Source organism: Lolium perenne, chromosome 3 (genome assembly GCF_019359855.2).
Source record: "Lolium perenne isolate Kyuss_39 chromosome 3, Kyuss_2.0, whole genome shotgun sequence".
Lineage (NCBI taxonomy): Eukaryota > Viridiplantae > Streptophyta > Magnoliopsida > Poales > Poaceae > Lolium > Lolium perenne.
Genome location: NC_067246.2, coordinates 19,128,686 through 19,200,774, shown reverse-complemented (window position 1 = coordinate 19,200,774; position 72,089 = coordinate 19,128,686). Strand labels below are relative to the sequence as shown.

The 72,089-nt window shown below is 46.6% G+C and overlaps 2 protein-coding genes across 2 annotated transcripts; both read right to left on the bottom strand.

Annotated features, from left to right (window-relative positions):
• Positions 1-34,126: 34,126 nt before the first annotated feature.
• Positions 34,127-35,039, bottom strand: LOC139838376 (uncharacterized). Its single transcript, XM_071827790.1, has 2 exons — positions 34,749-35,039; positions 34,127-34,657 (listed from the first exon to the last, which is right to left on the bottom strand). Exons 1-2 carry the CDS (start codon positions 34,948-34,950, stop codon positions 34,524-34,526), a joined length of 336 nt encoding a protein of 111 aa, XP_071683891.1. The 5' UTR covers positions 34,951-35,039; the 3' UTR covers positions 34,127-34,523.
• A 1,231-nt stretch (positions 35,040-36,270) lies between these two features.
• On the bottom strand, positions 36,271-62,886 carry LOC139837809 (uncharacterized). The gene is made up of 9 exons (XM_071827096.1): positions 62,713-62,886; positions 38,442-38,871; positions 38,245-38,315; positions 37,947-38,091; positions 37,760-37,856; positions 37,512-37,550; positions 37,308-37,381; positions 36,721-36,919; positions 36,271-36,569 (listed from the first exon to the last, which is right to left on the bottom strand). The coding sequence occupies exons 1-6, from the start codon at positions 62,884-62,886 to the stop codon at positions 37,514-37,516; spliced, it is 954 nt and encodes a 317-aa protein (XP_071683197.1). The 3' UTR covers positions 36,271-36,569; positions 36,721-36,919; positions 37,308-37,381; positions 37,512-37,513.
• Between the last annotated feature and the right edge of the window lie 9,203 nt (positions 62,887-72,089).

Sequence of the window (72,089 nt, the reverse complement as noted above, 5' to 3'; positions counted from 1 at the left end):
ATAGAGCTTTCTCTCGGAGCTACGACCCATCTAGTACTCTTCTACTAGGGAAACAAAGTCCTCTAAATGTCCGCCAACACCTATGCGCTCCCTACGGCTACCCTCACCTCAGTCAAGCTCAATGGCATCCATGTGGCCTGGATTCGCCGTCGACTGTGTACCTGTGTCCCTCTAGAGTACTCACCATCCATGACAAACATGTGATATTTGGATGCGAATGGGTGTAGAAGATGGATCCATGGAGGCCATATGAGGGATGGGTGGAGTCGCCCAACTCCACTGTTGTATGGCCAGATGGGTGATACCAAGGAAAACCTTCCGGTGGTGGCCGCGGTGTGCGTCAATCATGTTACTCCCTCCGTCCCACAAAACATGTCAAGATTTGACTAAATTTGGATGCATCTAGACACTAAATAGTAGCTAGATATATCCAAATTTTGATAAATCCCAGACGCGTGTTGGATGGGACAGAGGGACTAGAAGAATTAGGAACTAAAAAGAAGTCTAAATAGCTACGTGTACTCATGTCACTACCAGAAACCGGTCTTTTCCCCACGGCCATGAACCTACAGAAAATTAGCATAAACCGTCAGGGTAATAATTCCTGTCGGCTGACCGACAGGATAATTCCGCAGGGATTATTTCGACGGGGAAATTAAAAATGCCTTACGTTTGGCTGACAGGAATTATTTCCCTGGCGGGTGTTCCTGACGGTGGCCCACAGGAAATTGTTAGTCCGTCAGGTTTACTAATTTTATTCTGTGTCAATTGACCCACAGGGAAAAGCCTCCAGGAAAACAAAATCATATGAAAACAAGCCCACAGGATAAATGCTTGTACAGCAAGGGATAAATGCTCGCGGATGGAGGGGGAGGGTGGGAGAGGCGGAGCTGCAGGTCGGAGATGGGAGCTATCCGTGCAGGGATATGGTGGCAATCGGCGGTGGAGGGCACTGGAGGCCGGCGGCCGGCAATGGAGAGGAGCTAGGCTAACGGCGGCGGCGGTGAGTGCGAGTACGTGGAGAAGACAAAGAAATGGGGAATTTTTCTAGGGCTTGCCTTATCTAGTGTTTTTTCTCCCGTGAAGCCATGGCGCGAATACTCTAGAGTTGGCGCGGAGATGGAAATATTTGCCCGCGAACTCGCCTTTCGCGCGGGCTAACTGTAAAATAATTCCTGTGGGCTGAGCTACACACAGGAAAATGTGTTATCCTGGCGGGCAGGCGAGTCCACGACAAAATGCAGTATATTCCTGGCGTCCATGGAAAATCCGTCAGGATTATATTTATTCCTGGGAACTAATCCGGGCCTCAGAGGAAAATAGCCAGCCTAGAGGAAAAGCTCGGTTTCTGGTAGTGTGTTTACTAACTAAATGAGCTTACATATTTAATGTTATTTCTTAATCTTGATAATCATGCTGAACTTGCAGATATTATTTAAGGTTTTCTAAAATAATTGAACTAATTTTATCGATATATAGTTAGTTTACATTGCTTTGATCTCACGGGAGGAAAGAAATACCTGACACGTGCAAACACCAGTATAGATATGAGTTCATGTATGTATTCACGTGTAGTTCAAATAGCAGATAGTAGTCACACACCGGTGCGGCAGTACATACGTACACATGGAATATTAACTCCATCGGTACTAGATACGGTAGCTAACAATTCGTTGGGATTTACTACTAGTAATCCATTTCGGTCAATGTAGATCAAAACTAGTCACGCTCTCTTTATATGCATCAGTTGTAGATGTTTTTTAGCATGCACCCACTAGTATGGCAGGATAGGGTAGGCAGGAAAATACTTGGTTGATCCGGGCGGCATTTGCTCGCCGCGCAAATCGGCTTTTCATTGGTACAAGTAGAATGTACGTAGGTCCAGGAAAGACGCTCACCGGTCTGAGTCGTCACGCGGCCAGCCATATGCGTCCGATGTCGTCAGCGACCCCGGCCTGCACATTGAGCCACCGTTGAAAAATTAACTGGTGGTGTCATTTTTGTGGCTCGTCGAAGTTTTCATTGTCCCTAATGTCAACATTTGGATAGAGGGCTTTGTCGTCGACGCGGACGTGGAGAGGGTCACATCAATGATGCCGGAGCGCCGGGGTGGCTACCTCAACCTTTGAGGAGAAGTACCTAGGACTCCCAACGCCGGATGGTAGAATGAAGAATGATTGCCTCCAGCCAATTATGAAACGGTTCAACAAAAGATTGACGAACTGGTCTGAAAGATTCATGTCTCATGGTGCAAAGGACACTCTCATCAAGTCTGTGGCGCAGGCGCTGCCAGGATTTGTTATGGGTGTTTTCAAGCTTTCCTTGGGCTTTTGTGAGCAATATGAAAAGCTCATTAGAGATTTCTGGTGGGGCGACGATCAAAATCACAGGAAAGTCCATTGGACTGCCTGGGACAACTTAACAAAGCCAAAAGGAAAGGGAGGCCTGGGATTCCGAGACATGCACCTCTTCAATCAAGCACTCCTTGCGAGACAGGCATGGCGTCTAATCCAGAAACCCGACAGCCTGTGTGCCAAGGTCCTCAAGGCTAGGTATTATCCTCACGGGAATATACTAGACACGGTCTTCTACGCTGATCCATCCCCTGTTTGGAAAGGTGTGGAGTTTGGTCTCGAACTGCTCAAGGTAGGAATCATTAACCGTATTGGTGATGGAAGGAAGACGCAGATTATGCGTGACCAATGGCTGCCAAGGGACAGTGGACTGAAAATCACGGCACTAAAAAAGAACTCCAGGAAAAGGTGGGTTAACCAACTGATTAATACTGAAGACAGAAGCTGGAACACCACACTGCTACATGAGCTTTTCCATGAGCACGACACTCAGGCCATTCTTCGTATACAGCTCCCGCAGCAGGAACAAGCTGACCGTGTTGCTTGGCACTACGAGACGAACGGGTTGTTCTCTGTCAAGAGTGCTTACCGTCTCGCCTATAGTCTCAAACATCAGCTACGAGATTTTACTAGCAGCAGCACCAACACGGATGGCGATCGATCTTTATGGAACTGTGTGTGGAAGGCCGAGGTGCCGCCTAAGGTGCGTGTTTTTGGGTGGAGACTAGCCACCGACACCCTTGCCACTAAGAACAACAAATTCAAAAGGAACCTGGAGGTCTGCAGCCGCTGCTCCATCTGTGGCGTGGCTGAAGAGGATGCCTACCACGCCGCTGTCAAATGTACAAAAGCCGTTGGCCTGCGCCATGCCATGCGTGCGCACTGGAAGCTTCCGAAAGAACATCACTTCAAGAAATCGGGGAAGGATTGGCTGTTGTTACTGTTGAACCAGGTCGACGCTATCACAAAAGCCAGAATTCTACTGCTGTTCTGGAGATCTTGGCATCTGCGAAATGACATTGTTCATGAGCAGGGGAAGGAATCGATCGCCACGTCCGTGTCCTTCCTGCTCTCCTACAACCAGCCTCACGACCCATGTGAGGGAAATGGTAAGACACTACATTTCGACTGCCCCCAGGCCAACTCTCAGTCTTCGCAAACTCGCAAGACTGCAGCTTGGTCGGCCCCTCCTGTAGACTGGCTGAAACTAAATACGGATGCCTCTTTCATCGGAATTGGCCAACCCAGTGGCGCTGGGGCTGTTGTGAGAGACCACCGGGGCGTTGTCCTGTTTGCTGCTTGCTCCCCTATGGTCAGTTGTGACGACGCGGAAGAGGCTGAAGCCAAAGCTGCTCTGCGTGGGATCAAATTGTTGAAGGACATGGGCTACACCAGGATCATACTGGAGCTGGACTGTGCAAGGGCGGTTACGGCACTTCGAGCCAGCCACATCGACAGATCGAAGAACTGGGCAACATATGATGAAGCCAAATCATTACTGAAGGATCTGGATGATCACCAAATCTTGCACACGAGAAGAGAGAACAACAGGGTGGCTGATGCCCTGGCTAGAACGGCTAGTTCGGCTGGCAGCTGCATCTGGAGAGACAACCTTCCTGATGTGATTCAGGACTTTGTAACACAGGACATGACTCGTATGTTACATCGTTAATATAAGACTCTCTTACCCTCAAAAAAAAAAAAAAATGATGCCGGAGCGCAGGCTTGGCGCGGAGGCTCGGGCTACGACCTCGAGGAGATGGATGTCCTGCGCTTTCGGTAGGGCGCCATCACCGAGGAGTGGCGCCGGATAAAGTTGCAGTTGGGATGGGACTTGCCGTCAATCCCGCCTCCCGTCCCGACAGAAAAATCCGCTAAACCCATATGTGCCATCCCTATTTACTTTATTGTTGTAAAAATGTATTTATTTGGGTGACTTAAGTACGTCGTTTTGTTTTCTTGGCGTTCGTGGTTTATTGTTATTGTACTTGTGTGCAAAGGAGACAGATCGGCCGATATCACTGCTTTAGTTTAGGGATGGCACGAGTCTTGACCCACATCAAATTAATTTTGGTGCTCCAACCGAATCATGCATGGTCACGTGTACTTGTTTTACACTCCAACGCCCACTGCTGGCCACTCGACTGAACGCGCCTTTTCCGACGACGTATGTGCTCCTTTTATATAACTAGTAAATATGCCCGTGCATTGCTACGGGAGAGGGACAATCTAAGTCGTGGACACAACTTTAGCGTGACACGGTGTGCACCGCAAGCGTGCCACCACGGTCTCCTCTTCACGTCACTTCTCCTCAAATAGTGTTAGGCACCGGTATCACCATCTCATCCTATCGATTATCCACTCCAACACCATGAACCTAAGATCTTTGTCTGTGCATTGCCGCAGAGGCCCTCAATTTGTTTTGCCACCACATCACATGTGTAAACATAATAACTACATTACCAACTACACTATTACAGAAATAATGTCAAATCCATTTATGTTGTGACAAATGAAATACAAATGATGTATTATTACATTTATGTCAGCAAACATAAATAAATATGGTAAGGGCTTCCTTAATTAGTGTTCATTTCTTATAAGTTCATAGTTGGGTCCTACCGCATCAACTCTTGGTATATATGTTCATTCATATAAACGTCTTCTTGGGGGAATTAGTTCGAGAAATATATGACTACCATTCATGAATTAACCAGTAATGTACACAGACTACTCCAAATTAACAAGAAAAATGCAAGGGCAATGTTGTATATTGTAGAGCAAAAAAGTATTTGAAAGAGGCAAACAACAGGTTCATTCACATTTACAGGTTTTTTTTCAAAGTATAACCTGGTTACTTTTACAAACTTAACTTCTTGCTCACAAACCACTTAATGACAGTGCAATATAGTGGCTGTAAAGGTGGGGAAAAGCCAATACATGGTGGCCAGATGTAATGACATGAACTTAAATCCCGTTTGCACGTTATGGATCTCAGGTTGAGGGATGGGGATTCGTCTTGGTTTGAGGGAGGGAATTCGTCATTCCATAACGAAAGATACCTGCGGTATTATGAATTCGTTGTTATTGTACATGTTCATCTTCAAGAGCAGGTAACATCACAAACAAATGCACCATTGTTAGGCAATCATCCAGGTCTCTAAGGGCAACAATAAAAGATGGATCATGTTATGTAGAGATAACACAATTTGGATAACCCCACAAAGAATAATCTTAAACTCACTCGGTACCTTTTAAGGATAAGCCCACCGAGATTGTTCTTTGGAGGTCAATTCAACAGTCTGTCTACAAAATCCTTCTTTTTCGTCGAAAAAACTTTCTTAACATTCTTTGTATGAACCTTGATTTCCATTAAATCAACCATGAAGGAAAAACTCTCCAATAAGCACTTACTCATAATATCATAAAACAATAACCTGTGAATGCATGGCGTGGCCTGGTATCCTGATATTGTATTTACTTCATGTGATAATACATAGCACCCTCTGGTGCCATAAGTTAGCATTGGAAGTGATACAAAGAAATGATCAATTCCACCAAGCATGACCAGTGATCAAGCAACTACAAACTGCAAAATCAATTCCACCAAGCATGCAGGATAAGTAACAAACTAAAACCAAATCATATTAGCAGAATTCAAGTGTCTACACTTCTAGTTCTAGTAATCAATATAATAAAATAGTGCAAAAATACAAGAAAACTATCGGACATACCAAACGGTTGTACTTTTCATCCTTCGAATCGGAGTTCCGGCCTTATTCCTCGTTCATGGTGGCCATCACCTATGTCGTCAGTAGGATCATCCATATCATAGTATAGAAACAGAAATATACACTTCCAGTTTATGGACCAGGGACGGTTGCTATATATCTGGGTACAATCTAGGAAGCGCAAAGCAACAAATTATTTTGAAAGCACCCCTGATCCGAGACAATGGCCAAGTAAATGATGCATCTATACTATAGCAGAAACTACGATTTAAGATGAATTGTTATGTACGGTTAGAGAAAATAACATCTGCTTTCAATCTTCAAATAACTCAATTTGGTTTTCTATGTAAACAAAACATGCACTCCATTTACCCAAATATTAGAGAAAATTTCAAGCTACATAGAAAAATGTATAGATTTCCATGACCAATGATCAAGCAACTACAGTCTGCAAGTAAGTATTACATTATGATAATATCTTTCATCTTTGGCAAAAGCACAACATGGAAAGGGTGCAAATGGAATAGCAGATGGCTCTATGATTACATACACTAAGTTGGTTCTTATATTAATTTATTTTTCCAAAGGCACCTAGGCCTCTATTGAAATACAGCTTTCCACGTAGGACCAACAACTTGTTTAGAAATCATATGCTCTGAGAAAGTAATTTATTTAGAACATGGAATGCAACCATATCCAGATTCCCCTTCCAGTCTTCCAGAAGCACCAATATGATTCAGATCAAGTGTTATTGTGACCATGGAACGGTGGAATCAGCAAACACATGATACATGGAATATATTTAAAACTGAACTTACAATAACAACTAAAATGCTGACACACTAAATTATTCATGCTACAGAGCATTGTACAGTTAAATAGATAAAAAAAATGTACCAGATAAGGCAATCATCTACATGATCTCCAAACTCTTGCAAGAACAAGAAATCTCGACAGTATTAGTAAATAGCAGAGTATGGAGAGAAAAGGAAATAATTTCTTGGAGATGAATACTACCTCCATCCCAAGGCTTAAGGCCTATTTTTTTTCTTCAGAAAGTCAAACTGTGTTAAGTTTGACTAAGTTTTTATCAAAAATCATTATTAACATGAAAAGTACAAAATCAATATCATTAGATAGATAATGAAATATATTTTCATATGGTACCTACAAAATATCATATTTATTCATAAATTCTTCTAAAAATTTGGTCAAACTTTACTTCGTTTAACTTTCTGAAAAAAATATAGGCCTTAGGATGGAGGTAGTAGGAGCTACGAAATTCACAAGATGTGAGCGGAAAGAAACCTTGCACTACATGAGGCATCTGTGTAACAAACTTCACATGATCGAATTCCTATATTTTCGAGAGATGAAACAAGAATTTCTGAAATAAGATACTGCTACATGGATCAAACCTTACAACAAATAACCAATCTATTCCCTTAGATTGCAGATGGCTTTGACCCATAAATTCTAGGTAGCAATGCGTACCTGCATTTGGGGGCTAATCAAGTGGCAAAACTACCATAAAATTTATGAGGCTGACGTCAACTATATTTGGGGGCTACCAGTGAAGTCAGCTACAAACAAAACTCGAACATGAGAAAGCATGATTCAGTTATAGATACTGTAGTAAACTTCACATCAATAACCAAGAAATTGCTATGTTTAACACACAAAATACTGGACGATGAGCAAACTGCTTCATAAAGACCAAAAAACATCTCATAGAACAGTAAGTCAGTAACTATGTTGAATCCTTTTGAGCCTTTGCCAGCGGAGTAATAAAACCATAGCAGAGTCCACACGATGTCTGGATGGAGTGAAACCCGAAAGAGTGAATCAGTACCTTAAATTTTTCCGTGTTACAAAAGGTACATATATACCAATAATAAATGTGAAAGGGCAATAGTGCAAAAATCAAGAAAATACAAGAGGCAGATTAACTCTGATAAGATTATGATAGTGTAAAATGATATCTTAAATGCTTTCTCTTGGGTATTTGTTCTACAAGCATGCAATATGAGTCAGTAAACATCATTGTCAGTCTTCCTAAGTTCCTAGAAAATAAATTTGTCTGTAGTGGTATAGAGGAAATTTGTTTAAGAGGGAGTTCCAAATTCCAACAGTACCAAATGATTGGGAATGGGGTTATAACCACACAGCCTCAGCGAGAGATTTTGATGTCAACTGCATCAAAAAGATTGGCAGTGAAATTCTAACCATGCATTATAAACCACTCCATCTGCATGGAGATCAGCTGCATCATGTGGACTTGCCTCGAATAACACAATGTACTTGACTTCCCCTCCTCCACCGGATTCTTGAGCTCGCCAATCTACAATAGTTTCAGCACATGAATCGCAGTGAGCAACCATACCAATCAAACACAGGATATCTAATGTATATGAAATTAACATGATGAAATAATTCAAAAAAGTAAGGGGTACCGGCGAGAAGAGACTATGTCCTTGAAGGAGATCGTAGTGTCTATGTGATGCTGATAGTAGAGGTCGAGGTGGTCACTGCCAAGGCAGCACATCCATCCTTGAATGCACTTGGACCAGCCGGACATAGTACCCATGCAGTGGGCGTCCCACTGGATCCCGAACCTGGTGCCGCGGTTTCAAGTATAGCTGCAGTCAGCCTACGACTTAATGAATGGTGATCATACCATAGGTACCAATAACCCCAAATGGATAATTTTACTTCACCAATAAATTCAGAATGGATAATTTTATTTCACTCAAGATACTAATTATTGTAAATCTAGAAAGATAAATGTACATTTGCTATGAGTACTACGAGATTGTATGTTCAACCGGAAATAAGCGTAGCTTTCCAAATAGAATTGTTTTTTCTAGCGAATTACACTTGTAGCAACTAAATAAGCAACAACTTCTAGGTTGCAGCATCGGTAACTCATGCATGACAAATTGTAGCATTAACAGGTTAATTAGCAGTAACATGAAAGAAGCACCCAAAACTATGGAACGAAAGTAACAACTGCCGACAATGGTACCAAAATCAACATCGTAATCCTAGATACCTACATTACGGGATTTTTTTTTTGGAAGCGATCGGCCAAACTTGATGTTGCACAAGGAAAAAGAAAAGAACCAGACCAAACAGATCGGACCTAATTTGCATAACATGTTCCGCTAATTGACAGCTCGAACCAGAAACTTACAGGCGTCCTGGTGAGGATCCCCGCCTCGACATCACCGCTGATCGCGTTACCTAGGACGCTGCTGCCGTGCAGGCGGACACCGTGATGGGGAACCGGTGGTAGTCGTCGAGGACGCAGAAGGGCGGCCACCCCGGCTTGATCGGGACGTGCCGATGAACCAACTACACGATCTGCTACGCTGACTGCAGCCAGCCATCTCCCAACACATGGGATCCCGCGGGAGGACCGTGGCACCACCGAATCGGGCGGTCACCCGTCGCGTGGACGGAAACCAATATATGGATCGGATCTCCGGAGATTGCACCCAACATGGCCTCCAGCGCTAGGGTTCCGGCTAGGTCGGCGGCGAGGTGAGGTATTATAGAGTAGAAAGGCTCCCGTCGGGCATGTGGGGAGGCGGCGTCACAAGAGTGGCGGCCGGGGGCGCTGGTAGGCTAGCAAGACGATTGGGAGAGAAGAGATACAGGATAGGGTTTGGGTTGGCCGGTTGGACCACGGGGATGGCTATTTGTGACTGATGGGGTGAAATAAAGACCCACCGACGGATGATGGACGAACCGGTATCATGGTATATGTGTGTAGTATGTGATTTGGTGGGAGGGTAAATTGGTCAGATGAAAATATGCTTGACGAAACCTTCTGTCGGAGGAAACAGAACACGTTCGTCCTTTTTAGATAGTAGAGATTACCCATGACGCTATTTTATCTCACCTTTTTCCTCCCGTTGCCACCCTGGATTCGTGCTGCTACTTCCGGACTGCTACTTCAGGGTAGATGTATTTTCTTTTTCTTTCGCGATGTATGGATTTTCATTCGTGAAACCTGATTGATTTCCTTCGCTCGCCATCACCAGCTCAACGGTCAGCTCACCAACAAATTCCTCGTTTCTTCACCATGGATAAAAGCCAGGTTTCCTCATGCTAGCTTAGCTAGGTAGCTAGCTAATTCCTCATAATAAGTTTCTTCTTCCCTCCGATGGATTAGCGCGCGCAGGGCCACATACGCTTGGGCCAATTATTTGGATGATTAAGGAGGAGATGGTTTGGGTTCGAAACAAAAGTCACGTGACTAGCTAGAACCAGCTGTGGTTAATTAATCAGCGCACAAGACGGCGTCCATTCACGCCGAGCCGGAGCTGAAGGCGTCCGCCGGAACCAGCCCAATCGCCGGCGCTCTGCTGCAGAAGAAAACGGAGACGGCGGAGGAGCTGCAACCAGGGGACGCTGTGGAGCCCGTCGGAGCGCCGGCCTCCTTCGCCGGAGCGTCGCCGATTCACGGCCACGGCGGACGTACGGCGCCAGCCACGCGAGGATCCTCACGTCGCCTAATCACGCAACGGCGGCGACCGGAGATTCGACTTCCACGGACAGCACGCCGGTGCGCAGCAGCACAGCCGCCTGCCTCCGTCTTCCCTTTTTTTCCCTTTCTTTTTTGGTGCGTGGCGACCCGTCTGTGAGGGCCGCGATACGGGCTGTGTGTGTGTGTGTGAGAGTGTCCCTGTGGTACGGGCTGGCGGCGCTTCGGTATCCGCCTTGCTGTCCGGCCGCGTTGGGGATGTGGATGCTTGATTGATCTGGGCGATTGGAGGCTTCGACTTCCACGCCGAAACACGAGGAACTTTCCGCCAATCAGAACCGATCTACTCGGGTCCGATGATAGAAACATCGATAACGACAACTATGATATAAACATCGCTTGCCTGTTCCGCCAACAAGGAGCGCTCGGATCCGATGATACAGAGCAACGTCGGCTCTGCCGCAAGCTTAGAAGATCTCGCTAATCTACCCGACGACGTCTCTTTCGGCTCCTGCAGGCTGCAACAGTGCATATTTGGGTCGAACCCCGAGGACCACATGCTCGAAGGACATCATCGACAATGGGCGCGATGATGGCGACAATGCGTACTCCAGAAACATGAAGGTTAACTCATACTCCAATTTTTGTACTAACCAGTTCTACTCAGCATGTCCTCATGTGTGTATGGTTAACATAACTCAAGTCGAAGGAGAAGTCGAAGATGCATGTGATGATGATGAGTACGGGAATTCAAGATTAGATCCCACTCGCATCGACAGTGATGTAGCGTACTCGTCGGTACCTAAGTAGAATCGAAAATCTCCAGAAAAAATCCAGCAACTTTTTTGGTGTCGGCGAACTTGCGGGCCTGTTTTGGAGGCCGAAAAGGCCTCTTTTGTGCCCGGAGATTTTCTCGATGGATCCCGTGGTCTGACTTCTCTACAGTGCAAATAGAATCCCTTGAAGTGTTAAATCGCGGGGTTCCAGAAAAGCGCAAATCCGGTGGCCGGGGAGAAAGTCCAACTTCTCGAGATGGTTCTGACACCTGGTCACACGCCCGATTCGGAGCTCGTATGAGATGGATACGGCCTCACCAAATTACCGGCACATGAAATCATGGGACATCAAATTTCTGGGGAAGACGCAACGAGTATGTAGGCGCTGAAATTTGGGCGGGAAAACCTGACGCTGCGCTAAACTGGGCGGGAAAAGCTGTCGGTACGAAAATTTGGGCGGAACCGACCGGCAACGTCGTGGCCTCCCACATACGGAGCACGAGAGAGCGTTGTTAATCTCCGGACAGCTCGAAATCCGAGGCGGCCGTACACCCGCCGAGCCAGAGTCGAGCCATGCATATCCACAACCCACAACAATGCCACGCTCGGTTGCGACCACCTACTCGATGGTAGGCTAGAACGGCCGTACATCGGTAGTGGCGCGGTAGCCAAATTAAGCATGTGGCCCCGCCGCGGGACGATGTTGAGTTGGAGAGCTACCAGACTTCAACCTTAACTAGCAGAATTGCCCGTGCGTTGCATCGGGGTGAACAAATACTCTAACGCTCCATCAAACCATCCGTACGTGTTGATATTTCTTCTTTGTCTCCGTGTGAGTGTTGTCGGTGCCGTCGTCGCCAGCGAAAGGTGCGTTTCAGGCTATATGGGGGTTGGGCTGGCTATGCCACCATGGGGTAGCATTGGCCAACATTTGTTCATGCCAGCGGCCGCCACGTCGCAATTGCGATTCCTGGCGCCTTCCACTTGCTCATGCGAGCCGCGCCGCTGTGCTCTCTATAGCGCGCTCTTCTGTGAAGCTCCTTGCCCGTCCTTTCGTCATCAGATTCGTGTTTAGTTAGCTCACTCTTTGCCCATCCTTCCGCCGTTAGACTCATGTTTATGACCGAGGCTGCTTTCAACAATGCTACTTGTTATCCCGACACTGCTTGCTGATTCCAGGAGCCTTCCAAACGTATATGAACTGGTGCGATTTACTCTAAAGAAGCGATGTGGGACTTTATGCAGTTTATGAGATAATGTCCGATTCCCAACAGGCCAATAGCAGCACTGCGTTTCTAGCTAGCACGTAAAACCCAATCGTGCGGCCCAGCGGCCCACTCGATTTTGTCCCACATCGCGAGCGTGAACGTGTGAATCTGTAGCTTAATCAACTGGCCCCATTTACCTAATCTTTTACCACCTGAAGGCATAGTTGCAGTCTAAGTAGAAACATAATGCTTTGTACGACACAAAGCTTGTTAAGTCAAATGTAGGATATGGTGCATATCCATCAAAAGATTACCTGCTATAGTCTACTGCTAAACAAAAATTGTGTCAACCATGGGCCATCGCTCGATGCATCAATGGGACTACAGAAGACTTGTTCCCAAGCTGGTCTCATGGTTGGCACAATGATATCAAGTCGGTGCAGCTTCAAAAACAATAGCACAGGCATTTCAGCTGTGATCGTTGGCCAATTACAATTCTTTCAGAATGGCTTCAGCTTCAAAAGCGCTACTGTCGTACTGAATTACACTACGATTGCAGTATTACAACATTAACCATTTTGCAATCACAGAGCAGAGAGCACTACTACCTCCTTTTCAAGAACACGATAAAAACAGATCAAATTGAAGGTGCTTAATGCTCTGTCAGTAGAGAATCCCCAAGGTAGGCAAGCATTTGCAGCCGAAGGAGCAAAAGACTCCCCATTGCAAGCCAGACGTAGCAGTTTTCTTAGAGCCATTTCATCAAACACTTGACACGTATAAGTTAATGGAGTTAATCCCCTTCCTCCCAAATCCCAACAAAATTCAGCGAGGCCTCAGATCTCCTAGAAAGCAAAATTAGTTGAACACACCGACAATCGCTTGTTGGAAATTGGGAAGTACACAGGAATCATATTAACATGACGCTGTTGATGAGAACTCAGTGGCCTGGCCGCTCCAAAGCTTCCTGTGCATCGAAAGAGGATTCGAGGAGGCGCTTCCAGACCCGTACGTCTCCTCTCCTTCACCGACGAGGGTGGCCCGAAATACTCCCCATTAACACCGACGATGCGTAGCACCATCCTCAATGCACCGGCGGCTCTGCTCCTCTCTATCTCATCTACTCGGCTTGCTCGCGGACGTTGCCGCTCACATTTTTCCGCCTTGCCTGTAACCTCCGCGATGTGGCGACGAGGGCAGCGTTTCGGTGGTAGAGTGCAGGAGGAAGGTGGGCGACACGGTGGAGGAGGCGGGCTAGCGGCTGTGCGGGCCGCGGCGGAGAGCTTGGGGCGTGTGGGCAGACGGCGGCGTCCAAGGAAGCGACAGCAGGACCAAGACCATCCCCAATCAAATTACCTCGGGAGAAATCCCCGCCGGAGAAAGCCGCCGCTCGGCTCTACCTCGCCGCCACCGAAGGCCGCTATCCCATCACCCCTGCTCTACTGGAACATCTACGCACGGGGGAGGCCGCGGCCCCTTGCAGACCGTCGATTCTCGACGACGACCCTGCAGATGACGACCCTGCACATGCTCGACGACGTCGCCCGCGCCGGGATTTGGCCGCCGCGCCCTGCAGATGTTACGGCGCCGGGACGCCGGGATGTGGCGCGGCCGCCCGCGCCGCGCCTGCAGACGCTCGACGACGTCGCCGCCCTGCAGAAGCTCGACGACGTCGCCGCGCGCCGGATTTGGCCGCGCGGGATTTGGTCGCGCGACGGGATGTGGCGCGGCGCCCGCTCTCGGCGAAGTTCCGTGCACGCGGCGCCCGCCCTCGGCGAGTTCCGTGCACCCTTCGCCTTCCGCGCCCCCTGCAGACGCTCGAGACGCACGCTCGACGCTCGGCGACGTCCGCCTGGTGACGGACGCGTCGAGATGAAACGGACGCGGTGGAGTGGTCGTGGAGAACGATGGAGGTGGAGAAGAAAAGAAGCAAACGAAACGGTACCACGGTGGCAATCTGCAGTATTATGCGGTTTGGTGGGAGGGTAAAACGGTCCAAAAAAAGCGTTGACGAAATTTTTGGCAGAAACCTTAGCTCCTTTATTATTAGGTATAGACTTCTCCAACGACTCCAAGTTGAACTAGGTGTTTGCACCTGACGCGGGTAGGGCAGAGCTAAATGGTAAGCCTAAATAATTTTTACTAGTAGCTAAGTAGTAGTAGTTTGTAGCGAACTATAGCTAGTAGCACGTGACGTGAACCAAGACGAATCCATCGCGCGCGCATGGAAGAGAAGTGTTGAGGGCGTACGTGATTTGCATCGATTAATTAATGAAGACTGTGCGCGATCGCCTGGGCCGATCTGTTTTTCATGTTTCGGTTATGTGGCCGTGCTGGCCGTGCGGCCGCGCGCAAGGACACCCAAAGCCAGCAGCGGTCGAGCGAGCCCTCTGCTCCCGGCCTCCAGCCAATGCGGCTGCGTGAACTCATGGTCAGGACAGTTCCCGCGCCGGCGACCCACACCTGTCATGGATCCCCCTGGCCGGCCTCTCCACCGGCAATCCACCGTAGATCCAGTGTAGATCGACCACCGCGAGCTCCGTCCGGCGAAGATGGTGGCGGGTAAGGGCCGAAGCGGGCGCGAGGGCGGCCAGATTGGCCGCGGCGGGAGCTCCGCCGGCGAGAGGGAGAAGACTCCATGGTAGCTACCGCTACCGGAACTACGGCCTCGTGGCGCCGCCTGCCTTCGCCAAGCGCAAGTCGGAGCGGTACCGCCGCGGACGCGCGTCCTCCCCTTCCGTGGCCTCGTCGTCCTCAGGGTCGAGCTCCCCCCAGCACCCGCCGACGGCGTTGGTGGTGAAGATGGAGGTCGACACCGAGCCAGAGCTGGAGCCGCCGCGCCTCCTTTACTTCACCGCGGGCGACTACCTCGACGACGAGCAGTTCAAGCTCGTCCTCCCGCAGCTCGGCGTTAACGCGGGCCTCGCGCCGGACGACTTCATCGCGGAGCGCGAGCTCAACACCGTCGTCGGCCTCGTCGCGCACTCCAGCCAGCAGGATGCGGACAAGGCCGCCGAATGGAGGTGCATCGCCGTCGAGCATGAGCGTGTCTTTGTCGACCTCGTCAGCGACGAGGAGTGAGGAGCCGACGCGTCACCGCCATGGCACAGGGCTCCGGTGAGTATCACGGAGCCGATTTTGCTGCAATGTAGTGTCGTGGCGGCGGGATTTGTAGTTGCTTTTGATGTAAGTAGTTGAATTTAGGATCAATGCAAGCATGAACTCTCCGATCAAACTATTCTTCCGTCGTGCGCGTGTTTATTTTTAATTTGCGTGCGTTTTTTTCAAACCCTAAATCCACGTTAGGGTGCCACAGATACGTGGATTTCGGGTTTAGGGTTTGCCGTATCTGTAGAGATGCTCTAAGTTGGGCGAGCCCGGAATAAACCCCCTATGTGGTGCGGTGCGGGTTGAACATCTCACCTAGACCAGATGTCCGAGCCAACCAGCAACATAAGTACTAGTTGAGAAGAACGTGCGAGCTCGACTGACAGAATCATGACAAGACATGCTCCTTCTTTCCCGCCGTCACATACATGTCAAACTCTAAATAGTTTTACCAGCGGGCTGCATTGTAACATCTAACACTTGTTTACCTGGCCGGCCGCACAGAGACAACAAGGCCTACATAAGGCCCAGACAACGCGCATGTGGCGATGGCCTTTGTTTTACCCAACATAAAATTGCACAGCCGTCCCGTAAACGAGGCAAGAGGAGGGATTTTAGTCCCACATCGGCTAGAGGTGAAAGTTGAGAGCACCTTATAAGACCAGCTTTTGTAGACATGTAAAATGCTACAAACACACATAGGGCTGCGGTATACATAGTGCATGCGCTCGCGTGAATATTCGCGACTTAAGACTTTGGACGCTTGGCGCGCGGATAGCGGACTACCAAATATTATCTATCCTTTTTTTATTTTGATAGAAAAATTGTTTTCTTAAGATAGTTGTTACTCTAGAGGCAAAATCTGAGAGCACATGTCATTATCTATCCTGTCACGTCTCTACCGCCGATCTAGGGGCGAAGGCATCGATGTATCGCCGTCAATCCTACCTACCCGATGGTGACAAAAGATGACATGTCACGTACTTTTCGTCTAAACTAACCAATTATATTTTTTTTACATTATCTTCCATCGTCAATATATGTCGCGAGGGTACAAGTGTACGTATGTGCTGTTCATCCTGGTTTTCTTTCCGACATCATTGCACGAGCGTGGAGGTGCCAGATCTGGAGTTCGATAGCGTCTCCGGGTGCTATCCCGGCATGATTCTTTCAACAGCAATGACTTTGCCTTTTTTTAGATAAAAGGCATGGACTGCCCGACTTTAAATTAATAAAGCCCTCGGGTTCAATATAGACATAGATTAACCATTACATGTCATGCATACAGCTTCGCCAAACAAACGAACGAACTAGGAAGAGTAGGGAACAACATCAGGGAGCGCCGATGCAACTCAGGAGGCTTGGTCATTCCTTCTTGGGGCCGCTGCGTCGTGAAGAAGATTAAGCTCGGCGATCGGGTGTTCTATCCACGGCCGATCCAGAGGCTTTGCCAGGGGCTTCCACAGCTGAAGAAAAAGCATCATTTTAAAGATAATATTAGCGGGATGTTTCATAAACTTCGACTCAATGGTCATCTTGTTTCTAAAGAGCCACAATGCCCAAGATTGAGCAATAAAAAGAAGCCAAACGCATCTTCAAAATCTACCCGAGAGACTAGAGATGATAGCGAACAGTTGCGCAAAGTTAGCGGGGCACCAGCTACACCCCAGCATGGATTTCTGGCAAATTCAACACACGGTGATGTGCACGCGTCTGTGTCTGTCTGCCAATGCATGGATTTCTGGCATAAAACCGATGATCGTCCATTATTTGATGTTTAACGGATCATATAGGTAGGTAGGTAGGGTTTAGAGCATCTTCACTCGCGTCCCTCAAAGCGTCCCCCAAAGCAATTTAGGCGTGCCGGATCAAAAAACGGTTCAAGCCGCGTCCCCCAAATCCCTTTTTTGTCCGGTGCGCCCCGATACGATGTCCGGCACCCCGAGTCCGTCTCCGCCCCACATGGGACGGACCGGGGACGCCGGACACAACGAAAAGCGGGGCGGGGAGTGGCGGGGCCGACCCGTCAGCGGCACAATAAATTTTAACCTAACCGTCGCCTACCTCGCGATGGAAGTTATTGGCGCGCAGCGAAGGTGCAGTTTCCGCAGCGACGGTGCAGTTCCCGCATAGGAGCAGCGACGTGTCTCGTCACGCCTAGCTCTGCGTGCCGGCGTTAATGAGCGCCACCGCTCCCCCGCCTCCCTCCGGCCTATGAAAAGGGCCGCCTCTCGCCGTTCCTCTCACACACAAACCCTAGCGCCTCTCTCCCCAACCCTAGCCGCCACCATCTCAACAAGTGACGACACCATGTCTGGTAGAGGCGGAGGCCGAGCTCGCGGCCGTGGTCGTGGCCGCGGCAGAGCGTCACGCTCGCCGTCGCCTGCCACGCTGTCGTCTTCACCGTCGGAGATGGACGTGGAGCCGGGCGTGCTGTTCGAGTTCGTCCTCGTCCTCAAGGGTGACCCATGCGGCATCCAGAGGCTGCCGGACTCCTTCGCCGAGTACGTCGCCGGCAACGACCGCCCGCACACGATGCATCTGCGGGAGGCTGCGTGCGACTACTACCTGTGGATCATCGACGTGATCTACGACGCACGCGGCAAGATGTATCTCAACATCGGTTGGGAGAAGTTCGCGCGCCACCACAGCCTCGAAGCCGGCTTCATCCTCCTGTTCTCCTACTTCGGTGACAGGGACATGAGCGTCAAGGTCTTCGACGAGACGCGCTGCCGCCGGGACTACCACGGCGACAACACCGACAAGGAGGACGGCTGATGATGAAGAGTGTTGTTTCTTTGCAACGAATACGTGCACAGAAGTTTCTGGATGTTCGCCTCATCGGTAGAACCAACAAGGGCGCCATCCTCCCGCTGGATTTTCCAGTTCAGGTGACTGGGTGTGCCCTCGAGTGTTCTTTCTTAGCAACGAACACAGGAAACCTTCGATGCACGGTCTAGTTAGGTTTAGTTTTTTTGCAAAATTTTATATTTGTGTCCACCATGGTCAAACTATGTATTAGTTTGTGGAAAATCATGTTCCAAACTGTGTCTTCCTGTAAACCACGTTCCCAATTATGTATTAGTTTGTGTAAATTAAAATAAAAATGCCAAAAAGAAGTATTTTTAATGTTTGGGGGCGGCGTTTGGGGGACGCGGCTGGGGAGCGACGTCCCCCAAACGCGGCACGAACAAAACACGTCCCCAAACGCTCAATTTGACGCGGTTTGGAGTACAATTTGGGGGACACGGCTGGAGATGCTCTTAGTACCAGCTGAATGAAGTGGAGCTCACACTAGTAGAAAAAGGGGCTTTAGTCCCGGTTCGCAAGGGCCATTAATCCCGGTTGCGCAACCGGGACTAATTATGCGCGACTAAAGGTCCCCCCTTTAGTCCCAGTTTCTTACGAACCGGGACTAAAGGCCCCGCCACGTGGGCGGCTGGCATGCGCCGGGGCGAAGGACCTTTAGTCCCGGTTTGTGACACGAACCGAGTCTAAAGGCTATTTCGAGTTAAATTTTTTTAATTCGTTTGGGTTTCTAATTATTTTTCACTCCCTCTTTTTTTTCTATTTTTTCAGAATTTCTACTATTTTAGTTATTTGCATAGTTTAGTCTCTATCTCTAACTACACTTATCTCTAGTCAAATTACATACTCGTGGTCAAACTTCCCGCTCGGTCACCCATCCTCCCACTACTCTAGCACTAGCACGCTTAACTTCTGAGTTCCATCCCGTTCCGCATCCAAGTGCTTCGCGCGCATGTATGTGATAGTAGTATCATATCAATCCTATTAACATGTTGATCGATGTCACATTTCTTTATTGTTTGAACTTCAAATAATTCTTTTAATAAACAAAAGTAATGATGTAATAATAATCTTATGTTGATCGATGTCACATTAACTTTTTAATTTGTATTATTTTTAATTTTATTAATTAATTAAATATTTTTTTGCCAAACCTAAAACCTAAAAATTTGAAAATCTAAAAATTGGGAAAAATAATAGTAATCTTTATGCATGATACAATTATTAATTTTAGGTTTTAAAAAAATATAAAAAATATAAAATCCAGAATTTATAGCAAAAACTAAAATCTTCCTGCTTTTGTATTTTTATTTGGAATTCTGAGAATCTAAAAATTGGCTAACCAGGTAAACCTGGGTGAATTCGGATGTAACTTTTTCCAAGGATTTTTTTGATATATTATACGTTTTTTTTCGACGTCGTTTGCAAAAGTTATTGCGGTTTTACCATTTTTCAAAACTTTTTTGCAAAAAAAGTGAAAATTCAAATTTGTTAATTTTTCCTAATACTAGGTTGCAAAACATACAAGAATCTGAAAATATTTTATTTTTTTGAATTTTCTATCATTTTATTTTTCTATTTTACAGTGTAAAAAAGACGATCTAGGGTGGATGTGCGTGGGGAGACAAAAATCAGGAAAAAACCTTTAATCCCGGTTGGGGACACCAACCGGGACCAAAGGGTCCTTTGGTCCCGGTTGGTGTCCCGAACCCCTTTAGTCCCGGTTGGTGTTCCCAACCGGGATTAAAGGTTTTTTCCTGATTTCAGCCCACCGTAGCCCTTTAGTCCCGGTTGCCCAGAGCATTAGTCTCGGTTCACCAGCAGAACTGGGACTAAAGACCCATTAGTCCTGGGTCAAAGTATTTGGTGACTAATGGGTTGGGATGGAAGGTCTTTTTTCTACTAGGGTCAAGTCTACACACGGTGATCATCGAGAAATTAAGGTATTGTCTGCCTATCTGGTGACGACTGGAGAAGATTCGCTTGTGGGCCAGGTCCTCTTGGTCTTGTTCTGACAAGGATAAGACAACGATTGACGCAAATAGCGACTTGGGGGATCGGGTGCCAAGATCAAGGTGGCTGTTTATTTTCGAATTGGATAGATCGGCGGTACGTACCGTAGGCGCGTACGCGCTTTGTGGAAACATGGAGACAGCGCGATTTTTTCTGCTCCGTGTGATACACCGATAGTACAACTCCTTCCGATTTATATTATTTATTGTTAATATGAATGTATTTATAACTACACTATGTTATGCATTTATGTTGGTCATAATTAATATGAATTGAAGAGAGTACGATTTTTATGAGGGTATCTTTGGTCAAGTGGGTGTAGTGGTCGGTCGAACACTTACTTAGCATGGCAGTCCAAGAATTTTGGGACAAGCTAATTCAAACATGCATCTTGGTCTCTTTCCACTGATCAAGGTACGTGACCGTACCACATTATGAATACGATGCGCAATATAACCTGCCCACTTGGTAGCCAAGGTTGATTTCTATTGCTACAAATGGACCGGACCGGCTGGCACGACAGCAACACTGATGAGTGACCACGGAGAAGCCAACTATACCCGGACATCCTTCCGGCTGGACCAAATAAAACATGTTGCTCAAGATCTAGGCCCAAGTCTTTTCAAAAAGACCAAAAGCCTATCAGCCCATGGGCCGAGCCTCTTCCTTATTCTGCAAACCAGTTTTTGCCCGGCCATCGGGCCAACATATTTATGCTTAGACCCTAAAAATTTGTGTTAGGCCTCTTCCTTATTATGCGACCAAGGCCTAACCCAGCCGCCAGGACAACATATTTAGGCCTAGACATGGAAAGTTTGGGTCGGGGCTCTTCCTTATTCTAAAACCAAGGCCTGATCCGTCCACGGGCCAACATATTTAGGCCTAGACCTAGAAATTTTGCGCTGGGCTTCCAGGCGTAGCTGCTCATGCCTAAGTATACTTCCAACACAGCTTTGCCGCTCACCAAACCGTTAGATGCAATAGATTGAGTTTAATTATCCGCTGACACGTAGGATGCATAAGTAGGGTCCTTGCGCAACACATTGGCCAAAGCCAGCTCGCTAACACAATACGTAGGTAAACTGAACTCTAGTCTAGAACCTATAGGGGGTTGCTCCGAGAAAAATCCTTTCTTTCTCGACCAATCTTGCATTGCCAAGCGGCTCACGGTCACAAACCGCATTTCATGTTGCACTTGAACTGTGACGTTCAATGTTCTTGTAAGTGCAAGCAAATGAGATTCACCATGGAGTCAAAACTGGCTTAACATTTTTTACTGAAATTATCTCTTTGACCTAACCACCAACTCTCTAGCTACCTAGTTACTGTGTAGACGTACATATCTGAAATTCATTCACAGTGAAGGGACAAAACCACACCTGCCTAGAATAAACACACTGGACAGCTATGTGTTCCACATTGTGTTCTTGAAGTTTGAGACTGTCTTGTCGATCAGAGGATTGCTCGATGTTGGAAAGCTAGCTTTACAAATATTTGGCATTTGGCTAGCGCACAAAACTTTAGGACACATTTAACATCTACAAGGATTTCATGACCACGACATAGCATATTGTAGATGGATTGAGCGGAGTAACTTTTATGTCGGCATGGGTACGTGAATTTATCAGAAACTTTATGCAGCATGCTTCCTATCTAACGAGTCAGTAATATGATGACCAAACCGAACACACCCAGCGGACACATACCATAACCGGATTGGTCTCCCCAGCATGTTGTACACACTTCCCCCATCTTTCTCCGTCTCTTTCTACCCACTCTTTTCTCCCCGCCACACAACTTCTGGCTCTTCACTATTGTCTGAAAAAGCTTCCACTACTACATATTCGCATGTCAAAGACTAGTTATATGCTAGCATTTGTACTAAACATTATCTCCGAGACGAAGCTGATGCTAACATACTATTTATATGAAACATTTTTACTTCTTTACAATTGAATCTATCTCTAAATTCTCACTATGTTTTTTATCTCTGCAACAATCAAATAATGGTAAGTGATATCAAACTCCGTCTGAATGTTGCCAAATCATAGAGTATGACAACCACATCCATTAACGAAATAGCTAGTTTAATCCACTTATGTGCAACATAATGTGTTTATACGTTATTTAGTATATTGAAATATATTTAAAGAATGTTCTACATTGCACGAGTACCATAAATGCAATAATAGATATCTCTAGAGCATAATTCTCAATCTTGGTTGTAATTAACAAAAAATTATAGTGTACAAGGCGTGAGTAATTTGTCATCGAACCATCTTCTCGCTTTCTTGCTAGTTATTTGTGTCATATGGGTAGCACACCACTTGTAATTGGAATACTAGGGGTGAGTAGGTAGATGGGCACACCACTAGTATTCCAATTACTTGTGGCATGTCAGCTGCAAATGACTAGCATCTGTTATTAGTGGCGCCATATTAGCGGCATGCCACGCACACGCCACTAATACTAAAAATAGCATCTGTTATGTACTAGTGTGTTTGGGGTTCATATTAAATCCTAAAAGAATTGAGAAAATCACAGAGTCTCTAAACCATCAAGATAAGCTCCATGTATTTTCTTGTTTGAAATATTCTTCGCTTGGCTGCTCATCCAGTCAAGGATCCAGTCGAGGGCCGCACTCCTGAAGAAACACATCCTCACTGCGACGGAGGCGGTGTGCCCCATGTGTGGGTGCGCGGATGACAGCGAAACGCACATCATCTTCCGCTGCCCGTTTGCGGTGGTCTTCTGGGACACGATCGACGTCCGCTTCCCTCCTGGTGTCGGTGTCCGCCGCCTCCACGAGTATGCCGCCCGGCGGCCGGTGCTTTGCCCACCTCCACATCCATCTTCATCATTCTCTGCTGTTGGCATGTTTGGAAGCACCGGAACGGGTCATTTTCTAGCGTGATACCCCGTCCCACCCGCCTCCTGTCCGCTTGCCGCCGCGACGCCGTGTTGTGGCGCGCCAGAGTGCCTGAAGTTGCTCGTAGTGATACTAACTTGTGAGATTGATGCTTTGCTCCCCGTCCCTGGTCCCTAAAACCCCTGTTCTCTCTACTCCCCTACCCCTTGTACCTCTGCTGTAATGCTTGATTTTGAGCCTTTTTTCATGAATGACAAATTCAGGTGGGGAACCTGACCATTCAAAAAAATCCTATACTAAGAAAATATATAAGTGGGCAGGCCAGATTAACATACCTAAGATCGTTGGCCGAGATCAGTGCCAGCCCAGGCAGATCATGCGGCGGTGACCAAATCATGTCGAGGTGAAATGCTTTGTCCCATACACGGGACTTCCCGGTTCGACAGTAGGGCCAGACCGGAGGCGGCAAGTCGTTGTTGGCTTTGGTCCCAGCAATCTGTACGTCGTTGGTCAGATAAGCAGATTCAAATCCCCAACGTTTTCTTTAGAAGATGCTACCTGAACGTTTATTTGTTTCTTGTAGTAGCAAGATCTCCATTTACTCAATTCAACGTTCAATGACCAATCGCATTCGATCGAAGTCTTGGAGACCGACTGAGAGGGTCCGCAAATGCTGCATGCATCCACGTGGTACCTATCGCTAGAATGAACAGATGGATCCATCTCTAGCTATTGGGTCGCACTCGGTAGCTCAGGCAGAAATTCAACACGGTGTTGCGTGACGATGTGTACGCTTCTGTGCCGATCTGCTTGTACCCGTTCTGATCAAACGAGATGATACAACCTGATGGCTAATGCATGGACTTTTGGCATAAACAACGGTGATCGTCCAGTAGTGACCATATACCCCAGTTGAGGAGTGGAGTATATAGTACAGGACTACAGGTAGCCAGGTAGGTAGGTTGTGTTCCCTGCCTGATGGCTTGTTAGTATCAGCATAGGTAGGTAATGGTATTTCCAGCTGCCCGACTAAAATTGTAGTTTGAAATTGATCGAATCCCTGAAGAGTCACTAGTGTACATGTTGTGATCATAGCGATAACGTATGGTACTGTATGGCGGAGTAGAATCGTTAATTGCATGCCTTGTCAGGTCTTCTTGGTCTTGTTCATGACAAGACGCTGAAAAACGACTTTGGGGCATCGAGTACACAGTTGGATCCATCCGCGGGTCCTACCGTACATGCGCGCACGCGCTTTGTAGATACGCGCTACCTTGATTCTGCTCGTGTGTGATATTGAGATGGTTATGCGCATAGATACGCTATTTTTGGTCAAGTGTGAGTGTAACTGGTCTGGTCGGTCGAGCATCGCAGTCAATAATTTTTGGACGACCAACAGGCTATAGCCAATGGTCGATTCAGACATGCACCGATCTTTCCGTTCATCCAGGTACGTGACCGTACTAGCTATACATCGCGACTAAGATGGGCGATGTGACCTGAGACCATGCACGAATATCAGAATGAAGACGGAGGTGATGGTGATGATGATGATCAGACTCTTGTCTCGGTATCATGCTGTAAGATGAAGAACCATGATTTGTTTTGATTTTTCTATTTGGAAAATGTATGAGTCCTGAAGATAATTATCTATTGGATTGTAATCCCATGATGACTAATTATTTATGTTTGTTTTCCACCAACGGCGCTATCGGCTCAGTCTTCCTTGTGCCTGTTAAGCTTCATGCACTAGCCACTTGAACCAAAAGTCCGAACTGATGGAAAGGGTTAGGCAATCCACATATACATTTCACAACACCCCCACTCGCGTGTGACGGGAGAAGAGAAAGTCAACACGTGAAAGAAGAAGAGCACACCGAAACAGGGCATCAGCGGTGGCTAAAGAGGGGGGCAACAGCAATTTTTAGGCTTAATTGCGAAAACCATGTGAAAGCCAGGATTTGAACTTGAGACCTGGGGCTCTGATACCATGTTAAGCTTCATGAACTAGCCACTTGAACCAAAAGTCTGAACTGATGGAAAGGGTTAGGCAATCCACATATACATTTCACAACAGTGCCTACAGCCACCGTCGGCATAGCTTCTTCGTGTGCCGAAAGTGATTGTTGGCACAACAAATCTTGTCAGCACAGGAGGATCCCTTTAATAGAGAGATAAAAGGCGTTAGGACTATGCCCTAAGCCGATGGCAAAGCCGTTGGCACAAGCTTTTTTCTTTTTGCTTCACGCAACCCCTCTCCCTCCTTGGATCGATATCGCCTTTTTAGTTTTGAAAAAAATAAAATAAATGATAGAAAATTCAAAAATAATCGTTCGAGAAGTTGATGTGTTATGTCATCTAGTTTTAAGAAAAACTAAAAAAAATGAATTTGACTTTTTTTTGCAAAATTGTGTCATGTATCGATAAAACGGGTTTTCTGGTTGCATATGACCTCCGATGAAAATGAATCTATGCAAAACTATTAGACAATATTTTGATTGCTCAAATTCAAAACATAAACATGACCTTTTCAGCTTTTAGTTTTTGAGCAAAAAAATAATTAAAAATAAATTTATTTTATTTTTTAAGGTTTATTATCACTTATCTTATTCATTGTTGTTTACTTAGATAATTGTCCGAAATTCAAAAAATAAATAAGTGTGATGTCATGGAACAAGGTTTAATAGGATTGATACGGTGTTATTGTCAATAAAAAATAGCTCCTCTGTAGGAAGCACACCCAAAAGAAACAGTGAAATTAAGCTTGCTGGGATTGGAGTAATTTGAGCATGGGTGACTAACCAGGAAGTTTGACCATGAGTGTAATGTGACCTGAGATTAAGTTAAGATTAGAAATGATCCATGTGAGAGAAAAAATATGGAAAAAAAAGTTTTGAAAAAATCCAAGCCAGAATTGTCAACCGGCCGTTAGTTCTATGCCAAAGTTTGTGCCGATGGTAAATAGGTCTGTACCGATAGGGTATTGTGTCGACATCCACCTTGTATTTTCCCTGTAGTGATGAACCATACTACATGGCGTGGAAACATACGAGGATAGAGTAATTATTCTCCTTCGGATACGGAATTAGTGTCCAAAAATAAATAAAAATAGAGATTAAATTGGGAGTAATTAATTAGCATGATAGGAGCCATTATTATGGAAGCATTCAATATGAGTCCTCGTATCATGCAATGTGTCGCGCGGGCCTTGTTTGTAGTAAAATCTAACATCCATCCTCCTTCTAATAGCGCCACCAGACGTTGGTCCGATGGGAAGACAGGTATCGGACGTCGATCCCTAGTGGTTCCCGTAATCTTAACTTACATAAAAGCTTAACGTAACTTATTCATGGATGACAAGGGAGTATGAAAATTCCTAATTCAAGAAGGAAAGTGAATTTTCAAGCTTGAAAATCATTTCTAGATGTTACAAATGAAACTACAAAGTAAAATTGGCGTGAACAGTTGATTTTGATTACGAAGCAGTTATATCGACGTCGATCCTACTTACCTTGTCGTGACAAAAGATAAAGTGCCACGCACCTTTTGATTGCACAAGCCCAAACAATCCCATTTCAAGAAAATATAGAAGTCCAAAGAGTCCCCTGCTACGTTTTGGACGCTATCGATCATTAACTTCACTTTCCTTGCGAGTGCGCTGGGTACAATCGTACACGTATACTTGCGTTACTTGTAGGTCCGCCCTGGCGTCTGCTATGCAATTGGAACGAACAAACCTGATAAATTCTACCAGTATCATCGACATACAGGGCCGGTCCTGAGATTTTGAAGGCCCGGGGCGGAACCAAAATCTGGGCCCTATGGTGACCAAAATAATTACTATAATTTATATGTGTACGTACATATGAAGTTCGCTAAAGTAATATTGATATATACATATTGATTTGCAATTTTTTTGACATTACTCATCGTCTCGAATGGTGGTATATCAGTAAATATTTTTTGATTATCACATCGATGGTTCCCAGAACCATGTCGTCAAAGAGGTTGTGGGCACAATGCGGCCTACATTCGACCTGGCCGACGATGGTTAGTCTCGATCTCCTATCGAGAAATGGTTGATCGTCGAGACATCCAATGAAAAATTAGACTAGTACCTTGATATGACTTGAAGTTACATTGTGCCATGATCTAGAGAAAACGTGTAATGAAAAGAAAAATAAGTGGTTTTTTTAGCAACGAAAAATAACCGAGTCGATTGCTTGTTGCATTGTTGGATCGACATTCTGCTCTGGACAATTTTCTAATCAACGTGGCCTATTTGATCCCCTTTTAGAGCTAATAAAGGAAAAAAGAAAAGCCCAAGCAAACCAATAAAAAGGCCCAAAGTTAGCAGAAGAAGAAAAGCCCAACTTCTGGTCCAGTCGGACACTCGCGGCATATCTTCGTCTTCTTCATATAGCTGAAGCTGAATAGAACTCCCGAACGAGCTCGATCTAATGGCGCCGCCGCCAAATTCACCGCTGCATATGCCTGAAGTAGATGGGATCTGAGGGCCCCTTGGTTCGTCGGGCCCGGGGCGGCCGCCCCTCCCGCCTCCCCTAGGGCCGGCCCTGTCGACATAGGCCTCCTTTGATTCATAAAGGTTGTATAGGAATTATGTAGGAATTAAATCCAATGTAAATAATTCTACATAATCAGTTTGATTTATAAGAACATATCCTATAGAAACTAGTCCTATAAGAATCTTATAGTGTAAATCATGTAGATAAAAAACATTATATCATACCTCATGGAATAATCCTTTGCTACAATCAAACACACTTCATCTTTTCGTAGGATTCAAGTAGGTATGACATTTTAATCATATGATTTTCCTATTCCTATGTTATGAATTAAAGGAGCACATATGTTCTTGATTGGGTTTTACGAAGAAAAATTGGACTCTTAACAGAAAACAAATGCTATCGAATGGGACTTATTTCAACATTATGACTGTATATATGTCATTTTTTCTAAGAGAAGTTTCATCGCAATATGCACTATGGATTGTCTCAATAAAAGTTTACAACTCACTAGACGTCAGTCGAAAAAAACATAATTTTTCTGTGTGTTTACAACATAGCTGAAACATTTCTTTCGCGATCACATGCTAACCAAAATAAATCAATAAGAACACCAAGATATGGAACACAAAAAGTATGGGCTTGCAATAGAGCACTATTGGTCTCGTAAAAATAGATCTTGTTTTCATCACTACTTTATCGAGGATCAAGTTCATTCAAATATCCATGGGATGCTATCACAAGGATAGAATGTCATGAGGGCAGAGAGGGGAACCGTCGCACCCTAACATGGAGTTTTTTATGTTAGGCTCGTGCTCCTCTATGCTAAAACCTCCTTATAATTGTGTGCTTTAGTGTTCATGCCCACCTTAAATAAATTCTGCACCAATTTTCTTTGATTGCCCCTCCTCAAATAATGTTACTTCCTGGTCTGTCCCCGGAATCTGCATCAGCCTATTGAACTACATGGTTCAGGAGGAGTTTGTTTTCCTGATCATGGAGAAAATGAAATATAAAAAATTTATAAATGAGAAAAATCATGAAACTTACAAAATTAAAAATCATATGTATCTAAAATTATAAAACAGATAAATGAAAAGTGATTATATTTTAAAATCATAATTAAGTGCCACTATGTACTATTGAAAAACCCTAAAAAATAGATAATAACTACGACTAGGAGGCAAGTTGATCGACGAGCAAAGGACGGATATGTTCCTTGCACAGCACGCACGATACATACATGGCTGGAGAGCACCGTCCTTTGCTCTTCGATCAACTTGTGGTGGCGGTTCGTTATACACACATATCGCCATCGATCCTACTATGATCGTGACAAAAAATTCGTAATTCCACGTACCTTTGGACGCACAAGTCAAACCATCCTACTTTTATATCTTATCTGTTGTTGTCAATACAATGTCTCGATGGTACAGGTGTAAGTACATACTTGCTGGCCGCCGTGGCTCCTTGGATGCAAATTGGAAGGAACCTGCCTGACAAATGCTACTAGCATACTACTAGCACTAAGTACATGTTCTTAATTAGGTTGTCTCGAGAAAAACTCAGCTCTTATAATACAAAACAGATGGTGCTGACTCATATTTACAGTCACTCACAGGTACGGTTGGTTTGGTTTGCTAATGTGGTTCTCACGGCATTGTCTTGCAGCCGGGTGGTGTCGGTACTAGCTTGTGTGGGACTGAGGTGGCTCAAGTTTGGAATTTATGCATAGGGCAACATTATGATTGATGTTACCAATCACCGTATCAAGTATGCGTCGGTATCAGCCGTGGTACTGTTTGTCTTTGGTCTGAGAACTTCACCGAAATATCCAGCTACCAGCTGCATCAGTTCTCCCAAAAAAGCTGTCACGAAGTGGTACTCGTGAACTCCTAAGGACAAATCATAACGTTAAATGGATGCACAACAGTCAACAAAGCTATGGTTTGCAGAATATCTCATAAATCTAAGAATAATTTATGAAAGAAACGTTAACTGGTACCTTGATCAATCTGCATATCTGTATTCAAAACAGAATGTCAATAGTCAAAGTGGTCCGTTGGTCTCCCTTCTAACGATACTTAGATAGTACTTTATACATAAGCTATGGTTCTTGGCAATCAGGAAAGGTCACTTAACGTGCACTAGTTCATTATACAATGTCATTATCCAACCGATAATATCAGTCGATAAAAACAAGAAGATTTGGAAGATGAAGATACCGCTCAAACTTAAAAAATTTGGCTGGTATTTGCGTCGAGGAGTAATCCTAACCAAAATAATCTTGTGAAACGCAATTGGCATGGGAGTGTGCGGTGTGTTTTTTTGTCAACACGATGAGACGATTAAACACTTGTTCTTCCAATGTCGCTTTGTCAGATCTATATGGTCATGCATTCAAGTAGTTTCTGATCTGTATCCCTCGACTAGTGTGACCAACATCTTCGGTAATTGACTCCATGGGATCGATCACAGATTTAGAATGTTTATTAGGGTGGGGGCGCTTGCCATTATATGGTCGCTATGGCTGTGTAGAAATGACAAAGTTTTTAATGATAAGAATTATTCTCTCTTGCAGGCTATCTACAGATGTACCGCTACTCTTTGTTCTTGGTCTGCGCTGCAGAAGGTGGAGAAATGCGACCTGTTTACGGAGGTCTGTACACGGTTGGAGGACACGGCGAGGAAAACTTTTTCCCTACATGGGTGGCAGCATAATCTACAGATTGGGTCTCCGCCTTCACCTTAGGCGTTTTACATTTCCTAATATCTGATATGTAATTCGCCTTTTTTAGCTCTCCAGAATACTGAGACTCTTTGAACGGCTGTGTGCATCTTAGCTATGCAGAAATCGGGTGTAATTGCTTTCTATGAGTAATAAAGCGTCCATTATCAAAAAAAAAAAAACTCGAGACCAAGAACTACATGAGTTGGTGTTAACATCTTTTGTGGTCCTTGTCTGTTGTTAATGTTAACTTGACATGGATTCTAGGATGATATTTGGTATTGTTTGTAGCTTTTATTCTTGGAGGTACCTCTTCGAGATTCTTGTTGCACTATTTTGATATGTATTTACCTTGGTCAAATGTTGCCACAGTATCAGCGCTCACAGGGCTTATGTTTTAGACCTATATAGTCAACAACTATAGTTAAGTTCTACATGCATTTTTGGAACCTAGGTTCACATAGACCCAATAATGAAAATTGGTGAAAACCATAGCTATTAGTCTCAAACGGTTTAAAAAATAATTTAGGCATGTAGACACATATACATATGAAATCTATTGCATACTAAAGGAACATATATGGGTATAAAATAGATACGTCACGTTAATCCACATTATCGGGATTGTCTGGGATTTAAGAAGACTATTTCATCGGGATCTAAGCACGTAATAATGTTTGCCAAAATTTATTTCAATTGGAGGAAAATTTCACTTTCGTATGAGGATTTATACCCAATTGTTGGACATGTACATCTACTTCCCCAACTAACTGAGCTAGGTTCATTACTTCTGTTTGTCATGATTTATATTGAGTAGATAATTGTATTCTCTTCCATTGTGTAAATAAGAGATTTTAAGAATGATATGGGACTCTCATCGATGAGAGCATCATCACAAACAGTAAGTTTATCATTTTCATCCTCACATAACATAGTATTTTCTAAGCATGACGGGTTATCAAGCAAAGATGGGCCAACATTTCAGTTTTGTAGTTATCATCATATGTTGGTGGTAAAGGTGGAAATCCCACTCTTCCCCAAGCTTAATTAGATGGAACTATGGCTTTTTCATTTTCTTCTTTATGTAATAGGCTAGTGTTTTCTTGCGTTGTTGTGTTCCTCTCATTATAGTCAACAACATATATATTATCAGAAAAAATTTTCCATACAAAAATCAAGGATAAGAGTGACATCACTATCATGTTTGTTAGTCACAGCAGTAGCTTTATAGATATCATCAACGAAGGTTTTAAATTCATAGGCTGCCATAAAGATCACAAATTGCTCTACTTGTTTGATCTCTAAATGAACATAACTATAAGCATGATAGGATGAAATTGTATGTTCTTTATGGGATCTACATTGGAAGTCAAAGTGTTCACAGCAGCAAAAGTAACAAGTCCTTTCATAATATGCAAGCAACTCTTTGTCAATATGTTTCTGAGATTTAAATAACTCACTCCAATAATGGACATATGAGCATTTTCTATGGTATTTTTCATTCTTATGGTTTTTGTGTTTTAAAGAAAACTAAAAATACTAAAAACAAGATGAAGAAAATTACTTTGAAAATCAAAAGGAGAAATAAAAGCTCACAGTGGTGCGACCTCCCCAAGCTTAGGTGTAAGCACAGGGTTGGTGAAGATGTTGATGTGATGTCCCTCTTGCAACTTTGGTGCTAGAAGATGTTCAGCCAAAGTGATGTAGCTTCTTGGAATTCCTCGGCAACAACGCCAGAAAATTGTTCTTGATGAAACAATCTATGTGTATCAATTTGTTGAAATTTCAAGTGCACAATATTGTAGAAGCATATTTTCCCCACAAGGGGGACTCGAGTGTTTATATCGAACTTTCGGGGAATTGACTTAGAAGCTGAATTCTTCCTTCTCCTCTTGTAGCAACCTGCAAAATAAAATTCTTACCTGTATCCCCAAATCCATCGCGTGGTTATCAAGCACAAGCTTTCGTATTAGTAATAGGAAATATATGTGAACTAAATAAAAAACAAGTAAAGGCTAGGGGTATTTGGGTTATGTGTGTATGTATGTATTTTTGGTATTTTTGGATTAAAGAAATATAAAGCAAGGTAAAGGTATTGGAAAGGTGTTTCTAGTAATTTAAAATGGACCGGATTTCATGGGTTCGCTTGTCTACTCTCTTTTTAAGTTGTAGTGGACACTAACAATTCATCAATGGCATAATATTGGTGAAAATTCAATATGTGTTTTATAAGCATTCATATGAGTATTACGTCCTAACATAGAGATGATGCAACACATCTCTCTTATACTGCTCAAGAAAGGGAAAACTCCAAGCAATCTTGAATTAAGAATCAACATAGTATGGCCTGCTTTTATCTTTTACACTATGTAATTCTGGAACTTCGGTTTGTGTACGGCTGTGTGCATCTCAGTTATGCAGAAGTCGAATGTGATACTTAAAACTTTTAAGTAATAAATCGCCCATTAGCAAAAAGAAAGCAATATGACATAATGTTTGAATATCAAATATGCTACCTTGAACAAACAAGATGATCACAATGTCGGATGGGGCTATGGGAGACGCTGCAGTCGGTGAGAGGTGACGGAGCTGGAGGCTGGTGGCGGCGTCGGAGACGAGGGAGAACACATGCACGGCTCAACTCCAGCGTGGTGTGCGGCTATTTGTACGGAGTTGGTTTACTATAACACTATAGTTGCTTTTCCATAGCTTCAAAGTTGCTTCTCGATTTTTTTATCGAAAAATATGCCAATGGGATCTACTTTGGAAGATCTCGTCGCTAGAGGCCTAACGGTGGAAACAGATCGCCATTTCAAAAAATGGTTTTAAAATTATGACCTCTTTTCTTAAAAAAATGCATGATATTAAATGCACGTGTAGCCTTCATGTGCTGAACTTTCTATTTTTTAGAGATGGGTGCTTGAATGAGAGTGGATTTTGTACACCCAACCATGGGTGTAGGTGTTTCCATCAACGTTCATTGTACTTTGAGATTCGGATAAAAAGAGGAGAGAGAAAGAAATCTTTCCATCTACCATGATGGGCACGAGTCTCGAGAAATAAATGGTGACGGAAACCCTCACACATATGCGTGAGTGTATAAAAGCTCCTCTTTTTATCCGAATCTCAAAGCACAATGAACGTTAACGGAAACATCTACATCAATGCTTGGGTGTACAAAATCCACTCTTGGTGCTTGAATGGACTAATAGCACCCGAGTGCACGCTAGCAGTGTCCATAATTTAGTTTGTTGAGCTCGGAGTTGAAACAAATTAGGATGCGGAGGTTCACGTCACTTTCTGATCTTTCACGCGCAAACGCTTGACTTGACTTATCCCCACGCTGCTAGTACCCATTTTGTCTCTGCCGGGAGCTTTTATCAAGGAGACGATTGGGTTTTATAATATCTCATCATCATCAGATGTATGACCATTGTATGGCCTTATTTTCCGTCATCTTTTTTTTTCTATAATACATATTGAATTTCATGAACCCTAGGAAAAGAAACATCCATGTCGTTAATCTGTACAAAAAAAGGCAATTTTCCCCCTTTATTGACACTTGGATTTTGTTACAAGACCCAAGAAAAACCCTTGTGGAAATGCTAGAAAAGGTGAAGTTGCCACCCCCAACATTACATCACAATCGAAGCGACAACATCACCTAAACCTTAAGCAGAAGTGGAACTAAATTACAACAAAGTGTACGAATTAAACCAAAGAATCCTTGCACGCCACTTGTGCGCTGCTCGCGGCCGGATGCGCTTCAAGTTGCGCAACATGCTCGGCGATGCAGCGAAGGGCCGCTCAAGTTACTGACCTGACCTGAACACACATACACGTTCTTCGTGTAGACACATACCACGTAGTACTAGTAGATTGGTTAATGTACAGCTGAAACTGAAAGGGCCTTTCATTCGTCGAACATCTTGAAACCGAAGTTGCCCTGGTTTGCGAGGTCGTCGATGATCTGGAAGTCGATGTCCGGGGTGCCCTGGAACCAGAGCGGCGTCGCCGGAAGCGGCGGCGGGACGGCCGGCGCTGCGTCTGAAGAAAAATTGGAACATGAGACTTGAGAATTCAGAATATTTCAGAAGCATGTAAGAAATGAAGGCGAGTGATCTGGTCGGATGCTTACTCTGCAGCAGTGGGAGGTCGTTGCTGCTGTGGCTGGCGTGGAGGAGCATGTCGGCCTCCTGGCGCGCTGGTGAACGCCTCGAGAACCAAAGAGGAGGATGTACCGAAGCTCCTTGGCTGAATTCGCCGATGTGCCAGCTGTAGGAGATGACTCGGTAATCGGCTTTCACCTGCCAGGCTGTTAAATCTGCCAGGACATGCATCTCTTCTCTGCTCAATTAATTAATATAAGCCAGACAGCTAGGAGACAGCGACGTGACTGCCAGCCTGGCTGCCTCAACAACATTTAATTAAGGGAAAATCTACCCATAAGCGCCGCACGTCTAGCGCTCCGGTGCGACGGGCATCGTGATTAGAAAAAGCGCATCGCGCCCTTAGAGAACCGGTCGCACTTTTCTCCTCCCTAATACTCGGATTCTTATCCTCTTACGAGCATTCTCCACCACACAGCCATCTCGAAAGCAGGACAACGCGCATGACCAAGCCGGAAAGTGCAGAGAGAACGAGATAGCAGCGGTCGAGCACGGCGGGGAGGCCGCGGCTGAGCATGGCGGGAGAGCTCACCGAGCACGTCGGAGATGCCGCCGCGGCCGAGCACGCATCAGCGGAGAGAGCGCCGCCGGTCGAGCACCCATCAGCTGGGAGGGGAGCCGCCGCAAGAGCACACATGGGCGAGGAGGTGGCTGCTTACGAAGCTCTCCGGCCGTTTCTCTGGTGCCGCTGCGCCGCAGCGGAGTGCTCGCGTAGTTAAGCACAAGGGGCGAGGCATTACTAATAATTCGATGAAATTGCCATATTCATTAGCGATAATTAGGGAATTAATTCGGCTCAGTTGCCATATTCACTAGCGGTAATTAGGGGAGTACCATTTCCAGAACAATTAGCAGTAATTGCCCGATTCATTAGTGGCAGAAACGCATTGTTGCCAGATTAATCATGCCCGATATTTAGGGGGAGTAATTTCCGGATTAATTTGGTCTAATTGCCCTACTATTAGCAGTTGCCAGATTAATTATGTCCTAATTGCCTAATTAATTGGGTACTTGCCAAGTTTAAACGAGCCTGATATTTGCAGAATAATTAGTGCACGTCATTGTTTATTTTTTTTCCAGCCGAAGAAAGGCATTGAATATGGTGGGCCATCTGATTTTGCATGCTTTTGGTGACCGGCCCAAGCAAAGTGGTTCACGCGCGGGCCGAAACAGCAGTCTGGCAAGCCGCCGCACGGATGGACTACGCGTGCGGCGCCGCCGCGTAGTATCGTCCTTTAATTAATGGATGGACCGAACCGATCCATTTTTAATCCCTAAACCTTTTTCTTTTCTCCTCTCGCCGCCACTAGTACTGAGCTAGCTAGCTAGCCCACCAATCCATTCACTCACTCCCGTAATCTTTCCATTTCTTCCTCGCTCACCATTCACTTTCAGTTTCATTAATCCTAGCTAATTTCTCACATGACCTCTCCACATCTCCTACACTTGTCTACTGTCAACTCCACTCATACACGATCCATCCAGGCTAAATGAAACAAACAAGTCTGTGCATTTGCGACAACAAACTGCATTTCATACTGTATACTAGTACTGACGAAAAAACAGCAATACATAGAAATACTACAGCCTGGCCTTTTGTAACACCAAAACGGAGGTCAACTATTTCATGTATATGGAGGCTTAAATCATTCTAAACCGACACCTTCCTGATCGAGCTCCAGCTCTTGTCCTGCAACTTCAACACTACTAGTTATTTTCTCAAACAAACCACCGTCGGTAACACAGCAGACGACAAAGACACGCTTTGTGTTCAGCTAATGAATCAGCACCTGCATCGGGTTATATAAGCAAATAATTCAGCATGGACACCTCTAAATTCTTAGACACCAACATTCATAACCCACCCTTCTGCAAACATTTGGGAGGGAGCAACCAACTTCTGAAATATTCCACATGGAGTACTGAGGTTTCAGAGCTTACATTGCTGTGTCTACCAGATGCACCACCACAACGCCTTGACCAAAAGAAGCAACTGGCCAGCCACCGCAAAGCACATCGGCGAGGGACTTCGCTGGACCAGAGCCCCACGCCGCGAGGCTCAGACAATCCCCAAGCGGGTTGCACAAAGTAGAAGAATCTACCGGCTCATTCTTGGGGTCCTCATCTTCTTCTTATTCACCTGAAATGAAATAACACAGCATCATTCAAAATGGTGCACACCATATATACAACAAAACAGCTAGGGACCTAGGCAAACTGAAACAAACTAGAGCGGACAAAGCCTGTGCATTTGCAACAAACTGCAATTCATACTGTACAAGTATACTGAGAAACAAGCAGCAGTACATGCTTCCTCAGGCTGGACAATTTGTAACAGCAAAACGGAGATAAACATTGCATGTACGGAGCCTTAAATCATTCTAAACTGACAGCTTCCTGGAGCTCTACCTCTTGTCCTGCAAGACACTACTAATTATTTACTCAAACAAACTTGCTGTAACAACAACTTTGCTGTCCATGAACAGGAAGCAATGCTAGGGAACATGGCAAATTCCTGTCCAACCAACCTGAACCAAGCCATGAATTTAATCTACAACATATTCATGCATTAATTCTGGCATGAGCAAATGGAAGCTTCGCACTGCATTTAAAATAGAACAATCATAATCAGTATATATACTAGTCGATTCTCAGCCACCTGAGTGGCTCCACACTGCACTTGAGGATGCTGCCGATGGTGTTCGCCACCGACACCGCCTCCCGGTACCCACCTTCACACCCCGCATCTCCTCTTCCAGTATGATTTGAACCTGAAGAATATGCAAGAATCTCAGTACTGCGTATGCATCACAAACATCAAAGCAACTTAGCACATATACTAGTGCCTATGCACACAACCATTTTTCGTTTACTCAAACGCAAGATTCCTATACTGCCTACCAATTCACACCATCAAAAAAGGCAATTTCGTTTAGGAAAATTACATGGAGAAGAGAGGGGCTCAACAGCAGCAGCTTACTGGGGAGGTGGTCGGCGACAGGAGCACGGAAATGTGGCTGCTGGCAGCAGCTCCGGTAGGTAGCAACAGCAGACACGAACACCCAGCCTTGTCTCAACTGTCGACAAATCACAGCACAGAACAGATACGGCATGAGGCAGAGCAGCGATGCATTCTCGCAGCAGAGATGGTAGGAGGAGAGTCTGACCTAGGTCGTGCGTGGGGAAGCAGCGAGCGAACTTGCGACAGAGATGAGCTAGAAACTTCCCCAGCTCCACACAGCCACCTGAGTGCCTCCATGATGTTGGCCACAATGCTTCCTCCTCCTGGTTCCCCTCCGACACAGCCAACCCCTGAAAAAATATGCAAGGGTCTCAGCACCGCATATGCATCACAACCATTTTTCGTCCATAGATGCAAGATCCCTAGACTGCCTACCAGTACAACATCAAAAGGGGAAATTTTGGTTGTGCAAAACACAAATTACATGGAGAAGAGGGGCTCACCACCAGCAGCAGCAGCAGCGCGTTGGGGAGGTGGTCTGCGACAGCCAGGCATGAGCTCGGAAATGTGACCGCTGGCAGCAGCTCCGGTAGACATCAGCACGCCAAAGAGCAGAAACGGCATGAGCAGTCCAGCGATGTAAAAAGACATTTTTTTGCAGCAGCGAAGCAAGTGAAGGTTGCTAGGAGGAGAGTCTGACCTAGGTCGTGGGGAAAATCTGCCGAGGTCGACGGCGTACTCCTGGTGGCTCCCCTTCTATCGTGGCTTGGCGCTGATGCGGTAGGATCCGACCCGGCGGAACCGGGACGGCCGCCGTCCCCAGGTCCGATGCGCGCGAGCAGGAGGCTGATAACGGCCGCGGTCGCAGGATCTGGAGGCCCAGCCGACGGACGGTCGCCGGGGACGGGGGGGCGGCCTCGCCGGCCCGCCTTGCAGAAAGCTTGGCCGTCAGCAGCCGCGGGCGGCGCTTGGACGCGCCCGTTCTTCAGGACCTCGTCGGAGGTGAGGCGGAGCTGTGCGGCCGGCGGGGAGAGGTCGACGGCGGCCGGCGGGGAGGAAGGAGGCGGCGCACGGGGTTGGGTTGGGTTGGGTGAGAGAGGAGGCGGCGCGCGGGGCTGGGTTGGGTGGGACTGAGGATGAGTGAGGGTTCGGTCGGTGTGTTTTTTTACCCAAAGGATCAGATTTCGTCTCGCGCCCACTTTTTTTACCCAAATTTTGGTGGCGCCGCGCCCATTTCACCCAAATTTTGCCGCCGGTCAGATTCTTGTGCCAAGTCAGCAATCCGCGGCACTGCTCTCGAATTGACATATCAGCCCTTCAATTCTTGCAGATCCAACGGGTCACATCTCATCTCTCCCTTCTCACGCCCAGATGCAAATGAGCACAGCCCGCACAAGCCTAATTTGCTCCGACTTTTTTTTTGTATGTGTGTGTACCCTTCAATGCATCTAGTACCTAGCTCCACACACACACACATGCGTGTGTTACCCGGTGTCACAAGCTTGCACCTGTGCCGCATATGTGCACACATCATCGAACTCGACATGGTGGGTACATTCTTTTCTGGAAATGGTTCAATGAATACAGTTTGTTGAAGCACAACAACAACAAGCCCGGGATAACACAAGTTGGCGCGGGAACCTCCATAAGAGCAATCGTGCCATGTTGGTGGTAGAGGACCTATATATGGAGTGTCGAGAATGCGCAACGTGTTGGTGTGATATCCACATCTCCCGCCTAGCTGAAGGAAATGTCGGGTCTTGCGTAAATCGAGGATCCACGAACCGAGACGGTGCCTCGAGAAACCCTCCACGTGAAATGCTAGACTCTAGGAGCTCCACTTACGACCACACAACACCCCAAGGCTCGGTGGTGGAGGGTACGTTTCGGGGCCCGTGGTGAATTGGTGGTCTGTGGGGGTGAGGGAGATTGTTGTTGTGATGGGAGGCCACATCGATGATATGAGACTTCTAGATGACATATATATGACACATGGTGGAAGGTTCAATAGGAGAGAGACGGACTGAAGATAGTAATTTTTTGGGAAAAGGAGAGAGATGCACTGAGAGAGAGAGTACGTGACATCAAAATATTATTACGATGGCGGATACACATGAAATAATAGTCATCAAACATTGGTACACCACGAGTTTATCACTCTAGGAATAAAGCTCATCAAATGAAAATGACATAAAATAATAGGGTTTATCTACTTTTGTATAGTGTGATAACAAATTAAATAAAGTATAATGCATGGCTTGTAAAAAATGTATACAATGTACGCGACCCTCTTTACATCAACCTTATATATTCATATGATATGAGGATCACATGCCCACCTCGCGAGATTTCGAGCGTCGCCACTTGCCGAGGAAGATATAAGCTTCTAAGGGAAGGAGCAGCTCCATTCACCGTAGTTAACTCTGATGCAGAGTTGCTGGTGTTGATGATCTCTGAAGGTCGTTGTAGCTTCCCACGTGCTTTTCACATGCACACTACCCCATCGAGCGCCGAACATCGAGACCTCGAGTTTCCCTCCACCCTCCTGCCTATCGCCATGACTATAAGGAGATGGTTGAGGAAGCACCTGATCTCGATGAATCCAAGCCCAACCCCTGAGCTTTTATTGAAGAGGTTTGTAGGAAGATTGAAGCATCCCACCGTATTCAACCAATGGAGCACAAACCTCGACAACATAATGCCACCGACATGAAGGGCAAACACTAGATCTACTAGTACTACTATATATAAGGAAGACCCGGCCTCCCCTCCCCCATATTCTCGAGCCGTCAAAGCCACCGGATAGGAAGATGAGAGGGTTCAGAGGGAGGGGGAGATGAATCTCAATTGTGGGGTAGGAGAGGAGTTAATATCATAAAACCACCACTTTATAGTTGAAATTTACCAAATGTGACCACTTTACATTTGCGGGACAAAAAACCACCACAATTTTCCAGTCTTTTTCCATGGAATTTGACAGGTTCGGCCCATTTCTCAAGACCAATTTGTTGAGGTGGTTTGGGCCCCACTTGTTAGCCTAATTACAAAATCAAAATAACCGAATAGTGATTAATAAAGGGAAAAATGGATGTGAATGCATGTAGTAGCTTGCTCCACACACGTGTTTTCCGATATCACAAACGACTTGCACATATGTCAGATATATGCACACGTCATTGAACTAGACACGTTGGATATAACTTCCAAGACATTGTTTTCGGGAAAAGGTCTTATGAGTAAAGTTTTTCAAAGCACAAAAAATACGAGATAACATAATTCGCATGGAAACCTCTACGGGAACAATCGTGGCATGTCTGTGGTAAAGGACATATGCGGACTGTGATGGTGTGATGTCCACATCGCTCGCCTAAAGGCAATGTAGATTCTTGCGTAAACCGATGATCCACAAACCGGGAAGGTGCCTTGATTAGGTGCTAGACTATAGGAGCTCCACTTAACACCACACAACACCGAAGGCTCGCCGATGGATGTTAGGTTTTCAGGTCGATGGAGAGTTGGTGATTTGTGGGGCCAACGAAGATTTTTGAGGTGATGGGAGGCCACATCGATAATGGGAGACTTCCATAAGACATATGAGAGAGGGTGGAAGGTTCAATATGAGAGAGAAAGGTCGAATATGATATGTTTTGCGGAAAAGGACAGAGATGCACCGATTCACAAACCCGCGATTCCAGGAAAAAACACATAAAATGACGCATCCTCGACGTAAAAGCATTTTTCTTGGAAATTCTAGAGCGACGGAAAGTTAACTCCTAGTTTAAATCCGGTCGGCTTCACGGATTCGACGAGACACCGCAGAAGCCACATGCATTTCCGTAATGCTAATGCACGCATATGACATGTGATAGGTGGAGCGTAGGCGCCTCCTACCACCGCATAGGGATCTCGCACTAACCTTTAACGCCCCATTTAGCTGCTTCACAAAAAAACCCGTTTTGGCACCCCGTAAATGAAAAACGGGTTTCCCGTGGGTCGGATTGGATATCCGAGCCCAGGGCCTTGCTTTCTATACCAGGGCCCACAGACGTGCCCAATATTGCCTCGTTCCAACAAACTATGTCATGCCTGAGCCAGTTTCCAACGCAATTTCCCTAAAAGCCATAGAACTCCGAACGTGATAGCTCTTTTCGTGAAGAGTTTTTCAAAATAACAACCTTATCCAACGTTTGACAATTGATCTAGCTACTAGGACACATAATGAAGCCCCGCGACGCCACACATTTTTCTGATTTTGTCCAGATAAATTTCTAGCCAAAACAGGCCCCCAGGACATGCGGTATCGTTGTTACGGGAGCGGGGGTGCACCGGTTCATGAACACGCGAATCCTGGAAAAAACAACACATAAAATGACGCGCCTTAGAACTCAACACATTTTCCCAGAATTTCTGCAGCGACGAAAAGTTGACCCCTAACTCAAATCTGGCTAGTTTCTAGTGGATTCAGCGGGACACCGTCGGAAGTCGTAGGCATTTCTAGAATGCCAACGCGTGCATATGGCATGTGATAGGTGGTGCGTAGACGGTCTCCTATCACTATGCAAGGTCTCGCCCAAACCTTAAATGCACCCCATGTAGCTGCTTCACAAAGAACTCGTTTAGGCACCCCAAAAATGGAAAATAGGTTGCCTGGGGGCTTGCTTCCCATCCCAGGGCTCACGCACGTGCCCAATATGGCCTTGTTCCGGCAAACTATGCCATGCCTGAGGCCGTTTCCTACGCCATTTGCCCTAAAAAGTCATAGAACTCCGGACATGATAGCTCTTTTCCTGAAGGGTTTCTCAAAATAACAAAGCAGATCCCAAGTTCGACAACTTTTTTAGATACCAAGACACATAAAATGATGTCACGTGATGCCACACATTTTTCTAACTTCGTTCGTATAGTAATCAGCCAAAACGGGGCCCCAAGACATGCAAAGGTCGCCTTTACGGAGCCCCGAAGATCTAGCCCTTTGACCGGCCACGAATGATAGTTGACCCATGGAATTTTATCTCCCTTTGTGTTGTGTTAGGTCGTAGGAACATGTAATAACAACTATTAGCACATCTTACCTCAAGATTTTCTTCCCAGGACGAAACCCTAATCCGGGAGCCCCCGCAGATCTACCCCTTTGACCGGCCACGAATGACAATTGATCCATGGAATTTTATCTTCCTTTGTGTTGTGTTAGGTCATACGAACATGTAATAACAACTATTAGCCCATCTTTCCTCAAGATTCTCTCCGCAAGACGAAACCCTAATCCGGGAGCACCCGCAGATCTACCCCTTTGACCGGCCTCCAATGACAACTGACCCATGAAATTTTCTCTTCCTTTTTGTTGTGTTAGGTCATAGGAACATGTAATAACAACTATTAACCCACATTACCCCAAGTTTCCCTCCGCGAGATGAAACCCTAATCCGGAGCCCCGCGGATCTACCCCTTTGATCGGCCTCCAATGACAGTTGACCCATGGACTTTTCTCTTCATTTGTGTTGTGTTAGGTCATAGGAACATGTAATAACAACTATTAGCACATTTTAAAGTACACGGTTAGCCAACACGTGAGACCAATATAAAATCACACATACTATATAAAATAAGGATCACAAACATATTAAATAACTAGACACACAAGAGCGGTATGGTTCCCACGTCTTCGAGATGGTATCTGCGCCACTACACCATGAAGCGATCGTCCGCCTCAGCGATGCAATCCGGCGCTGCCCTTGGCGGTAGCGCCGCACATACCCCTTTAAGCAAAGTGGCGGCTCAGAGTGAGACTCTCGGCTTCCGTCACGCATCGACCTCCGGGAAGTTCATTTGGTGGTGTGGCCGGGTAAACCTCCACGCCGCATTGTCATGTATATGCGCGGGCAGCCTCCTGCTTAGTGTTGAAGATGCGGAGCCACACATGCACTTTAGCGGTAGTGATTTCAGCTGCGAAATGGCCCCTAGTCTACATGCGAACGCCAATGTAGCATGTGTTGCTACAACGAGGAGGAGCCATCTCAACGACAGCAGTGGTGGTGTTGGAGGATGATTGCTACTAGTGGTGTTGGAGGAACTGGCGACGGTGGTGTTGGAGGAACTGCCGGCGATGGTGTTGGAGGAACTGCTGGCGGTGGTGTTGGAGGAGAACTACCCGAGACATGGCTAGATATATGTAGGGAGTTGAGGGCTCAAACAACGGGAAAACATGGCGGGAGAGAAACGACAGGAGAAAATGGCGGGAGAGAATGGGCGGGGAAACATGGCGGCAGAGAATGGGCGGGAAAAAATGGTGGGAGGGAATAAGCAAGAATTGAGGCTATGCCGATGGTATAACCGTCGGCATAGTTTTGGCGGGAAACCCTAATTGCTGGGAAACCGAAAGTGAAAGTGGGCAGGAAAACGTAGAAGCTATGTCAACGGTTCCCCCATGCACAAAAGAAGGACCCGAGAAGGCGTGGTGACGAGGCGGCACATGGGAGGACGTGGCCCATGCCCGCATAAAATAACAGTGCGCAACACAGATAAGGCACATGGAATCATAGACCATTCAAATTTGTGGACTTCGAAACAAATAGAAGGCAACTTTTTTTTGGCATAGAGCTTTCTCTCGGAGCTACGACCCATCTAGTACTCTTCTACTAGGGAAACAAAGTCCTCTAAATGTCCGCCAACACCTATGCGCTCCCTACGGCTACCCTCACCTCAGTCAAGCTCAATGGCATCCATGTGGCCTGGATTCGCCGTCGACTGTGTACCTGTGTCCCTCTAGAGTACTCACCATCCATGACAAACATGTGATATTTGGATGCGAATGGGTGTAGAAGATGGATCCATGGAGGCCATATGAGGGATGGGTGGAGTCGCCCAACTCCACTGTTGTATGGCCAGATGGGTGATACCAAGGAAAACCTTCCGGTGGTGGCCGCGGTGTGCGTCAATCATGTTACTCCCTCCGTCCCACAAAACATGTCAAGATTTGACTAAATTTGGATGCATCTAGACACTAAATAGTAGCTAGATATATCCAAATTTTGATAAATCCCAGACGCGTGTTGGATGGGACAGAGGGACTAGAAGAATTAGGAACTAAAAAGAAGTCTAAATAGCTACGTGTACTCATGTCACTACCAGAAACCGGTCTTTTCCCCACGGCCATGAACCTACAGAAAATTAGCATAAACCGTCAGGGTAATAATTCCTGTCGGCTGACCGACAGGATAATTCCGCAGGGATTATTTCGACGGAAATTAAAAATGCCTCGACGGTTGGTCGACAGAATTATTTCCCTGGCGGGTGTTCCCGACGGTGGCCCACAGAAATTGTTAGTCCGTCGGGTTTACTAATTTTATTCTCAGGTCAATTGACCCACAGGAAAAGCCTCCAGAAAACAAAATCATATGAAAACAAGCCCACGTGATAAATGCTTGTACAAAGAAGGGATAAACGCTCGCGGATGGAGGGGGAGGGTGGGAGAGGCGGAGCTGCAGGTCGGAGATGGGAGCTATCCGTGCAGGGATATGGTGGCAATCGGCGGTGGAGGGCCTGGAGGCCGGCGGCCGGCAATGGAGAGGAGCTAGGCTAACGGCGGCGGCGGTGAGTACTGAGTACGTGGAGAAGACAAAGAAATGGGGAATTTTTCTAGGGCTTGCCTTATCTAGTGTTTTTTTTCTCCCGTGAAGCCATGGCGCGAATACTCTAGAGTTGGCGCGGAGATGGAAATATTTGCCCGCGAACTCGCCTTTCGCGCGGGCTAATCAGAAATAATTCCTGTGGGCTGAGCTACACACAGAAAATGTGTTATCCTGGCGGGCCGGGCGAGTCCACAAAGAAATGCGGTATATTCCTGGCGTCCATGGAAAATCCGTCAGGATTATATTTATTCCTGGGAACTAATCCGGGCCTCAGAGGAAAATAGCCAGCCTAGAGGAAAAGCTCGGTTTCTGGTAGTGTGTTTACTAACTAAATGAGCTTACATATTTAATGTTATTTCTTAATCTTGATAATCATGCTGAACTTGCAGATATTATTTAAGGTTTTCTAAAATAATTGAACTAATTTTATCGATATATAGTTAGTTTACATTGCTTTGATCTCACGGGAGGAAAGAAATACCTGACACGTGCAAACACCAGTATAGATATGAGTTCATGTATGTATTCACGTGTAGTTCAAATAGCAGATAGTAGTCACACACCGGTGCGGCAGTACATACGTACACATGGAATATTAACTCCATCGGTACTAGATACGGTAGCTAACAATTCGTTGGGATTTACTACTAGTAATCCATTTCGGTCAATGTGGATCAAAACTAGTCACGCTCTCTTTATATGCATCAGTTGTAGATGTTTTTTAGCATGCACCCACTAGTATGGCAGGATAGGGTAGGCAGGAAAATACTTGGTTGATCCGCGGCATTTGCTCGCCGCGCAAATCGGCTTTTCATTGGTACAAGTAGAATGTACGTAGGTCCAGGAAAGACGCTCACCGGTCTGAGTCGTCACGCGGCCAGCCATATGCGTCCGATGTCGTCAGCGACCCCGGCCTGCACATTGAGCCACCGTTGAAAAATTAACTGGTGGTGTCATTTTTGTGGCTCGTCGAAGTTTTCATTGTCCCTAATGTCAACATTTGGATAGAGGGCTTTGTCGTCGACGCGGACGTGGAGAGGGTCACATCAATGATGCCGGAGCGCAGGCTTGGCGCGGAGGCTCGGGCTACGACCTCGAGGAGATGGATGTCCTGCGCTTTCGGTAGGGCGCCATCACCGAGGAGTGGCGCCGGATAAAGTTGCAGTTGGGATGGGACTTGCCGTCAATCCCGCCTCCCGTCCCGACAGAAAAATCCGCTAAACCCATATGTGCCATCCCTATTTACTTTATTGTTGTAAAAATGTATTTATTTGGGTGACTTAAGTACGTCGTTTTGTTTTCTTGGCGTTCGTGGTTTATTGTTATTGTACTTGTGTGCAAAGGAGACAGATCGGCCGATATCACTGCTTTAGTTTAGGGATGGCACGAGTCTTGACCCACATCAAATTAATTTTGGTGCTCCAACCGAATCATGCATGGTCACGTGTACTTGTTTTACACTCCAACGCCCACTGCTGGCCACTCGACTGAACGCGCCTTTTCCGACGACGTATGTGCTCCTTTTATATAATTACCCATGACGCTATTTTATCTCACCTTTTTCCTCCCGTTGCCACCCTGGATTCGTGCTGCTACTTCAGGGTAGATGTATTTTCTTTTTCTTTCGCGATGTATGGATTTTCATTCGTGAAACCTGATTGATTTCCTTCGCTCGCCATCACCAGCTCAACGGTCAGCTCACCAACAAATTCCTCGTTTCTTCACCATGGATAAAAGCCAGGTTTCCTCATGCTAGCTTAGCTAGGTAGCTAGCTAATTCCTCATAATAAGTTTCTTCTTCCCTCCGATGGATTAGCGCGCGCAGGGCCACATACGCTTGGGCCAATTATTTGGATGATTAAGGAGGAGATGGTTTGGGTTCGAAACAAAAGTCACGTGACTAGCTAGAACCAGCTGTGGTTAATTAATCAGCGCACAAGACGGCGTCCATTCACGCCGAGCCGGAGCTGAAGGCGTCCGCCGGAACCAGCCCAATCGCCGGCGCTCTGCTGCAGAAGAAAACGGAGACGGCGGAGGAGCTGCAACCAGGGGACGCTGTGGAGCCCGTCGGAGCGCCGGCCTCCTTCGCCGGAGCGTCGCCGATTCACGGCCACGGCGGACGTACGGCGCCAGCCACGCGAGGATCCTCACGTCGCCTAATCACGCAACGGCGGCGACCGGAGATTCGACTTCCACGGACAGCACGCCGGTGCGCAGCAGCACAGCCGCCTGCCTCCGTCTTCCCTTTTTTTCCCTTTCTTTTTTGGTGCGTGGCGACCCGTCTGTGAGGGCCGCGATACGGGCTGTGTGTGTGTGTGTGAGAGTGTCCCTGTGGTACGGGCTGGCGGCGCTTCGGTATCCGCCTTGCTGTCCGGCCGCGTTGGGGATGTGGATGCTTGATTGATCTGGGCGATTGGAGGCTTCGACTTCCACGCCGAAACACGAGGAACTTTCCGCCAATCAGAACCGATCTACTGGTCCGATGATAGAAACATCGATAACGACAACTATGATATAAACATCGCTTGCCTGTTCCGCCAACAAGGAGCGCTGATCCGATGATACAGAGCAACGTCGCTCGCCGCAAGCTTAGAAGATCTCGCTAATCTACCCGACGACGTCTCTTTCGGCTCCCGCAGTCGCAACAGGCATATTTGGGTCGAACCCCGAGGACCACATGCTCGAAGGACATCATCGACAATGGGCGCGATGATGGCGACAATGCGTACTCCAGAAACATGAAGGTTAACTCATACTCCAATTTTTGTACTAACCAGTTCTACTCAGCATGTCCTCATGTGTGTATGGTTAACATAACTCAAGTCGAAGGAGAAGTCGAAGATGCATGTGATGATGATGAGTACGGAATTCAAGATTAGATCCCACTCGCATCGACAAAGGATGTAGCGTACTCGTCGGTACCTAAGTAGAATCGAAAATCTCCGTAAAAATCCAAAGCAACTTTTTTGGTGTCGGCGAACTTGCGGGCTCGTTTTGGAGGCCGAAAAGGCCTCTTTTGTGCCCGGAGATTTTCTCGATGGATCCCGTGGTCCGACTTCTCTACAAAGGCAAATAGAATCCCTTGAAGTGTTAAATCGCGGGGTTCCGTAAAAGCGCAAATCCGGTGGCCGGGGAGAAAGTCCAACTTCTCGAGATGGTTCTCGACACTGTCACACGCCCGATTCGGAGCTCGTATGAGATGGATACGGCCTCACCAAATTACCGGCACATGAAATCATGGGACATCAAATTTCTGGGGAAGACGCAACGAGTATGTAGGCGCTGAAATTTGGGCGGGAAAACCTGACGCTGCGCTAAACTGGGCGGGAAAAGCTGTCTGACAAGGTATCAACTTGTCAATGCCTATGGATTGTAGGCTAGGGTTTAGTTAGAAGTAGAGGGCAAGTAGATCTCGAAGGTTTCAAATTTAAAAGTACTCGACGATTATGAAAATTAGGGTTTGCAGATAATGATTCGATGATCTCTCGTCCCTCGACTCCCCCTTTATATAGGAGGTGGGGCCGAGGGATTCGTGTAGTACAAATTACAGAGTCCGGGACGGTTTCTAACTCATCCCGCCAGATTACAAAATAACACTTCCTATTACAACTCTATCTTTCCTTAAATACATCTTGGGCTCTCGAATCCTCTTATTCTTCTAGTAGTGGGCCTTCAGAAACCCCGGTACTATCTTCGGCAAGCCCATTTGGGATGCCTATGTCAGTAGCCCCCGAGATTTTGCTTGAATCGTAGAGTTAGGGAAAATCTCCACTGTTTATTTTTATTCAAAAGCTTTAACCTTTTTATACTTCTTCATATAAAATTCTATATTGTACAGGGATAATGGTAGTTGGGGCTAGTTCATCTGACGGATCGTGTACTAGTTAACCGCTCCGGTGGCAATCCGCAAAACCTACTTCAAGATCACGTCCCCGGACATGATCTCGGATACCGGTGTAAACGTCGACAGTGCCGCTTAAGGTCTTACCATTCGTCGAGTCCCGCCAAATTTATCGGTACCTAACGCGTCCGTTAGATTTTTCTTCGTATCTCGTTGATACGGATAAAAGCAGCAGAGCGCAGTCTTTGGCGATGCCACGCCCACAGAACGGATCTCGGGGTCTTACCTTCGCAAATTTGCGGCATTCGTAAATTGATCGCAACTTTGGCGTTCGAGAATATATTGTCGAGTGCTTTTCCTAATGTTGGAATGGCACATTTTATCGAGTCAATTTTGACTTATATTGTTCTACCGATGGGAGTATATGTAGAGTTAATTATAACTCAAATATACTCTCTTGCTTTTCTATCTTTTATTTTTGAACTTCATCGGGCACGCGAACAGCGTTCCCGATGGGAGTAGCTCCCGAGGCTACAGCCAAGAACTTGTGCTTGGTTGTAGGCTCAACATTTTAGTCCACCTTGTCACTATATTGTTATTATGTCCCAATATGATCTTCTCTTTATCTCTCGGGTGCGCGAACAGCGCTCCCGATGGGAGTAGCTCCCCGAGGCTACAGCCAAGGACTTGTGCTTGGTTGTAGGCTCAACATTTTCTATATTGCCATACTCGAAATTTTACTTTTTGTCGAAGTAGCCCCCGAGCATTTGGGCAAAAACTTGTATTTGGTCAAAGGCTCCCGAAGTATTCAAATAACTCCTCTTGTCGCCAATCTTTTCGAATTCTTGCTCGGCATGCTTCAAATTTACTTCATCTCTCGTTTACCGTGATTTTTCTGCCCTCGTGGGTCCATTGCTTCTTCCACGTTGACACGTCGTGCAAGTGGGGGACACACGTCCTCCGCTTTTCCGGCGCACGTACGGTAACGCTTATCTCAAAGAAAATACCTTTTTACCCTTTTATCTAGAAGATTTGTCGTCACCACACGATTTCTTCATCCAACGGTTCATCGCTTCACCCGATTCTTATATAAACCTTTCTTCAACCTCCGTGCACTCCTCGCTTGCGCCGCACATCCGTTTCTCTTCGCAAAGCTTCCCCGCGCCCAACTCTCTCTCGTTCTTCCACACTCACGATCACCGCTTTGCCCATTGCCGTTGATGCCACCGCGCACACGACTTACTTCGCCACAGCACGCCGTAATCCAAGATGGCCGCCGAAGATCTTGAGTGGGAGAGATCCAAGATCTCCAACCAGGATGTCAATACGCTCGAAGAGGCTTGGCCTCATGAAGAAAGAAGACGCCATCCGCTTTCCTAGCGAGGAGAGCTACCCCAACCCTCCAATGGAGTATCGGGTTAGTTTCGTTGATCACCTTATCCGCGGCCCGTCGGCTCCAATTCATGATTTCCTCCGCGGCCTTCTTTTCGTTTATGGGATTCAACCGCACCCGCTTGACCCCAATTCCATCCTTCACATTTCCATTTTTATCACACTTTGCGAATGCTTCCTCGGAATTCCTCCTAATTGGATTCGTGGAAACGCATTTTCTCGCCTCCGCCGTAATGAGCCACAACGCCACCTATAACATAGGCGGCGTTGTTATCTCAGTCCGAACCGATGTCGATTATTTCGACGTCAAGTTTCCCGATTCTCGTCCAAGGATGGCGCAAAAGATGGCTCTACATTCACGAAGAAAGTGCCAACTCGTGGAGCACAACATAATTCCTTTCGACGGAAGTGCCAAGATCCAGCCGCCGTCGTTCTCGGGACGCTCGAAGCTTCCGAAGAAGAGAAAAAGGCGACAGAAGCTCTTATGTCTCGTATTCATCAGCTCCAAAATACTCGAGGCAAAGAACTATCTGGTGTTCAAATCACCGCCTACTTCCTTAGGATTAGAGTGCAGCCTCTTCGTGCTCGCAAAAATCCCCTTTGGACGTATTCTCGGTGAAAACGACGCCAACGTAATCTCCAACGATCTTTCAGAAAGGACTTGGAGAAATTGGTTCGAAGAGTTTCTCGACTAGCCAAGAAGGATCCTATTCCCTCCTCTTGTCGAGTAGAACCATACAAGGCTTCCAATCCTCTTCCCGAGGTATTTTGTCTTCTCGAGTTTTTGTCTTGTTCTAAACTTTTCCTTGCATCTCATTGTATTGGTATCTCGCTAATTTTCTTTTGTCGCTATTTTCTTGCGTAACCATCCTACTATGGCTTCCCTTCCTCCTCTTCCCGAGGATGGAGAAGTCGAAGAAAGGACCATTGTCACGGATGATAATCAGAAGCTCCATCTTTTGTGAACGAACCCGTGGATTCTCGAAAATCAAGGGTCATTCTCGAAGATACTTTATCGGCACAATCTCCTCCCCCCGCTGTCTCTCCAAGAGGCAAAAGGAAAAGGAACGATGTCGAAGATTCCGGCACTTCCAAAGCCGAAGAAATTGATCCTTCACGTCGAAGGCAGCTTATGATCCTTATCTTGGATCCTTCGTCACTCGTAAGTCCTTTTTACTTTTCTTCTTATTTCTGTACTCGAAATGTTTATCTTGTCTTGATTTTAAGTCGTCGATTTTTAACCAACAAAGTGATGACGAGGAAGAAGTACCAAGTGTTGACGTGGCTCCTCGAACAAGCACGTCACATACCGTACTTGCCTCGTACACGCTAGTTGAAGGAGAAGAATCCTCGCCTCCTCAACAAAACGTCGTCACCACAACTCCGCCAGAAGCCCCCTTGCTCCTTCACCAAAAAGGACAAGGGTTGAAAAGATTGTTGAGCCTGCCCTCAATTGGGCGCTCACGACTCGCTCTTGGATGATGTAAGTTTGTTGATATCTCTGTTTCCCCTATGTTGCTTTTTTTACGTCTTCACTCTCTTTTTCATGTCGGTGCTTCTTTTCCGCGTTCTTCTTTAATAGCCCATGATCAAAGAGCTTCTCCGCATTGGGTCCCAATTTATTGGGTACCGTGAGTATGCTAGCAGAGCCGAAGGTAACAACTTTTATACTTGCCGTTTTTCCTTGACTTTTTGCTCCCGTTGCTTGTCGCGATTTTTGATCTTTCCTCTCTCTTTTTTATATCTCGACAGAGAAACTTGCAGAGGCCACCAAACGTGCCGACGCGCTTGCTCAAAAATTTGAGCAAAGTGAGGCGGCTCGTAAGAAAGCCGAGCTTGTTGCTAGTGAAGCCAAAGCCGAGGCCGATGACGCTAGAGCAAAGGCTGCTAGTGTCGAGGGATTGCGTAAAAACTTGAGGATGTCAGAATCGCCTTAGACGAGCACAAAGCTGCACAAGCTTCGTGAACAAGGAATCCTCAAACGTCTGAAATCCCAAAGTCGACGCACTTTCGCAAGTTTTTTGATCCCTTCTATTTTTACGAGAGTCACCGTTTTTTGTTGTTTGACCCACATTTTATTTCCTTGGCAGACCAAACAAACCAGGAATTTGATCTCGTCGAACTCGTCGACGACCCTCTCATTGATGCACTTTCCTATCCGGAGCTGCATGGGTCCGAAATTCGTGAAGGCGTGGCCAATGCTAATGCAGGATTGTCGGCGTTGTTCCCCTACTTCTTCCCGAAGAAAGAGGAGCCCTCGACTTTCCTTAATCTCGCCAAGATGTTCAATTCATCGAAGACCTTGGACCGAAGATGCGCCAAGAAAATATGAAAATTGCTGTCGAAAGCACCGTCGCTTTGGTTGCCGATACCAACAAAGCCGTTGATTGGACGAAAGTTGGCGACACCGATCATATAGAGCAATCAAGATGGAGGTCGTTGATTAAGGAAGCCAAGCCCAACACGAAGAAGATCTTGGCCTATCTCGGGATCAAACCAGCGTCGACTCCTAGCTCATCAAGGCCGGAGGTCTAGTTGCATGCCTCTTTATTTTTCTTTCTATGTTTCTTTTGCTCTTGTCGCCAAAGTAGTCATTTGGCGACACGTACTTCCTTAGCTCCACCGTAATGCCTTTGTAATTATTCCGAGAGATCAATGAAAACTCTATCTTTGTTTGTTGTTTGATGTTGTCTTGTCTAAATTTCAGTTGATATTTGATAACTATACTCCGTCTGCCGCTCCTTCCAATATTTCGCCCTCTTCTTCTCGCTCGAGGGGAGCTTTTGTCGGTATCGCACCCGTCGAAGATACCTTGTCGCAAGAACTGGACGAACTTCGACAAAGAACTTCGCAAAGATGCGAAGAAGCAAACACTTGTGATGATGGAAAAGTCTCATAAATCATCTCGAAGCCGAAAAATTGCACTTCAAAGAAGCTCGCGAGGCCGTGGCTGCTAAGGAAATTGCTGCTTCCGAGGCTGAAAAGGCGACTACTCGAGAAAATTTCATGCTCGAGTTAATGAATGAAGCCATGCTGATATGTCGGGTATGCTTGTTTCATCCTCCGATATCTTTTATCTTCATGCTACGTCTCTTGAAGTTTTTCTCGCTTCCTTTGCTTTAACAGTTCCTTTATCGATATCATATGCGAAGAAGAGAGGGTAAATACTAGGACGAACCTCCTTGTTAACCTTTCTCTTGATCATGGTTCTTTGTTTTGGGCTACGCCGTAAAGGACCCGCCAGGTTGTCGATTTCAAGATCGCGTTTCTCAAACTCACGATTTCCTTGATTTCGTACCAAGACCCCGTTCATGGTTTACAATTCCATGTTCCCTCTAACGTTCAACCAAAAACTCTTCCCGAGGTAATGGAAAAATTTAAAGACGCTCACAAGATCCATGATTTTGTCAAAGCTCAACCGTGGTCGGCGCCAGATTTGCTCTTATCATGCTTCGTATATGCCACTCGAAACTTGACCTGACCGGTTGTTGCGAAAGTTCATGAGAAGGTAAAGCGCCGAAGAGTTGGTGTCAACCGAATTAACACGAAGGTTTCGCCTATAGCCGAGGAAATGATTGAAGACCTTCTTCGGATGGATGCCGACTTTTTGCCGACTGGTCATTATGCTGACTTTCTTGGCGCTCGCTCCGAAGAAGGCAGAATTACCCTTGATGACATACCGCATCGGGAGTAATTATTTTCCTTTTGTAGATAACTCTTCTTTTAACCTATGACTTTGATTATATATTGTGAAGCAAACGTCGTATTTCTATATTTGACTAGCCCCGAGTATTTCGTGGCTAGTTGTTGCGAGGTTTTTGAACCAAGGCATTCATTATGGTGAATATCAGCCCCCGAGCGTTTTTATTGAGTACTATTTTGTATTTTGATTGACTCACGAGGTATTTTTAATACCAAGGCGATGCTTTTTTCTTTCGACGAACTATATTGAAATTTGTCGGGTTCGAGACTTTGAGCATGTCGATAAAGAAAAAGTTATATTGACACTATCTTTATTATATTGCAGCACCGCGAGCCCGCCTCATTAAAAACCTTTCCCGCCCCACTCGGTGCCCCGAAAAAGGAAAAGAGTGCGTCTGAAAACTCGCGGGCGTTTCAAGATATTGAAGTTTCATAAGGACCGTATTTCAGCTCTAGGCATAGAAACGCCCGAGTTGCGCTAATGCCCAAGGGTTTTGCTCCTCCACCCCCGTCTTCTTGTCCTTTATTCTCGTATGCTCCTCCTCCGATTACTTCGTGACGATGTAAGGGCCAAGCCATGGTGACTCGAGTTTTTCATGACTTTTTGCGTGAGCCGAAGAACTAGGTCTCCCACCTGAAAAGACCTCGGCCGCAAACGTCGACCGTGGTAGTTTTTCAAGTCCCGTTGGTATTTGGTTACCCTTGATAGTACTTCGTCTCGAGCTTCGTCGAGTGCGTCGACGTCGTCCTCCAACGCCTGCCGTAGAAGTTTCTTCATTATATTCAAAGACTCGGGGGAGTCGTGCTCTATTTTCGTTGGCGCATCGCCTCGCTCCATGGACTAGAAAAATAGGGTCTCCCGTGTCGCCGTATTTGGTGTTGTTCCTGATGCTCCACAACACACTTGGTAGTTCTTCCGGCCAGGTATGCCGAGCTTTTTCCAAAGGGTCCTAACAGTGCGTTTCTTGATGCCGTTGCAAATGATGCCATTGGCTTTCTCGACTTGCCCATTGGTTTGAGGATGTGCAACCGATGCAAAGTGCAGCTTGATACCTACTTCCTTGCAATAATCTTTGAATTCGTTGGATGTGAAGTTGCTGCCATTGTCTCGTGACGATGTCGTGGGGTACTCCAAATCAAGACGAGGCCTTTACGAATTTTATCGCAGATGTCTCCGTCTGGTGAATTTATCGGCTTCGCTTCTATCCACTTTGTAAATTTGTCGACGCCTACTAGCATATACTCCTTTCCTCCCGGCCAGGATTTGTGTAACTTGGCTACCATATCAAGTCTCCATTGGGCAAAGGGCCATGACAATGGTATTGGTGCTAGTTCTGGCCGGAGAGTGGGGTTTTGCGGCAAACCTTTGACACGCGTCGCAAGTTCTTACTATTTCCTTAGCGTCCTCGATTGCCGTCAACCAAGAGAATCCTGCCCGAAAACCTTGGCCGCAATAGCTCGACTACTTGCGTGGTGGCCACAGATTCCTTCGTGTACATCCTTCGTAATTATTCTTCCTTCTTCGGTGTGACACACCTTTGCAGACGCCCGAAACACTCCGCTTGTATAATTCCCCTTTGACTACCGTGAAGGCTTTGGAGCGTCGAATTATTCGCCTTGCCTCGACCGGGATCATCGGGTATTTCTTTCCGAGGATGTATGATATGAACGTCCGCATCCATGGTATCTCGTATCACCATGACCAGGTCTTGTTCTTCTTCTTCTTCCTCTTGCTCTTCCTTGGTAGCCCCCGAGGGTTTCTTCTCCTTCTTTTTTGACTTTGTTGATTTGGTGGATCTCTCCGTTATCTCTTCCCGTAATACACACGGCGGGACCGCAAGGCATTGCGACCCGATATTTGCAAGAACGTCGGCTTCGCTGCGTTGCTCAATCTACTAATATGAGTTACTTCGCATCCATCGAACAACTTCTCGAGCTCGTTGTACACCTCCTTGTATGCCATCATGCTATCATTGATCGCGCCACATTGGTTCATAACTTGCCGAGCCACCGCTTGTGAGTCGCCAAAGATTTTTAGTCGAGTTGCACCGCAGCTTTCGCCATCTTCATCCCGTGTATGAGAGCCTCATATTCTCGCTTCATTGTTAGATGCGTTAGGGAACGTCATCCGAAGGATGTACTTCAACTTATCGCCTTCAGGTGATATGAGCACTACTCTCGCGCCAGCCCCTTTCTAGTCTTTTGGACCCATCAAAGTTCATGGTCCAGCTTTCTCGACAAGTCCTGAGGTCCCGTGTTTTGCAGCTCCATCCACTCGCGATGAAATCCGGCAAAACTTGCGACTTGATTGCTTTTCTTTTTCATACGTGATGTCCCGAGGGGAAAGTTCTATTCCCCAAAGGGAGACACGACCCGTAGCTTCTGGATTGTTTAGTATATTTGACAAGGGAGCTTCATTGACCACTATGATCGGATGTGCCGAAAATAGTGGCGCAATTTTCGTGCTGTTGTGAACACTCCATATGCTAGCTTTTGATACCGAGGGTACCTTTGTTTTGAGGGCTACGTAACTTCGCTCACGAAGTATACCGGCCTCTCGCACTCCATGGATTTTGCCTTCTTCTTCTCTTTCGACTACTAGCACCGTGCTAACCACTTGAGGTGTGGCTGCAATATACAGCAGAGAGGTTCCTTTTCCTTTGGTGCCACCAAAATTGGTGGTGTCGAAATTTTGCGTTTCAAATCCTCGAAGGCTCTATCGGCCTCTTCGTTCCATTGGAATTTATCTCCTTGCTTTATCAAAGCGTAAAATGGTAACGCTTTTTCTCCTAGCCTCGGCGAAGAATCGCTCAATGTCGCGACTCGCCTGGGCTTAGTCGTCAGATCTCTTTCAACTTTGTTGGCTTCCTCATTGTTACTATAGCTTGTATTTTGTCGGGATTTGCTTCAATCCCTCTTGCCGAGACTAGGAACCCCAGGAGTTCTCCCGCTGGGACACCGAAAGAACACTTCGTCGGTTCAACTTTAGGCAGAATTTGTCGAGGTTGTCAAAAGTTTCTTTGAGATCCTCGATCAGCGTTGCCCCCTTTTTGACGTTATGACGACATCATCGATGTATACTTGCACGTTTTTCCCGATCCGTGTTGCTAAACACTTCGCATCATCCTCTCGATATGTTGCTCCCGCATTTTTTAGACCGAAGGGCATTGTCTTGTAGCAGAACACGCCGTAAGGTGTAATAAACGCTGTTTTGGCTTCATCATCTTCTTTAATCTGATCTGGTTATAACCAGAGTATGCATCCAGAAAGGAAAGACGTTCACACCGCCGTGGAGTCGATGATTTGATCGATCCTTGGGAGGGGAAAGTGATCCTTAGGACAATGTTTATTGAGACACGTAAAGTCGACGCACATGCGAAGGACTACCGTGTGTTTCTTCGGCACCATCATCAAGTTAGCTACCCATGTAGCTTCAGAGATATCTCTTTGATAAAACCAGCCTCCTCGAGTCGATTTATTTCGGATAGCATGGCTTTGCGGTTTGGTTCCGAAAACGCCGCAAAGGTTGTTTGATTGGTCTTGCTACCGGATCCAAGTTTAGGTGGTGCTCGGCAAGTTCCCTGGTACTCCCCGGCATGTCACCGGACACCATGCAAAGATTTTCCAGCTCTCACGGAGGAACTTGACGAGCGCGCTTTCCTATGCGATATCCATATTTGTTGCAATGGATGTCGTTTTTTTCGGTCTGTCGGTGGATTTGCACCTCCTTAGAATTTTTCTCGTATTGAAAGTTGACTCTTTATTTGGCCTTCCAACGTCCGGCAAGACGTCGTAGTCAATCATGCTTTTTGACGCCAAATACTCAGCTTGCATCCCGAAACTTTCTCGATAGCCGATGAAAATCCTTGTCGCATTTATCGGCTAAAGCGAAGCTTCCTTTGATCGTGATTGGTCCCCTTGGTCCAGGTAGCCTCCACAATGTATGTGTAATGTGGCACCGCCATAAATCTAGCGTATGCTGGTCGTCCCAACAAAGCGTGGTATCGCGATTTTAAAATCTACGACTTCAAATTCCAGCCTCTCGATTCTATAATTCTCTCGGGTTCCAAACCGAACGTCGAGGTTGATTTTTCCCATGGATAATTTGGCTTCTCTCGGTGTGATACCGTGGAACCTTGTGTCCGTTGGCTTCGTGTTCGCTAAGGATATGTTCATCTTCCTCAATGTATCTCGCATACATGAGGTTTAAGCTGCTGCCGCCGTCTATGAACACTCGAGAGACGTCAAACCCCGCAATAATCGCCGGTAGAATAAGTGCTGACTGCCCTGGTCGAGGAACTTGTTGCGGATGATCTGCTATGGTGAACCCAATATCTTGCCCCGACCAATTAAGATACTCGACAGCTGGTGGAGGCATTTTTTCTGCCATAAACACTTGTCGTGAGATTACTTTCGAGCTCTATTTGATGGCCTTGCCTTCGAATCATCGACACCGCTCCATGAGAATTGGGATCAACGTAAGGTGGTGGTGGGGGTGCTGCTGCTATTCTCGAGCCGATGTCGATTGTCGTCTCGTGATTGCGGGAGGTGGTGGCAGGTGGATCTCGCTCCCGGGTTCCCGAGGATTTCTCTCGTGCCGCCGAGCATTAGCGTGCTCTCGCATGCCTTAGCATTGCCTGAAAATTTCGACAGCCTTTCTCGCAAGTGCCCCGACTGTCTTTTACCGTTGTTGTCAATGAAAAAGTGCATCCGACACGGTCCGTTCATCATCTCTTCAGGGGACATGAAAGGCCTTGGGAACCTGGGCCCGCTATTTTGTCCGTTGTTGCGAGAATCATCCCCGTTGTCGCTTCGCTGCTCATCGCTTCTCTGATAATCATCTCTCGTTGTTTCCTCCCGTATTTGTTCGAAAACCTGCCGAGATTTGTCCCGGAGCGTCGTAATTCGGTACCGCCGAGGAAACCGTCGCCTTGGTTGATAGTTTCGCCCGGCCTCTTCTCTCGCGACCCGTGTCGTTTGTTATAGACAGCATCTTCTCCATCTGCCCATTTGTTTGCTATCTCCATTAACGCAGATATCGTTCTTGGATTGGTTCTCCCCAAGTCCTCGACAAAATCTCCACGCCCGATTCCCGCAACAAACGCATCTATTGCTCTCTCGTCGATATATTTTCTCGCCGAGTTTTTGATGATATTCCATCTTTGGATGTATTTTCTCATTGACTCATCTCGGCTTTTGTCGACATGCTCTCAACTCCTCTAACGACGCAGGTTTTTTGCACGTGGATCTGAAGTTCTTGACGAACACGTCCTCGAAACTTTCCCACTGTCGATAGATCCCGGAGTGAGTTTCTTTATCCACGATCGTGCGGCTCCACTCAAATGCACCTGAATGCTTTGCATGGCTGTTGCCCCGGTTCCTCCCGTGAGCTTCACTATCTCCAGATAGTCGACTAGCCAATCCTCCGGATCTTGAAGGCCGTCGAACTTTTTGAAATTGTCGGGTAGCTTGAATCCCGAAGGGACTCGAGTTTTTCGGACTCTCCTCGTGAAGCATGGCAAGCCGCACATATCTTCGTCGTTAAGCTCCGGAGATTGCCGATGATCCCTTCGCTTTGTCGTGCTCGTCGACTCTTGCTTGTGCTGCCGTATCTCTTGCTCCACTTGGTCCTTCGTGGCTGCCGCCGTTGTCGCCGCAGTCGTGGGCTATTTTGCCTTGTCGTTCCTTCGGAGGCGTTGAAACGAACGCCGTCCCCATAGCTCCAACTCTCGCTATCGCCATATTGTATAGTGTTTCCCTTGGATCACCCGGAGGTGGTTTAGACGCGAGGATAAAAGCTTGTGTCGCCATATACCCAGCTTCGGTGTCTTAGGGATAATGTTTCCTCTTGTGTCTATCGACATAAAGGACATGTCGAGGTTTTGAACCAAGTGCTCTCTTTCGCTTCTGTATGTGTTGTAACCTTGATCTTCCTCTGCTCCGAGCCTCCCCGTGGCTATCACCCGAAGTTCTAGATTGTCGACTCAGATCTGCCCTTCTCCGCTCGGATGCGTGTCGCTTCCTTTCTCCCGTTCAACTCACCGTCTGCTTTTCCAATTCCTCGCAGCTCGTGCGAGCCTATATTGATATGCTTGCAATTCCTCCGGTGTGGCCGTGGTAGCCATTGGTTCTGCACTGCTCATAGCTCTCGCGGCTCGTCCCACGCTGTTTGTGAAAGTTGGACTTATCTCGCCGCTCGGCCCGACGTATTTATTGCCCAGGCCTTGTCGCAGATTGGAGGGATCGACGTATGGATTTCCCGCATCGTCGAAAGCCTCGTATGTTTCCTCTGATCTTCAATGGCATAAATCTGATGATACTTTGTACTCAGATCTATGTTGGGTTTGGTGGCATCATCGTTTAGATTGATGAAGACCTTGCCCACCGTGATAGATTTGTCGATGAAGTCATAGCTGCCGACATCGCTTGAGCCATCGCTTATATATGAGTCCGCAGATGACTCAAACGACATGTCGTTGAAGATCTTGGCGAAGTTTCTCTCTTGTTCGTGTTGATGTAGCGTGTCGCCGAAGTTTCTTCTTCTCCTGACTCGGTTGACGACGCATAGCTTGAAAAATCGGAATCGACCTTCGACGATCCCGACGAAATCGGAACCTCGACACGATACGATCCTTCCTTCTCGACGCGAAAGTGAAACCTTCCGAACGTCATCTCCATGGGCTCCGCCAAATACGCATATGCATCTAAACGGGAGGGTGGGTGAGGAACAAAATCGACAAGACCAAAGAATGATCCGTTTACCTCGATCCATTGTGTTGCTTGCGCTGATGATGTCGAAGATCTTGAACGTGCCATCGAGATCAGTATCCTTACGCCTCTAATTCCCACAGACGGCGCCAATTGACAAGGTATCAACTTGTCAATGCCTATGGATTGTAGGCTAGGGTTTAGTTAGAAGTAGAGGGCAAGTAGATCTCGAAGGTTTCAGCCGAAAAGTACTCGACGATTATGAAAATTAGGGTTTGCAGATAATGATTCGATGATCTTCGTCCTCGACTCCCCCTTTATATAGGAGGTGGAGCCGAGGGATTCGTGTAGTACAAATTACAGAGTCCGGGACGGTTTCTAACTCATCCCGCCAGATTACAAAATAACACTTCCTATTACAACTCTATCTTTCCTTAAATACATCTTGGGCTCTCGAATCCTCTTATTCTTCGTAGTGAGCCTTCAAAGAAACCCCGGGTACTATCTTCGGCAAACCCATTTGGGATGCCTATGTCACTGTCGGTACGAAAATTTGGGCGGAACCGACCGGCAACGTCGTGGCCTCCCACATACGGAGCACGAGAGAGCGTTGTTAATCTCCGGACAGCTCGAAATCCGAGGCGGCCGTACACCCGCCGAGCCAGAGTCGAGCCATGCATATCCACAACCCACAACAATGCCACGCTCGGTTGCGACCACCTACTCGATGGTAGGCTAGAACGGCCGTACATCGGTAGTGGCGCGGTAGCCAAATTAAGCATGTGGCCCCGCCGCGGGACGATGTTGAGTTGGAGAGCTACCAGACTTCAACCTTAACTTCTCCAACGACTCCAAGTTGAACTAGGTGTTTGCACCTGACGCGGGTAGGGCAGAGCTAAATGGTAAGCCTAAATAATTTTTACTAGTAGCTAAGTAGTAGTAGCACTCGTACTATAATACTACTAGTAGCTTGAATTAATTAGATTCAGCTAAGCTATAATTAGTTTGTAGCGAACTATAGCTAGTAGCACGTGACGTGAACCAAGACGAATCCATCGCGCGCGCATGGAAGAGAAGTGTTGAGGGCGTACGTGATTTGCATCGATTAATTAATGAAGACTGTGCGCGATCGCCTGGGCCGATCTGTTTTTCATGTTTCGGTTATGTGGCCGTGCTGGCCGTGCGGCCGCGCGCAAGGACACCCAAAGCCAGCAGCGGTCGAGCGAGCCCTCTGCTCCCGGCCTCCAGCCAATGCGGCTGCGTGAACTCATGGTCAGGACAGTTCCCGCGCCGGCGACCCACACCTGTCATGGATCCCCCTGGCCGGCCTCTCCACCGGCAATCCACCGTAGATCCAGTGTAGATCGACCACCGCGAGCTCCGTCCGGCGAAGATGGTGGCGGGTAAGGGCCGAAGCGGGCGCGAGGGCGGCCAGATTGGCCGCGGCGGGAGCTCCGCCGGCGAGAGGGAGAAGACTCCATGGTAGCTACCGCCACCGGAACTACGGCCTCGTGGCGCCGCCGCCGCCAAGCGCAAGTCGGAGCGGCACGCCGCGGACGCGCGTCCTCCCTTCGTGGCCTCGTCGTCCTCGTGGTCGAGCTCCCCGCACTCCGCCGACGGCGTTGGTGGTGAAGATGGAGGTCGACACCGAGCCGTAGCCGGAGCCGCCGCGCCTCCTTTACTTCACCGCGGGCGACTACCTCGACGACGAGCAGTTCAAGCTCGTCCTCCCGCAGCTCGGCGTTAACGCGGGCCTCGCGCCGGACGACTTCATCGCGGAGCGCGAGCTCAACACCGTCGTCGGCCTCGTCGCGCACTCCAGCCAGCAGGATGCGGACAAGGCCGCCGAATGGAGGTGCATCGCCGTCGAGCATGAGCGTGTCTTTGTCGACCTCGTCAGCGACGAGGAGTGAGGAGCCGACGCGTCACCGCCATGGCACAGGGCTCCGGTGAGTATCACGGAGCCGATTTTGCTGCAATGTAGTGTCGTGGCGGCGGGATTTGTAGTTGCTTTTGATGTAAGTAGTTGAATTTAGGATCAATGCAAGCATGAACTCTCCGATCAAACTATTCTTCCGTCGTGCGCGTGTTTATTTTTAATTTGCGTGCGTTTTTTTCAAACCCTAAATCCACGTTAGGGTGCCCTGGATACGTGGATTTCGGGTTTAGGGTTTGCCGTATCTGTAGAGATGCTCTAAGTTGGGCGAGCCCGGAATAAACCCCCTATGTGGTGCGGTGCGGGTTGAACATCTCACCTAGACCAGATGTCCGAGCCAACCAGCAACATAAGTACTAGTTGAGAAGAACGTGCGAGCTCGACTGACAGAATCATGACAAGACATGCTCCTTCTTTCCCGCCGTCACATACATGTCAAACTCTAAATAGTTTTACCAGCGGGCTGCATTGTAACATCTAACACTTGTTTACCTGGCCGGCCGCACAGAGACAACAAGGCCTACATAAGGCCCAGACAACGCGCATGTGGCGATGGCCTTTGTTTTACCCAACATAAAATTGCACAGCCGTCCAGAAACGAGGCAAGAGGAGGGATTTTAGTCCCACATCGGCTAGAGGTGAAAGTTGAGAGCACCTTATAAGACCAGCTTTTGTAGACATGTAAAATGGTACAAACACACATAGGGCTGCGGTATACATAGCGCGTGCGCTCGCGTGAATATTCAAGACTTAAGACGCTTGGCGCGTGGATAGCGGATAGCGGACTACCAAATATTATCTATCCTTTTTTTATTTTGATAGAAAAATTGTTTTCTTAAGATAGTTGTTACTCTAGAGGCAAAATCTGAGAGCACATGTCATTATCTATCCTGTCACGTCTCTACCGCCAGTCTAGGGGCGAAGGCATCGATGTATCGCCGTCAATCCTACCTACCCGATGGTGACAAAAGATGACATATCACGTACTTTTCGTCTAAACTAACCAATTATATTTTTTTTACATTATCTTCCATCGTCAATATATGTCGCGAGGGTACAAGTGTACGTATGTGCTGTTCATCCTGGTTTTCTTTCCGACATCATTGCACGAGCGTGGAGGTGCCAGATCTGGAGTTCGATAGCGTCTCCGGGGTGCTATCCCGGCATGATTCTTTCAACAGCAATGACTTTGCCTTTTTTTTAGATAAAAGGCATGGACTGCCCGACTTTAAATTAATAAAGCCCCCAGGTTCAATATAGACATAGATTAACCATTACATGTCATGCATACAGCTTCGCCAAACAAACGAACGAACTAGGAAGAGTAGGGAACAACATCAGGGAGCGCCGATGCAACTCAGGAGGCTTGGTCATTCCTTCTTGGGGCCGCTGCGTCGTGAAGAAGATTAAGCTCGGCGATCGGGTGTTCTATCCACGGCCGATCCAGAGGCTTTGCCAGGGGCTTCCACAGCTGAAGAAAAAGCATCATTTTAAAGATAATATTAGCGGGATGTTTCATAAACTTCGACTCAATGGTCATCTTGTTTCTAAAGAGCCACAATGCCCAAGATTGAGCAATAAAAAGAAGCCAAACGCATCTTCAAAATCTACCCGAGAGACTAGAGATGATAGCGAACAGTTGCGCAAAGTTAGCGGGGCACCAGCTACACCCCAGCATGGATTTCTGGCAAATTCAACACACGGTGATGTGCACGCATCTGTGTCTGTCTGCCAATGCATGGATTTCTGGCATAAAACCGATGATCGTCCATTATTTGATGTTTAACGGATCATATAGGTAGGTAGGTAGGGTTTAGAGCATCTTCACTCGCGTCCCTCAAAGCGTCCCCCAAAGCAATTTAGGCGTGCCGGATCAAAAAACGGTTCAAGCCGCGTCCCCCAAATCCCTTTTTTGTCCGGTGCGCCCCGATACGATGTCCGGCACCCCGAGTCCGTCTCCGCCCCACATGGGACGGACCGGGGACGCCGGACACAACGAAAAGCGGGGCGGGGAGTGGCGGGGCCGACCCGTCAGCGGCACAATAAATTTTAACCTAACCGTCGCCTACCTCGCGATGGAAGTTATTGGTGCGCAGCGAAGGTGCAGTTTCCGCAGCGACGGTGCAGTTCCCGCATAGGAGCAGCGACGTGTCTCGTCACGCCTAGCTCTGCGTGCCGGCGTTAATGAGCGCCACCGCTCCCCCGCCTCCCTCCGGCCTATGAAAAGGGCCGCCTCTCGCCGTTCCTCTCACACACAAACCCTAGCGCCTCTCTCCCCAACCCTAGCCGCCACCATCTCAACAAGTGACGACACCATGTCTGGTAGAGGCGGAGGCCGAGCTCGCGGCCGTGGTCGTGGCCGCGGCAGAGCGTCACGCTCGCCGTCGCCTGCCACGCTGTCGTCTTCACCGTCGGAGATGGACGTGGAGCCGGGCGTGCTGTTCGAGTTCGTCCTCGTCCTCAAGGGCGACCCATGCGGCATCCAGAGGCTGCCGGACTCCTTCGCCGAGTACGTCGCCGGCAACGACCGCCCGCACACGATGCATCTGCGGGAGGCTGCGTGCGACTACTACCTGTGGATCATCGACGTGATCTACGACGCACGCGGCAAGATGTATCTCAACATCGGTTGGGAGAAGTTCGCGCGCCACCACAGCCTCGAAGCCGGCTTCATCCTCCTGTTCTCCTACTTCGGTGACAGGGACATGAGCGTCAAGGTCTTCGACGAGACGCGCTGCCGCCGGGACTACCACGGCGACAACACCGACAAGGAGGACGGCTGATGATGAAGAGTGTTGTTTCTTTGCAACGAATACGTGCACAGAAGTTTCTGGATGTTCGCCTCATCGGTAGAACCAACAAGGGCGCCATCCTCCCGCTGGATTTTCCAGTTCGGGTGACTGGGTGTGCCCTCGAGTGTTCTTTCTTAGCAACGAACACAGGAAACCTTCGATGCACGGTCTAGTTAGGTTTAGTTTTTTTGCAAAATTTTATATTTGTGTCCACCATGGTCAAACTATGTATTAGTTTGTGGAAAATCATGTTCCAAACTGTGTCTTCCTGTAAACCACGTTCCCAATTATGTATTAGTTTGTGTAAATTAAAATAAAAATGCCAAAAAGAAGTATTTTTAATGTTTAGGGGCGGCGTTTTGGGGCCGCGGCGGGGGAGCGACGTCCCCCAAACGCGGCAAGAACAAAACACGTCCCCAAACGCTCAATTTGACGCGGTTTGGAGTACAATTTGGGGGACACGGCTGGAGATGCTCTTAGTACCAGCTGAATGAAGTGGAGCTCACACTAGTAGAAAAAGGGGCTTTAGTCCCGGTTCGCAAGGGCCATTAATCCCGGTCGCGCAACCGGGACTAATTATGCGCGACTAAAGGTCCCCCCTTTAGTCCCAGTTTCTTACGAACCGGGACTAAAGGCCCCGCCACGTGGGCGGCTGGCATGCGCCGGGGCGAAGGACCTTTAGTCCCGGTTTGTGACACGAACCGAGTCTAAAGGCTATTTCGAGTTAAAAAAATTTAATTCGTTTGGGTTTCTAATTATTTTTCACTCCCTCTTTTTTTTCTATTTTTTCAGAATTTCTACTATTTTAGTTATTTGCATAGTTTAGTCTCTATCTCTAACTACACTTATCTCTAGTCAAATTACATACTCGTGGTCAAACTTCCCGCTCGGTCACCCATCCTCCCACTACTCTAGCACTAGCACGCTTAACTTCTGAGTTCCATCCCGTTCCGCATCCAAGTGCTTCGCGCGCATGTATGTGATAGTAGTATCATATCAATCCTATTAACATGTTGATCGATGTCACATTTCTTTATTGTTTGAACTTCAAATAATTCTTTTAATAAACAAAAGTAATGATGTAATAATAATCTTATGTTGATCGATGTCACATTAACTTTTTAATTTGTATTATTTTTAATTTTATTAATTAATTAAATATTTTTTTGCCAAACCTAAAACCTAAAAATTTGAAAATCTAAAAATTGGGAAAAATAATAGTAATCTTTATGCATGATACAATTATTAATTTTAGGTTTTAAAAAAATATAAAAAATATAAAATCCAGAATTTATAGCAAAAACTAAAATCTTCCTGCTTTTGTATTTTTATTTGGAATTTTGAGAATCTAAAAATTGGCTAACCAGGTAAACCTGGGTGAATTCGGATGTAACTTTTTCCAAGGATTTTTTTGATATATTATACGTTTTTTTTCGACGTCGTTTGTAAAAGTTATTGCGGTTTTACCATTTTTCAAAACTTTTTTGCAAAAAAAGTGAAAATTCAAATTTGTTAATTTTTCCTAATACTAGGTTGCATAACATACAAGAATCTGAAAATATTTTATTTTTTTAAATTTTCTATCATTTTATTTTTCTTTTTTACAGTAAAAAAGACGATCCAGGGGTGGACGTGCGTGGGGAGACAAAAATCAGGAAAAACCTTTAATCTCGGTTAGACACCAACCTACCAAAGGGTCCTTTGGCCCCTGGTGTCCCTAACCCTTTAGTCCCGGTTGGTGTCCCCAACCGGATTAAAGGTTTTTTCTCGATTTCAAACCTCACCGTAGCCCTTTTAGTCCTGGCTGCCCAGAGCATTAGTCTCGGTTCACCAGCAGAACTGGGACTAAAGACCCATTAGTCCTGGGTCAAAGTATTTGGTGACTAATGGGTTGGGATGGAAGGTCTTTTTTCTACTAGGGTCAAGTCTACACACGGTGATCATCGAGAAATTAAGGTATTGTCTGCCTATCTGGTGACGACTGGAGAAGATTCGCTTGTGGGCCAGGTCCTCTTGGTCTTGTTCTGACAAGGATAAGACAACGATTGACGCAAATAGCGACTTGGGGGATCGGGTGCCAAGATCAAGGTGGCTGTTTATTTTCGAATTGGATAGATCGGCGGTACGTACCGTAGGCGCGCACGCGCTTTGTGGAAACATGGAGACAGGCGCGATTTTTTCTGCTCCGTGTGATACACCGATAGTACAACTCCTTCCGATTTATATTATTTATTGTTAATATGAATGTATTTATAACTACACTATGTTATGCATTTATGTTGGTCATAATTAATATGAATTGAAGAGAGTACGATTTTTATGAGGGTATCTTTGGTCAAGTGGGTGTAGTGGTCGGTCGAACACTTACCTAGCATGGCAGTCCAAGAATTTTGGGACAAGCTAATTCAAACATGCATCTTGGTCTCTTTCCACTGATCAAGGTACGTGACCGTACCACATTATGAATACGATGCGCAATATAACCTGCCCACTTGGTAGCCAAGGTTGATTTCTATTGCTACAAATGGACCGGACCGGCTGGCACGACAGCAACACTGATGAGTGACCACGGAGAAGCCAACTATACCCGGACATCCTTCCGGCTGGACCAAATAAAACATGTTGCTCAAGATCTAGGCCCAAGTCTTTTCAAAAAGACCAAAAGCCTATCAGCCCATGGGCCGAGCCTCTTCCTTATTCTGCAAACCAGTTTTTGCCCGGCCATCGGGCCAACATATTTATGCTTAGACCCTAAAAATTTGTGTTAGGCCTCTTCCTTATTATGCGACCAAGGCCTAACCCAGCCGCCAGGACAACATATTTAGGCCTAGACATGGAAAGTTTGGGTCGGGGCTCTTCCTTATTCTAAAACCAAGGCCTGATCCGTCCACGGGCCAACATATTTAGGCCTAGACCTAGAAATTTTGCGCTGGGCTTCCAGGCGTAGCTGCTCATGCCTAAGTATACTTCCAACACAGCTTTGCCGCTCACCAAACCGTTAGATGCAATAGATTGAGTTTAATTATCCGCTGACACGTAGGATGCATAAGTAGGGTCCTTGCGCAACACATTGGCCAAAGCCAGCTCGCTAACACAATACGTAGGTAAACAGAAATCTAGTCTAGAACATATAGGGGGTTGCTCCGATAAAAATCCTTTCTTTCTCGCCCAATCGTGCCGTGCCAAGCGGCTCACGGTCACAAACCGCATTTCATGTTGCACTTGAACTGTGACGTTCAATGTTCTTGTAAGTGCAAGCAAATGAGATTCACCATGGAGTCAAAACTGCTTAACATTTTTTACCGAAATTATCTCTTTGACCTAACCACCAACTCTCTAGCTACCTAGTTACTGTGTAGACGTACATATCTGAAATTCATTCACAAGTGAAGGGACAAAACCACACCTGCCTAGAATAAACACACTGGACAGCTATGTGTTCCACATTGTGTTCTTGAAGTTTGAGACTGCCTTGTCGATCAGAGGATTGCTCGATGTTGGAAAGCTAGCTTTACAAATATTTGGCATTTGGCTAGCGCACAAAACTTTAGGACACATTTAACATCTACAAGGATTTCATGACCACGACATAGCATATTGTAGATGGATTGAGCGGAGTAACTTTTATGCTCGGCATGGGTACGTGAATTTATCGTAAACTTTATGCAAGATGCTTCCTATCTAACGAGTCGCAATATGATGACCAAACCGAACACACCCAGCGGACACATACCATAACCGGATTGGTCTCCCTAGCATGTTGTACACACTTCCCCCATCTTTCTCCGTCTCTTTCTACGCACGCTTTGCTCCCCGCCACACCCCTTCTGGCTCTTCACGATTGTCGGAAAAAGCTTCCTCTACTACATATTCGCATGTCAAAGACTAGTTATATGCTAGCATTTGTACTAAACATTATCTCCGAGACGGCTGATGCTAACATACTATTTATATGAAACATTTTTACTTCTTTACAATTGAATCTATCTCTAAATTCTCACTATGTTTTTTATGTCTGCAACAATCAAATAATGGTAAGTGATATCAAACTCCGTCTGAATGTTGCCAAATCATAGAGTATGACAACCACATCCATTAACGAAATAGCTAGTTTAATCCACTTATGTGCAACATAATGTGTTTATACGTTATTTAGTATATTGAAATATATTTAAAGAATGTTCTACATTGCACGAGTACCATAAATGCAATAATAGATATCTCTAGAGCATAATTCTCAATCTTGGTTGTAATTAACAAAAAATTATAGTGTACAAGGCGTGAGTAATTTGTCATCGAACCATCTTCTCGCTTTCTTGCTAGTTATTTGTGTCATATGGGTAGCACACCACTTGTAATTGGAATACTAGGGGTGAGTAGGTAGATGGGCACACCACTAGTATTCCAATTACTTGTGGCATGTCAGCTGCAAATGACTAGCATCTGTTATTAGTGGCGCCATATTAGCGGCATGCCACGCACACGCCACTAATACTAAAAATAGCATCTGTTATGTACTAGTGTGTTTGGGGTTCATATTAAATCCTAAAAGAATTGAGAAAATCACGTAGTCTCTAAACCATCAAGATAAGCTCCATGTATTTTCTTGTTTGAAATATTCTTCGCTTGGCTGCTCATCCAGTCAAGGATCCAGTCGAGGGCCGCACTCCTGAAGAAACACATCCTCACTGCGACGGAGGCGGTGTGCCCCATGTGTGGGTGCGCGGATGACAGCGAAACGCACATCATCTTCCGCTGCCCGTTTGCGGTGGTCTTCTGGGACACGATCGACGTCCGCTTCCCTCCTGGTGTCGGTGTCCGCCGCCTCCACGAGTATGCCGCCCGCGGCCGGTGCTTTGCCCACCTCCACATCCATCTTCATCATTCTCTCATTGCTGTTGGCATGTTTGGAAGCACCGGAACGGGTCATTTTCTAGCGTGATACCCCGTCCCACCCGCCTCTGTCCGCTTGCTGCCGCGACGCCGTGTTGTGGCGCGCCGTAGTGCCTGAAGTTGCTCGTAGTGATACTAACTTGTGAGATTGATGCTTTGCTCCCCGTCCCCGGTCCCTAAAACCCCTGTTCTCTCTACTCCCTACCCCTTGTACCTCTCGTCGTAATGCTTGATTTTGAGCCTTTTTTCATGAATGACAAATTCAGGTGGGGAACCTGACCATTCAAAAAAATCCTATACTAAGAAAATATATAAGTGGGCAGGCCAGATTAACATACCTAAGATCGTTGGCCGAGATCAGTGCCAGCCCAGGCAGATCATGCGGCGGTGACCAAATCATGTCGAGGTGAAATGCTTTGTCCCATACACGGGACTTCCCGGTTCGACAAGAGGGGCCAGACCGAGGCGGCAAGTCGTTGTTGGCTTTGGTCCCAAAGCAATCAGACGTCGTTGGTCGATAAGCGCATTCAAATCCCCAACGTTTTCTTTAGAAGATGCTACCTGAACGTTTATTTGTTTCTTGTAGTAGCAAGATCTCCATTTACTCAATTCAACGTTCAATGACCAATCGCATTCGATCGAAGTCTTGGAGACCGACTGAGAGGGTCCGCAAATGCTGCATGCATCCACGTGGTACCTATCGCTAGAATGAACAGATGGATCCATCTCTAGCTATTGGGTCGCACTCGGTAGCTCAGGCAGAAATTCAACACGGTGTTGCGTGACGATGTGTACGCTTCTGTGCCGATCTGCTTGTACCCGTTCTGATCAAACGAGATGATACAACCTGATGGCTAATGCATGGACTTTTGGCATAAACAACGGTGATCGTCCAGTAGTGACCATATACCCCAGTTGAGGAGTGGAGTATATAGTACAGACTACAGGTAGCAGCTGTAGGTAGGTTGTGTTCCCTGCCTGATGGCTTGTTAGTATCAAGCATAGGTAGGTAATGGTATTTCCAGCTGCCCGACTAAAATTGTAGTTTGAAATTGATCGAATCCCTGAAGAGTCACTAGTGTACATGTTGTGATCATAGCGATAACGTATGGTACTGTATGGCGGAGTAGAATCGTTAATTGCATGCCTTGTCAGGTCTTCTTGGTCTTGTTCATGACAAGACGCTGAAAAACGACTTTGGGGCATCGAGTACACAGTTGGATCCATCCGCGGGTCCTACCGTACATGCGCGCACGCGCTTTGTAGATACGCGCTACCTTGATTCTGCTCGTGTGTGATATTGAGATGGTTATGCGCATAGATACGCTATTTTTGGTCAAGTGTGAGTGTAACTGGTCTGGTCGGTCGAGCATCGCAGTCAATAATTTTTGGACGACCAACAGGCTATAGCCAATGGTCGATTCAGACATGCACCGATCTTTCCGTTCATCCAGGT

Coding starts and splice junctions, on each gene's coding strand:
- LOC139837809 (XM_071827096.1), bottom strand. CDS start 62,886: ATGCTCGACGGCGATGCACCTCCATTCGGCGGCCTTGTCCGCATCCTG. Junction 38,316..38,441: donor AGATTTTCCCCACGACCTAG/GTCAGACTCTCC, acceptor AGCTGCTGCCAG/CGGTCACATTTCCGAGCTCA. Junction 37,857..37,946: donor CTTCCCCACGCACGACCTAG/GTCAGACTCTCC, acceptor ATTTGTCGACAG/TTGAGACAAGGCTGGGTGTT.
- LOC139838376 (XM_071827790.1), bottom strand. CDS start 34,950: ATGCATGTCCTGGCAGATTTAACAGCCTGGCAGGTGAAAGCCGATTAC. Junction 34,658..34,748: donor CGACCTCCCACTGCTGCAGA/GTAAGCATCCGA, acceptor ATTTTTCTTCAG/ACGCAGCGCCGGCCGTCCCG.